The sequence below is a fragment of the Pinus tabuliformis genome, chromosome 6, assembly GCF_031772625.1.
Source record: "Pinus tabuliformis cultivar Carrire ecotype Pingquan chromosome 6, CPIR1, whole genome shotgun sequence".
Taxonomy (NCBI): Eukaryota; Viridiplantae; Streptophyta; class Pinopsida; order Pinales; family Pinaceae; genus Pinus; species Pinus tabuliformis.
In genome coordinates this window covers 174,238,178-174,310,266 of record NC_142292.1, presented here as the reverse complement: position 1 = coordinate 174,310,266, position 72,089 = coordinate 174,238,178, and the positions used below count along the sequence as shown (strand labels likewise).

Sequence of the window (72,089 nt, the reverse complement as noted above, 5' to 3'; positions counted from 1 at the left end):
AAGGTTGGCTGTGAGTAAACCAACCCCTCAAGCTGAGTTTGACCTGTTAGGGGAGTTACATAATTTATTTGTTAAGATCCCCCTGTTACAAGCTATGAGGGATGTACCTATATATGCAAAAAATCTTAGGGAATATTGGGCTAAGAAGCCTAAAAAGAAATCAAGAGACCCGTTCACCATTCATGTAATGGGGAAGCTATTAGATTTCATGATGGGAAGGTCCATGCCTGTAAAGTATGGGGATCCCGGGAACCCAATTTTAACCGTACAAATTAATGGAGTAGAAATTCCAAATGTATTGGTAGATTTGGGTGCTGCCATAAATGTCATCACTACTGAAACCATGCGTGCATTAGGTCTTCGTAACTTGAAACACACACCTACAGTGTTATAATTGGCAGATCGATCTACAGTGAAACCGGTGGGGAAGTTAGAATATATCACGATTTCGGTTGATTCATGGCACTACCCTGTGGACTTCCTAGTACTCCAAACGCAATCTCCAGCTGGAGGCCATCCCCTAATTCTGGGAAGGCCTTGGATGGCAACCGTAGATGCTTATATTGGGTGTCGGTCTGGACATATGATCATTTAGAATGGGCAAAAGACTAAGAACCTAGTGTTATATCCTCCCGCAAAACCTAACTCATCAGCAAAACCAGCAGGCCGCAAGAAATCTTTATATAGGAAAGAGTACGAATCAGAAAATGAGGAGTTAAGACTAGTTCTTACTATTGGACAGGCCCTCCAGTTGAAAGCCGAAATAGAAGATGACACAATTACTACCTTTATCAGTGATCCTTGTTTTGTTTTAGATTTGAATCAGCAAATCCTGGAGTCCGTCTTGAGCTGTGAGCCTCAGGAGATTATCAGAACAACAGATGGATTCGATGAGCTACCTACAACTGCACCCCATGACAGTATTTTCGTGGAAATAGAACTGGGAAAATACCTTAATGTCAATCCAGATCTGTCAGATTCTCAGAAAAAACAACTCTTGGATGTTCTTCGGAAACACAAAGAAGCCTGCACCTGGGGTTACTCAGATATGAAGGGAATTCCTACTAATCTATGCACCCATCACTTATACATCAAGGAGGACTGTCGTCATGTGAGGCAACCCCAGATAAGAATGAACCCTGCTCTAAAAAATATTGTTAAGCAAGAGCTTCAAAAGCTGCCGGACGTGGGATTTATATACCCCATTTCATACAGCTAATGGGTTTCTCCATTGGTAATCGTCCCTAAGAAAAATGGTAAATAGCGAATATGTGTGGACTATAGAGAATTAAATAAGGCAACTCAGAAAGACCATTTTCCGTTACCATTCATTGACCAAGTCTTGGATACATTAGCTGGGAAGAAGTTTTTCTCCTTCCTGGATGGATTTAGTGGGTACAACCAGATCCAAACAGCTCCTGAAGATCAGGATAAGACCACATTTACATGCCCTTGGGGAACGTTCGCATACAGAGTCCTTTCGTTTGGTCTCTGTAATGCACCTGCAACATTCTGGAGGGCAATTTTAGGGATGTTCTCTGATCTGATGGATGATAGTGTTGAAATATATATGGATGATTTCACGGCATATGGAGATTCATTGGAAGAAGCATTGGGGAAGATAGAAAAATTTCTTGAAAGATGAAAGCAGGCACATGTCTCTTTAAGTACAGAAAAATGCCATATGATGATGAATGAATGAATAGTCCTGGGACACTCTCTTTCGGCTGCAAGAATCCGGATGGACCCAACCAAGATAAAAGTAATACAACATTTTTCAATACCTAGAACACCTGCTCAGGTACGTAGCTTTATTGGTTGTGCTGGTTATTACAGGTGCTTTATAGAAAATTTTGCTAAAACAACACATCCGCTTTTTCAATTACTGACAAAAGATGCAGACTTTGTGTGGACAGATGACTGTGATGCAGCCTTTTTGAAGATCAAGGAATTGGTCTGTAGTGCTCCAATCCTTAGAGGAACAGACTGGACATTACCATTCCATATTCATGCTGATGCTTCCCAGATAGTAGTTGGGGCAGTTTTGGGGCAGCAAGTGGATAAGGTACCATATGCAGTTTACCATTTTAGTAAGAACTTGGCTCCTACTGAGTTAAACTACACAGTGACTGAAAAAGAATTCCTTGCTGTCATCTACGCCATCAACAAGTTTGGCACTATATCACTGGTTACCCCACTTTTGTACACACAGATCATGTAGCCATTAGGTATCTGATGAATAAATCTGTTACTCCTGGTCGTATTACAAGATGGCTTTTTCCACTTCAAGGATTTGATATTACCATAGTAGATAAACCAGGGAAGGACAACGTGGTTGCTGATTTTCTGTCTAGATTAGAAAATAATGCCGAAGGTACACCTATCGAAGATAGCTTTCCAGATGAATATATCTTTGTGATTGACGCTAACACTCCATGGTATGCAGATATTGCTAACTATCTTTCTACAGAGAAGATACCTCGTCATTTTTCATATAAGGGCCAATGGAAAATTATTCATCATAGTACCCGATATTCATGGATGGCAGGATACCTCTTTCATATAGGGGTTGATAAACAGATCCGACGCTATGTATCATAGGATGATATCTATGAGATATTGAAGGCCGCCCATAGTGGACCTTGTGGAGGACATTTTACAGATAAAAGAACAAGCCACAAGGTGCTGCAAATCGGATACTACTGGCCTTCTATCTTTCGTGATGCTAGAGATTATGTCCGAAGATGTGACAGTTGTCAACGGATGGGACAACCTGGGAAATTCGATGAAATGCCATTACAACCCCAAATAGTCCTTGAACCTTTTGAGAAGTGGGCCATCAATTTCCTTAGACCCATCAACCCACCTTCCCATCAGAAAGTTCACGTCTTGGTTTGTACTGATTATGTGACTAAGTGGGTGGGAGCAGAGTGGTTGCAAAACCTACAGAACATGTGGTGGCAGGTTTTCTTTTTGAAGAGATTTTTGCCCAATATGGTACCCCGAGAGAAATTGTTTCAGATGGAGGAGCACAGTTCACATCCCACATGATAGAGAGGCTCATGTAGAAATATGGGGTTAAACATAGAGTCACAACTCCATACCATCCCCAAGCGAATGGACAGGTAGAAAGCACAAACAAGGTATTGGAAAATATCTTGACAAAAATTGTAGCAAGTCATCGCCAGGATTGGTCACAGAAACTTCCAGAAGCTCTTTGGGCATATAGGAAAACATGGCGGAATAAAACTGGGTTTTAACCATTTGAGCTAGTCTATAGGAAATCCCCCTTGTTTCCGGTTGAATTCGAGATCAAAATGCTCAAAAAAGATTTGGAAGTGGGATTAGACTTATCAGAGGCCTAGAAACACCAGCTGGAACAGCTCAATGAGTTAGACGAGATTTGTTCAGTAGTTGTCCAGAGAACTACTGCTATCCAACAGCAGAGAATGAAATGGCACAATAAATTTATCAAGAATAAGGTGTTTCATACAGGGGACTGGGCATTGTTATATGATTTCTGGTTCAAAGACTTCAAAGGAAAGTTTCACACTCGTTGGATGGGACGCTACGAAGTGGACGCTGTATTCGACAATGACACAGTAAGATTGGTTACAATAGATGAAAATCGTACTTCCTTCCTAGTGAACAGACATTGTTTGAAGTTATACCATTGTCCAACTTCTAAAGATGCCTTCATCAAACATCTTTCTGATACATCTGGTTTGATGGTTGTTGGTGCAGAGAATTCTCCCTTTGCCTTCTAAAATAAAAATAAATAAATATATATATATATATATATATATATATATATATATATATATCTATATATCTATATATCTATATGTCTATATATATATATATATATATATATATATATATATATATATATATATATATAATAACAACAACATAATATATGCTGTTAGTACTTACTTGTTTGTCTTTTTGCAGGAATAAGAACTGAATTATGACAAGGAGAAACAGAGAAAATTTTCAAGTAATAGTCATTGTTGTTACTCTGCCCATTGCTATTGCTCCATCAGTGTTGTTACTCCGCCGTTGCTGTTACTCCGCTGGTGTTGTTACTCCACTGTTGTTGTTACTCCGCCAGTGTTGTTACTCCACTGTTGCTGTTACTCCGCCGGTGTTGTTACTCCACTGTCACTGTTACTTTGCTGGTGCTATTACTCCACTGTTGCTGTTACTCCGTCGGTGTTGTTACTCCACTGTGTTGTTACTCCATCGGTGGCGTTACTCCACTATTGCTGTTACTCTGTCGATTGCTGTTACTCCATTGGTGTTGTTACTCCGTCATTGTTGTTACTCTGCCGTTGTTGTTACTCCTCAGTGTTGTTACTCCATAGCTGTTGTTACTCCACTAGTGTTGTTACTTCGTCGGCGCTGTTACTTCGCCATTGCCATTACTTCGCCGGTTATTTTTGCTATTACTCCACCGCCATGTAGGTCGCTGGGTACACCTTCATTGACTCTTATGGATTTTATTAAAATATTCCAAAAAAAAGAGACTAGTATGTGCTGCGGACGACTGCATTTAAGTTGGGGGTGGTCCCATCATAAAGAAATGACGACATACCTAAAAATCGTAATCATATCACATCATTACCAAATCCAATGAGAATGAAAACAAAAAAAAGCATGCGATTTTTTAATCATGATTCCTACGCGTCGGAATTTGAAATCGTATGCCAAGAACTTTACAGGTCATTTCCCCAATACATTGCATTCAATTACCATAATCATTCACCTGTACTACCATACCCTGCCATTATTTGCTGTGTTTTTTGAGATGTACCGACAATTATTATCATTCTTTTACCTCGCGGCCACCATGCTAACAATATTGTCATCGTCAGTTGGGTTGCTGTTACTCTCCCCTACCAGCCGACTGTATCCATCGTGTTCATCTAGTTCTCACGGTGATGGGTGGGTTGGCTGTGTGCCATGAGCCGGAGGGCACGACAATGGTCAGAAACAATTAGGAAGTATGGCAGGTTTTTGAAAATGCAAGATGGAACTTCTATTTCGACAGATTGCAAGGGTTTAATGAGGCAATTGCAATTGAATTTTCACTCAATTTAGAGGAAGGGAGCTCTCGGGTCCGGGGGATAGAAATCCCTGTTATAGAAGAAACCATTGCAAAGGTCAGCAGGCTACCCTAGTAGGGGCAGAAATAGTTTTCACGAAGAACCTCCCTTCCAGAGTTCCCCAAAGCATTCTTGTAGGCCGGAGAAAATGTTGTTCAGAAAGGCCGATTGTACGACCGAAATTCATTACCACACCCATGGGGTGAGGTAGCAGGTTTTGTAATGAGATACATAACCTACAAGGGGAGGTATACCACCATATTTAAATACCATTTCAGAATATTGGCTCACCTCTGGTTCCCATAGGCGGAAGCCTTCTCATTGAATATGCCTTTCTTCCTGTTAAGGAGTCTCCAGCTGATGGTGCACTCTGCTCGGCGCTCGCAACAAGTGGCAGCAGTCATTAACAACCATGGTTTAGTCCAGCTATTAGTCATGCACGCAATTGGTCGATTTCAAATCCCTTGGGAAACATTCTAGGATTCTACAGAGGAAGAGATAGTAGCTGCTAGAGCCGCTAGAGAAGAAGAGCCTGAAGCGATGGAGGAAGGAACCGAAGTAAAGGATGAATACATAGATCAAGAGGAACTAGAGGAAATGGAGATGGAAACTGAAGGGCTGGAACAAAACTAGGAGTGAAAACATGGGAGGATAGTCGAGGTTGCTCCAAAAGAACCAACCTCGACTGCAAAACCGATAAAAGAAGAAGTGCTATAGCAAGGGGCCAATATAGAAAGGGCCACTAGCACCACGACCAAGGTTGTCCCTCAAGAACCAACCTCGATCACGGAGCTAGTGGAGCAAATCAGCAACACTATAATAAGCGAAGAGGGACCACATCAGGCTGAGGTGGAGGAGTCTGTTAATATTGCGGCTGAGGGTGTCCCACAAGAACCTCCCTCGACTGTAGAACCAATGGAGGAAGATGAACCTGGACGAGAGGGGCCCGAAGCCGAAAGAACCGTTGGGCCAACAGAAGAAGAGGCTATGGGTATAATGCATGGAATTGATGTAATTATGTAAGAATCCATTTGTATCAATGTCGTGCTGGAAGAAACAGTGCCAACATCGTCTGTTCAAGAACTGCTGGACACGGAAGGTGGTGTTACACAAGAACCACCATCAACCTGTCCGACCCTAGAGACCACAGAGGAATTAGATGTTGGGACTGATGCTATTCCACAAGAACCAGCATCAACCTCAGAACAGGGGACTGCACAGGTGGGGGTTTTAACCTAGAGCAGAGATGCTGCAGACAGAGTGAAAGAGCTCGAGGCTACAACTAGGGCCAAGATAGATCAAGTAGGAAAATTCTTTCAATTTTCCTCTTACTTCTCCATTCCAAAAAGGGCAAGGGAGTCTCGCTCTACCCGACACACAGAGGAAGATGTGGCCATTCTGCCAATTTTGAAGTATGATGGGTCGAAGAAGGAACCAGCCGCCAGAGGTTTGTTGGCCACATACCCCTACGGAGACCTTTCCCAGGAACCTAGTTTAAGGGAAGAGGCAAATGTTTTTGAAACGAGGGAACCTAGAAGGGAAGGTTTTGCTGAACCACCGCTGGACATTCATCGAGTAAGTCCAGCACCTATCGAGATAGCTTCGCAGCAAGACGAGGCAGGAGACAGTAAGGAAGTGGCTGCTACTCAGGAAGAGAGGCTAAGCAAAGAAGCCCCTTCGATTAACCTTGTGGATGCTCCCTAAAGTAATCCACCACCTTTTGAACTAGATGCAGTACCAGATGAGGTGGTGGTCAAACAAGAATGGGTAGAATTATGTGAACAATGAAGGATGCCTATGAAGCAAAAATATCAACTTCAATTCAAAGAAACGATGCTGCTCAAAACAGAGGTTAAGAGGCTGAGAAAACAGATGCACCGGTTGAAGAAACAGGTGAAGAAATACAAGCGGCAGGCTAAGAAGCCCAAAACAATGATGACTGAAGCAGGAACACAGGTAGATGAAGTGGCAACAACTTCTGTTGCCGCTCAGACAAACCCGATAGAATATTTGTTTGAAGGCCGTGAGTTTTCTTTGATGGTTGAGGTACAAACTTGGAAATCCAACGTAGCGTGATATCAAAATGAAGCGAAGAAAGCCCAAGAATGAGCATCTACGACTATCTTTGAATATGTGGAGCACATTGATATAATGCGATTGAGGCATGCAAAGCAACAACTCAAGGTGGAGCGGCTAGAAAGGCAAGTAGAAGAGTTAAAAACTGATAAAGAGCAAATGCTCCTTTTAGCACAAGAAGTGATGGCATGTCACCCTCCTGCTTCGTTACTCTTTATTTTTGCATGAACGCTTTCTTTTCTTTTGTTTAGAAAGCATCCAGAAAGAAATTAGTCATGAGATTGAGGACGATGTACAGTTCCTCTGGACATTAAAAGCCCATGATGTGCCAACTGAACATTTGATGTGTGAGCTTTACATGCATGGGTATCTCTTATGGGTTGAGAGAGAATTTATTCCGGTTCCATATGTAGGGGACATTCATTTAAGGGCCCTCACCTCTTACACTTTTAATAAGATAAGCTGGCAGAAGGCTTCTGACGCATTCGAGTCAAATCAGGCCACGAAGCCTTTTATGGTAAGAGGAGAACTGGAGAGATCAGTGACTATGTATAATAAGCACACTACATTTTTGGAAATTATGGGAAATAAGGAACGGATGCTGAGGACACAAAAGTGGTGCATCTTGTGTCAAACAATTGGTCACGTTTTAGGCTGAGGCCCTGGATAGTTGTTAGAAAAGGTGGATGATGTCACCCACATCTGTCTGGAACAGAGAACTGTTTGGAACACCAAATTTTGCACGAGTACTCAGCAGGGTGCCAAGATAAGTGGCGTTCATCCAAACATGTGGGGTTTGATGGATGGGAATTTGATTTCAGTACCCTGTACTATGGTTTCTGGAAGAACACTACACCCCAGTCTATAAAGTACCAAATGATTGGTGGAAGGAAGTTCTCCTCTCAGAGGGGTTTAAGGTCCCAAGAACAGAAATGGCTGAGGAATACGATCTCGCCTAGCTTCAGGAAGCACACAACCTATCCAACACAGATCTGTGGAGATGGCGAGCTGCACGAGGGCATGCAGAAGGCTAGTTGGGGGGAGATGTTGGGCACCAAATTGGCCTATCTTTTCCCTGAATTTCCACTCCTCTTTTCATCCCTTTTGTATTCATTCACATATATTTATTGTGTAAAACTATGAGGTAATTCCCCCTTTTATCATCTCTTGGGATATTTAATTAAAGAAGTAGAGTCATGAGGGTTTTACCTATGTGAACCACTAAGACATGTTATGACCACAGATTATGGAGCGCAGGTGTTGACCACACGACATATCGTAGCAGTTCTGTGATTCACAACAGCTAACCGACCACGATGAAACAAAATAACTGATTTGAAGTTGTTCCCAACCCATTTTTGAATCATTCCTGTTCTTTCTCTCTCGGTGCTAGTGTTGTGATGGAAATGATGTATATCTTTGGGCATATAGTTGCCAGGTTTTGGGGAGAGATGTTATTCTCCTTCGTACTGTATAAAAGACGGGTCATTCCTATATCAAAATTTAGTCAGACCCTGCATTGTATTGTAACAACATTATTCGGATTAATCAGATACAAAACTTTTTGTTGATCTATCATTTGGGCCCGCTCTTTTGATCAGGTGCTATGTGTTTCCTTGCTTTGTGTGTATTGTTTATTGCTGTGTTGATTTATTGCTTGCTGTCAGAGATTCCTTAGATAACTGTGAATACCTTTTTAAGTTCCGCAGTTGAGTTTTTATTTCTGTTTTAGCAATGCTTTGATTGGTAATCACGAACCCTTGATTGCTTTTGGACCCTATGTTAGGTTGGGCGGACCCACCTATGGTTTTGTGCATGATTTTCGCACATGTTTTTTGGACACGATGGTTTTCGGTCCATGGTGTTGGATGCGATGGTTTTCGGTCCATGGTATTGGACACGATGGTTTTTCGGTCCATGGTATTGGATGCTTCGGCATGTATAAATATATATTATAACATTGAAAGGAAAATAATGAAAAAAATCAAGCTAGTAGTCTCGGTTTTGGGATCCAGGGGAAGATCTTTGTGTATATGTGTTTTATGTGTTCTGCTCTCGCATTATTTATTTTCTGTGTTTTAGAATTCGTATGCAGGTAATTTCTGTATGGGGTTAAAACCTACATTTGGTATCAGAGCAGTTTTGGCTTCAAGGGGACACCTTTGTTGCTGAGGGGTTTCTCTCGGGCCTATGGTAGACCCTGTTCAGTGGGAGATCTGCAAGATCGATTCTAGTGGTGAAAGAAGATGGCGAGCAGTGGAAAGATAGAGATCGAGAAATTTAATGGTCAAAGTTTTGAGTTGTGGAAACTCAAGATGGAGGATCTGTTGGTGGATAAAGATCAGTGGATCGCGATAGATCCGGGTACTAAACCAACAAGAGTGTCCAATGAAGAATGGAAGAAGTTGGATCGGAAGGCAAAGAGCACAATACGATTGTGTGTCTCAGATTCAGTATTGTTGAATGTATTAGGGGAAGCTACGACGAAGGCTTTGTGGGACAAGTTAGGGACTTTGTACCAATCTAAGTCTCTGGTGAATTAACTGTTCTTGCGGAAAATGTTGTATAACCTGAGGATGAAAGATGGAGACTCGATGACAGAGCATCTGAATGCATTTAATACTGTGGTACGTCAGTTAGCATCTGTTGATATTAAAATTTCAGATGAAGATAAGTGCATCAGTTTGTTGTGTTCTCTACCAGATTCGTGGGATAGTCTGGTTATTGCAATAGGTAGCAATGCAACTGCCTTGCATTTTGATGAAATAGTCTCATCCTTGCTGACAGAGGAGATGAGACGGAAAAATACAGAGAGCTAGAATGGTGATGCCTTGTTTATATGAGGATGGTCCCAAAACAAAAAAAAATAAGTCATCGAGTAGGAGATCTAAATCTCCTGGAAAACCTATAAAGGTGGCATGTTGGAAATGCGGAAAGGAAGGGCACTACAAAAGGGAATGTAAATCTAAAGCTCCTGATAAAGGAAAGGGATTTGATGATGCTCCTTTTGTAGAGGCGAAAACCACTTCAAATGAAGGTGGGGATGTGTACTTGGCTTCTTCAAGTACACATGTAGATCACGAGGCATGGTTGATTGACTCAGGTGCATCTTTTCACTTCACTCCCCATAGAGAGTGGTTCTGCGAGTATGAAAAATACGATGGTGGTGATGTCTTCTTAGGGGATGATAGGAAGGCTAGAATCATTGGTCGCAGAAAAGTAAAGTTGAAGTTGCAAGGTGGAAGGGTTAGAACACTTTCGGTTGTTCTGCATATTCCATCATTGGCTAGAAATCTAATTTCTGTAAGCAAGTTGGATGATGTAGGTGTAGAAACAGTGTTCAAGAAGGATACCTGCAAGATGGTTTGGGGAGCATTGGTATTGATGCGGGGAGTTCGGATTGGAACTCTGTACAAGCTGCAAGGTAGCACTATTATTGATGGGTGCAATAGTTCTCTGGTTCTTGAAAGTGGAGTAGAAAATCTAGTGGTATCTGGATAGAAAACCATGTTGTGGCATCAAAGGCTTGGACATATTGGAGAGAAGGGCCTTCGAATACTTCATGGTAAAGGTATGGTAGAAGGTGTGAGTAATAGCTCTTTTGATTTTGATTTTTGTGAAAATTGTGTATATGGGAAGCAGAATTGGGCGAGTTTGCCCTCTCGTAGTAAGAGGGTGAAACAGATATTAGAGCTTGTGCATAGTGATGTGTTTGGACCTGTGAAGGTTCCATCACTGGGTAAGTCTTTGTACTATGTATCATTTATAGATAACTTCTCGAGGAATACATGGATATATTTCCTTAAGAATAAATATGAAGTCTTTGACAGGTTTAAATAATTTAAGGCTCTCGTGGAAAATCAGACAGAGAAGAAGATAAAGGCACTGAGGACAGATAATGGTGGAGAGTTTTGCAGCAAGGAATTTGAAGAATTCTATAAGAAGTGTGGTATATCATGGCAGAGAACTACTCCATATACACCTCAACAAAATGGAGTTGCAGAAAGAATGAACAAGACATTGATGGAAAGGGCAAGAAGCATGCTTAGTGGCATCGGGTTAGGATAGGAATTCTGGGCAGAGGCAGTGGATACTGCATGTTACCTGGTCAACAAGTCACCTTCATCAGCGTTGGAGGATAAGAATCCACAAGAGGTATGGACTGGTAAGAAACCCTCTATTTCACATCTGAGGGTATTTAGATGTGATGCATATGTACATGTTCCAAAGGAGAAACGAACCAAGTTAGATAGTAAATCCGAAAAGTGCATCTTTATTGGGTATAAGGATGGTTTAAAGGGTTATAAGCTTTGGAACCCAGTCACACGGAAGGTTGTGTACAACTGAGATGTGGTGTTCAGAGAGGTGAAAGATGTTATTAAACATGAAGTCCAAGGAAAGGAACCTGAGAAGATAGAGTTTGAGCTAAAGGAGGAAGAATCAAACCCTACAGCAAAGGAGGAATCAAAAGATGAAAAGCCACAAACTCCGGTTGTGAGAAGATCAGTTCAAGAAAGAAGGAAACCTGAAAGGTATAGTCCATCTACTTTCTATTCAAATTTCGCTTTATCTATTACTGGCGATGATCCCAAAACTGTGAAGGAAGCAGTAGATTCAGAGGATGGAAAACTCTGGAAATAGGCCATGGTTGATGAAATGGCATCTTTGCACAAAAATGAGGCTTGGGATCTGGTGGAGTTTTCGACTGGAAGGAAACCCGTTGGCAACAAATGGGTGTTCAAAACGAAGACAAATGTAGAAGGAAAAGTGGAGAAATACAAAGCTTGGTTGGTAGAAAAAGGTTATTCCCAGGTGCCAAGAATTGGTTTTGGTGATATTTTCTCTCCTGTTGCCAAGGTAACTTCTATTAGATTACTTTTATCTGTTGCTACTGCTTTTGATTTTGAGGTAGAACAGATGGATGTGAAGACAACATTTCTTCACGGGCATCTGGAAGAGGAAATATACATGAAGCAACCTAAACGCTTTGCAACGAATGGTAAGAAAGAACTGGTAGGCAAGTTAAAGAAGTCTCTGTATGGGTTAAAACAGTCACCAAGGATGTGGTATCAAAAATTTGATACATTTATAGGAGGACTTGGCTTCACCAGAAGCAAAGCAGATCACTGTGTGTATTTTAAATTAATTGGTGACCGTGTTATTTATCTGGTCTTATATGTGGATGATATGTTGCTGGTTGGAAATGACAAAGAAATTATCCAGGATTTGAAGACCCAATTGTCCTCCAAATTCGACTGAAAGATCTTGGTGCTGAAAACTATATTTTGGGCATGGAAATTAAAAGAGATTGGGCAAAGAGGAAGCTCTAGTTAAACCAGAGGAAGTATGTCGAGACAATATTGCGGAGGTTTAATATGTAGGATAGTAAACTGGTGAAGTTTCCTATTCCTGTAGGTGTGAGGTTATCTGCTGAACAATGTCCCAAGAAACAAGAAGAGGAAGAGGACATGTCCCATGTTCCATATGCAAGTGTAGTCGATATCCTGATGTATGCAATGGTCTGTACTAGACCAGACATTGCACATGCAGTGGGAGTATTGAGCAGGTTTATGTCAAAACCAGGAAAGGAGCATTGAACAACAGTGAAGCGGGTTTTTAGGTATTTGCGTGGCACTAGTGATTATGGTTTGTGTTACCAAGGAAGATCAGGATTAGATAGAATGTTGGATATTTGTGGCTTTGTTGATGCAGACTGGGCTGGAGATCTGGATCAGAGAAGATCTACAAGTGGGTATGTGTTTAACCTATTTGGAGGTGCAGTCAGTTGGATGAGTAAGAAACAATCTGTAGTGACACTATCAACTACAGAGGCAAAATACATGGCAGCCACTCATGCAAGCATGGAAGCAGTTTGGTTGCAGAGATTGTGTTCAAGTATGGGGTTAGTACAGGGAGCTATAAGGATAGACTGTGACAACCAAAGTGCAATTTTCTTGGCAAAGAACCCTGCATATCATTCAAATACAAAGCACATTGATGTTCAGTATCACTTTGTGAGGGATATGATAGAAGACAAAAAGGTGTTGCTGGTAAAGGTGGACACTTTGAAGAATATTGCAGATGCATTGACAAAATCTATGAGCTCTGAGAAGTTCTCTTGGTGTAGAGAGACAATGGGCATTTCTGGGTTGGAAAAATGACTAAGCTCTCTTGTGGCCCCCTATGGAAAGAAAACAACAAATGGGAGAATTTTGGGTTGTGTTATATTCTTTCCATGTAGTTAACAGGGGGTTTGAAGGGCACCCGTAACCCCACTTTATGGGGTCCGGGGAAGCGCCCCGGAAAATTTTGGTTTTGGACCCTATGTTAGGTTGGGCGGACCCACCTATGGTTTTTTGCATGATTTTCGCACATGTTTTTTGGACGCGATGGTTTTCAGTCCATGGTGTTGGACATGATGGTTTTCAGTCCATGGTATTGGACGCGATGGTTTTTCGGTCCATGGTATTGGATGCTTCGGCATGTATAAGTATGTATTATAACATTGAAAGGAAAATAATGAAAAAAATCAAGCTGGTAGTCCCGGTTTTGGGATCCAGGGGAAAATCTCTGTGTATATGTGTTTTATGTGTTCTGCTCTCGCATTATTTATTTTCTGTGTTTTAGAATTCATATGCAGGTAATTTTTGTACGGGGTTAAAACCTACAATTAATGTAGGAAAAGGGGTGGATAAATTGTTCATACCTAGATACCAACAGCTGCCATGGTCTCAAGGTTATGAAATTCACTTCAAATATCAAGAGGAACATATGAGTGAAATGACTCATCAACCTCCTCGGCTTACTGATGGGCTTGATTATTTTCCTAGGGGCCTCATTCTCCCCATCCTCCCCTTTTGCCCCTCATGCACTAACATCGCATGGGGGTTGGCTCATAATGCAAATGAAAATCAAACTAGGTTTGACCAAGATACATTATTAGACAAAACATAGAGATGCACAACAATGAAATCAAATCTCATTAATCAAACTACTTAGACAAACAATACATTATATAGGCACACATAGAGAGCTTCTAGGACAATCTAGATCCAAATAATTCAGATCACCAACGCACAACACAAACTACGAAGGCACAACTCATGACAGTTAGACTCAAACACTAACTATGAGAACACAACTCATTAACTCTATCTAGACATATCATTTCTACATTATTCCAACATCCACCCTTAACGGAGAAATGGATTTTCAACAATGCCTAGTTGTTGTCTACATATTTCAAAGTTCATCTTTCCAAGAGGCTTGGTAAAGATGTCAGCTACATTCTCACTTGTATTACAATAGACTAAATGAGTCTCATTTGATTGTATATTTTCTCTTACAAAATGATGCTCAACTTCAATATGTTTTTTTTGGCATGATAAATTGGATTATTTGCGAGCTTCATGGAACATTGATTGTCACATTTGATGCTTGTTAGTCCTTTTTGTTTTTCTCCATCATCTTTAAGAATCCTCCTTAACCGAATAGCTTCACAAGTTGCATTGGTCAAGGCTTTGTGTTCATCTTATTGGGATGACAAAGAAACAGTTGGTTGTTTCTTGATGCTCCATGATATTACCCCCGATCCTAAATTGAATTCATATCCAGAGGTTGATCTTCTATCATCAAGATTTCCAGCCCAATTTGAATCAGAAAAACCTACCAACTCAACATCAGATTCATCACTATAGAAAATACCAAAATAAAGTGTTCCCTTAAGATATCAAAGGACTTTCTTTGCTGCTTTCCAATGGATTTCACAAGGCTTATCCATAAAGTGACTAAGGATGCTAACATAATACACTATATCTGGCCTGGTGGTGGTGAGGTAGTTGAAACTTCCCACCAATTGACGATACAAAGTTCCATTCACTTCTTTAGATCCATCATCATTATACAACTTGGCATTCTGTTCCAAAGGAGTAGACATTGGTTTTGCATTCAAACATATGAAATCTTTCAAGGATTGTCTTACCAAATACCCTCTAAATTTCAAGACCCAAACAATAATACAATTCACCAAGGTCCTTCATTTCAAATACATGTGACAACCGAATTTTAATTTCTTCAATCAACCTGAGTGCATTGCTTGTTATGATAAGATCATCAACATACAGAGATATGAAGGCAATGTTCCCATATTCATCTCTCTTGATGTACAAGTTAGGATCACTTTTTCTTCTCACAAAACCTTTTTTCATAAAAGAATGAATCAATTTTCACATACCTAGATCTTGGTGCTTGTTTCAAACCATACAAAGCTTTCTTTAACCTGCAGACAAGATGCTCTTGTCCCTGCTTTACAAACCCTTCAGGCATAACCAAATAAACTTGTTCTTTTAATTCACCATTCGAGAAAGTTGATTTGACATCTCACTGATGCATTTTCCAATTTTGTTTTGTAGCTAATGCAATCATGATTCTAATTATATTCAGTTTAGCTACAGGTGCAAAAGTATCTTCATAATCAATGCCTTCTTTTTGTGAATACCCTTTTGCAACCAATGTAGCTTTATACTTATCAATACTATCATCAACATTAAACTTTGGTTTGAAAAACCATTTGAATCTTATGACAACTTTATCTTTAGGCAATTCTGTTAATTATCATGTGTCATTCTTCATTATAGAGTTGTATTCCTCATTCATTGCATCTCTCCGTTCTTTATATTCTTTAGCTTCTTCATAAACTGAAGGTTCTACAACATTCATTACATGAGACATCAATGCATAATCTTTATATCTTATAGGTGGCTGAATTTGACGTGATGACCTCCTGAGAGTTTTATTGGTTTCATCCTTCTTTCTACTTTGTGGAGTCTCTTGTTCTCTTCTTGGAGTTTCATGACTATTGTATGCTTCCTGCTCTTGAACCTGTACATGTTCCTGTTCCTGTTGTTGTACCTGTTCATGTTCCTATTCAAAACATGCTTCTATTTTGCAATAATCGTCAATATCATGCCATACAACCGTGTTATTCATTTTATCACCTTCATCCTCATTTTAATGAATCACCACATCCCTACTTGCAAGAAATCTATGTGAACTAGGATCAAACAACTTGTATGCCTTTTGATCATCACAATAACCAATGAAAGTGCACTTAATTGATTTTGCATAAAGTTTTCTTATTTCATCTTTTGTAATATGTGCAAATGCCTTGCATCCAAAACTCTTAAATGATTCACTTTTGGTTTATGTCCATCAAATGCTTCAAAAGGTGTTTTCAGATTTAAACTTTTGGTTGGACTCCTATTTTTAAAATAAACAATAGTACTAATGGCTTCGGCCCAAAAACCATTAGATATGTGGCACATTTTATTTTAAGTGGAACCATAAAAAGGTAAAGAGCATTTGACTTGTAGTGTTCAACCCATATGTGAAGCAAAGAAAGCCAAGACGCTGAGAGAGTCAAAGAAATAACAAGAGTTGTTTGAGATCTAATTGAAAGAGTTGGAAACCAAAAAGAAAAATAATGTTTTGGCAATAAAATGCATAAACTAATCCATTGATGGCAACATTCTTCCCATCCTTGTAGATGCAAAGACAATAAAGTAGGCTTGGGATATCCTTGAGAGGATATTTTGTGTAAGGAGGAGTAATCAAGTTGAAGATAGTAGTGTCGTACAAGCTACTGCAACAGTGCTTCAAAATGAAAAGGAAGTTGGATATATAACAATAGATCTATAGAAAGATGAAGAGTTTAGTGAATCCCACTTGAAAGTGGATGGTAATGGAGTGTTACCACCAACACCTAAGTTTGGCATAGTTAAAGCTACCAATGGAGCAACAAGAGGTTTGGTGGATCCAACAATCAAAATTTTTGATGTTAAGTTTGATGAAGAAAAATTAACTAGTGACGAGTGGTTGCACATGATGCAACATAAATATATCATTGATATGTTGTTATTTGGTGAGAGAAGACCACTTTCATATGGAAGACAAGTGGAAGACAACCTATTTGCAGCAACAGAGGTTGGTAAAGAAGTGGAAAATAAATATTATGATGTAATGCCAGAGGTAGAGAAGGAAGAGGAAGAGGAGAAATCTCTCATTGTAGAGTAGAAAGAACAAAATAAATATGGTTCTACAAATGTTTCTCATATAAAATTAAAATTTATTTTGAGTGTGCAAGTAAATAGGAAAATCATCTTCCAACTCTATTAAAATGAGATCATGAAGAAAATGACATAGAACAAGAAACAAAATTTGAAGAAAAATTAAAGTTCCTTGAAGCAAGGTTTGAAACACTAGTTTTTGATGAAGTCTGCATAGAAGTTGAAAAATTGAGTGTTGAAGACAACATGAATGATGTAGAAAATGAAAATGTTAATGAAATTTTCATGTATTGGAGCCCAAAGGGATAAAATTCTATTATGGACTTATGTTGCAGCAAATTGATAATCAAAGGTTGATGATGAAGAGAAAACTATAGAAGATTACATCCATTCAGTTCTTTGCATTTCCTAAGCCCCCTTTTTAATGTGCTCTCTTTGATGCAGTTTTTTGCCCCTTTTTTACGACATTGTTACATCACACATTTTAGAGATAAATAACAATCATTTTTAAATATATCATGGCCTATCTTTAGTATCCATGGTATCGTGAAGTGCTTGTCTCAATTATTTCAAGAGTATGGGTATGCTTGCCTCATTTGTAAATAGATGCTATACATATATCATTTTAACATCATTTTTTCTCTCTATAGGATTTCATCCCTTCTCTTTTTCTCTCTCTCTATATATATTTATATCTCTTTGACAATTTACAAAAGAAATGATGATGTATTTTGGGTACATGATATGCTTCCACCCTCATACATAAGGAGGCATCTATTGTTGGAAATTTATTTGATTTTAGGAAAAGATGTCCTAAACTATGGGCCCATTTTGATTGCTCAAATCATAGTTAAGTTACAATTGACCAATTAAGAATTTCCATGATTAAAAATTGATGATGATGATGATGATGGTTAATGTCCGCTGAGAGCAAACAATGATCTATCGGACCTAAATAAACAAATTATTTATTTTGATTTAAGATTTTATTCCTATGCTCAAAAAGCTTGGAGAGAAGCCTCCCGAGCTCACTATAATTTTGACATTGTAAAAGGCTAGGAAGGTCAGTATTGTAACAAAGATTGTGAAATTGAGAGCTAATGTGGTTGTATGCAGGGCACTCTAAGAGGAAGTGGTTTTCATCCTCGATGCTCCTATTCTCACAAATATGGCAGATCCTTTCCAACCATGGCGTTTTAGGAACTTCCCAACGACCTGTTTCACTATGGAGCTCATGAGAATTCGTTCTAATCTTTGCTATATTAATTTTCTTATTTGAGCTAGTTAAAATAGAGAGATACTTTTGATCTTCAAGGGTGGGGTTGATGACCTTCTTATAATAACTTAATTTTCTTTTAGACGCTAAATCTTTCTCACACCACGATTTTTCTTTGAACTTAGAAGTAACAATATCTTTAATGTTATTTATGTTTTGCAAAGCATCATTCTCATTGATCTCCCAATAGTTTAACCAGGCTCTTGTGTCTTTATGCCATCCTCGGTTGAGCCTTAGGTGGTTTCGGCTGGAATTTAAAGATAGCTTAGGAAGTCTATGATCGTCTATGTTATTGAGCTTGTGCTTGTACAACAGAAACTTGAGCATAGCTAGGCTCTCAATAGGGGAAAGACCTGCTTCTATAAGGAGAATAGGATAGGGTGTATTACTTTTAATTTTCAGGTTATAAGTTATAAAACGCTTCTGGATTTCCTCAATCTTTCTCCACGATTCTCTAGAGATGCTGCAACCCCAAACCTCACAAGCCATATAAGATAATAGGAGTGACTAAAGTTTCAAAGAGGAACTTCTTTTTATCCCACATTACGAGGTTTGCTGTTTTACAATTATTTTCAAGACCAAAATAAGCTTTCCACCCCCCATTGATCCTTTTCTCAATGCTATGGTTCCAGTTGAGCTTGTGATGGATATCAATTCCTAGGTAATTGTAAGAATACACTTCCTCCAAGTTATTATTATCATACATAAAATGAGCGTAAGTGTCCTTCTTGGATTTGATAATCATAACTTTTATTTTGTCAGTGTTAACAGTCATACCCATGGTAGAGCAGAAATCCTTAAGAAGCTTGAGTTGCTTATCAAGATCAGAAGGGCACCTTGCCAAAAGAACAATATCATCAGCATAGAGAAGAAGGATAACGACTATCCCAGCTAAGATCATGCCATCACATCCTGCTTCTTCTAAATAGCCTTCGAGCTTATCGATGTAAATGCCAAATAGGGTAGGGGAGAGGGGACAACCTTGTTTAACTCCGATGTTACACTTAATATCTTTCAACCACCCCTCATTTCTCTTTAGCTTGGCAATTACATTCTCGTATAGCCTTATAGCAACAGCTCTCAACTCAAGAGGAACCTTTAGCTCTTCTAACCTATTCCAAAGGTTATATCTAGGAACCGTATTGAAAGCCTTTCTAAAGTCTACAAAGCAACAAAATAAATTGGATTTATCATTACGACATTCCTCCGCAATGATCCTAAGCGTAACAAGGTGGTCTGTTGTTGAGTGATGCCTTCTGAAACCTGCTTGGCCTTTAGTCTGCTTACCTTCACGTTCAAGCCATATGCTTAAGTTTTTTTCCAGAATACTACCATACAACTTGGCTAAGAGAGGGCTGATCATAATTGTCCGATAATTAGAGGGGTTATTTGTATCCCCACTTTTAAAAATAGGGATAATGAGGCTCTCAGTCCAAGGTTTAGGGAACCCTTGCTTAACTGCTTGATTGAAAAGCTTGTGGATGTGGGGGATGAGGACAGGACCTCCAATTTTTAAGATTTCCGCCTGGTAACCTTCAATGTCCTTAGCTTTCCCATTAGCGAGGCGATTAACCCCAAACTTAATGTCTTCTAAAGAGAAAACTTCTTTCGTTGTGAGCAGGGTTTCCAAATTATCCATGACATTTGGAGATTCATAAAGCTTTTTAAGATAAGAATTCCAATCGTCAAGAGCAATTTTATTATTATCCTAAGTCTTCCTAGTCAGAATCTGCCTCCAAAATTTCTTAGGAGCTACCTTAGAGAGGTGTAAGAGATTCTCCTGTCTTTGACGAATGTACTGCCTCTTTTTCCTTTTAATTAGGGCTTTGTACATTCTTATCTTGTCCATTTTAAGAGAATCATCAACAGCTTCCTTAATTGCTCTCCTCGCACTTTTACAATCTTTGTCATACCATGGATTGGTTTTGTTATTTCTTTTATTATTTGAGACTTCAATTGAGAACTTGTTAATAGAATATGAGAGGGTTGTAGTAAAATTATGATATAGGTCTTCTATGTTGTCTATACTAGATAAAGGAGGCAAACTAACAAGTTATAGATATAATTATAATTATTAAACCATGATATTGTAACAAAATACTTTTATCCAATAAGAATTTCGATGATTAAAAATTAGATTCCATTTTATAATTATTAATAATAAAGTTATAAATTAATTATTTAGTATGATTTACTTTAATCTTGACGATATATATGAAATTACTTTAATCTGAGTGATAGCGAAGTGAATATGACAATGGCAAGAGGCCGTCCAAGAAGAATGAATTCTATTGCTCGTTCAATATTTTGTACATGATCGTCGAATTGTGGAAAAATCCTGTGTCAGTGATGTTTATTACTTGATCTTTTGTTCAATATAGAATGACAAGATAGTAAAATAACATGATAGATAATCCATAAAACATGTAGATGACAAGTTTCAAGCACTTATCTATGAAATTCGTTGACTAGATATATGACTTAGACATACCATCCAACCATATACCATGTTACTCGTGCTCTCTTAGCTTCCAATCACCCTCGAGTTAGGGACATTACTCCATGATGGTATCACCTGCTAAAGCTAGGTACATATCCACAACCAGATACAAATAAGGGCAAGGTACCAAACCATAACAACCTCTAACCAACAATCTCATATGCCCCATTTCTCCCGCACTCAATTAATGCACCCGCTTCTTTTCACTAATAGTCAATCGGGCGATACCACTACCTCCAGGGTGACCAAATTGGTCGACCCTGTATTTCCCAGACCGTGTGGCTTCCAAGAGTTCCTACTACCCTTATGAGTCTCTAATTACCCTCCAGGCCCTCACATATAGACACTTGTCCCCACTTAGCCACATCCAATTGAATAGGAGAACCACCATTTTATAGGAATTGTACCCCTTACTTTTACATTTTTTAATGATATACTATAATATTATAATGTATCAAAGCACTTTTATGATCATGGAGTCCTAGCCCCCCATACACTTTTTGTACCTCGGTCGACAACCATGGTGGTATTATGTTAATCCCATTGTATTTACATAATATGTATACTAGGCTCACTGAACTTTTACCTCATAGTCTATGTAGCCTAATCACATGGGAACTCTGGTCTTATAATGTATCAATACAATGTCCCACCCACCTAAAAAATTATACATAAGCAAGCACACAGGCCTCAATGGAACTTAGTGATGGGCTTTCCAATTCGGTGCAAAATAAAGCCCATCTAACCTTTCCTAGGCACATAAAGGCTATATTAAATCTCTCCTTTTACACTTAACAATGTTTTCTTAGCTTTAATAAGTTCTTAGGAAGGTTTAGAGATAATTGCTTATTATGTGCCTAATATTAATTAACTTGTAGAATATTGAGAGAATATTGAGCGAATTTTGAAGATATGTAGAATGAGAGAATTTCGGGACTTTCTTCGATGGAACAACAAATGAATAGGATATTATGAAATTATTGAACAAATTTTGTAGCTCCATTGATTGAGAAAATCTAGGGATGTATTCCCTGCTACAAGAGAAATCAAAACTCAGTATTTAAAGAAGATTCCTATTGTTGAGGACTAGATCCACATTTTGAGGGATTTTGGAGGGGAAAGATGCCTCCTTTCAAGGGGGATGCTTCCCCATCAAATTGTATAAGTACTAATTCAAATTAGCTCCTAGGGGCATGAAATTTTTGGCCTTGTAAAGAAAAATTGTTATTTAGCAATTCTACTTTCATTTATAGCAGGTATGTACTTGATTTGATCTGAGTAATGAAGTTTGGTTTCATTTCTAGCTTCTGAGGTTTGGTTTCCCTCATAGGAATTTGAGTATCCTTGGGATTGGCCATCCTAGGAGCCTTAGGTCCTTACTATACAATTTATTTATCTTCTTTGCATTTCTTAGTCACTGACATATCTTATTCTTGCATTTCGTATTTTTGCATTTAGTATTCATGCTTCATTTGTTGTAGGTTAAATTAGTTAAATGATTGAAATAATTTGATTTTTCGGTCATACATATAGTTAAAATTATGAATCATCCTTATAAAAACTCTACAAAATCATATTCATCATTGAGTTACTTGGATTAGTTTACTAGTTCATAATTCTGAAATTTCTAGTTTCAGTAATACATTTTTGTTGAATTTTAGCACATGTTAATGAACCTATTTTGAGTTTATTCCACTTATGTTGAAGTTTAAAAACATTCAAATTAATCAAAAAAATTCACCCCATAGCATTTTCACTATATTAGGTGAGGAATTTGAGTATTTAGATCAACTTACTAGTTCATTGTTATGAAATTTCTGGTTTTTAGTTGTAAATTTTTGCTGAATTTTAGCACATGCTAATGAAGATCTTTCAAGTTGGTTCCGCATAGATTTAATGCTAAAAAAATTAAAATTAATATAAAAAATTAAAATTAAAATTAAAATTAATATAAAAAATTGGTTCTTATCACAAAACTTTGAAAAAGATGTAAGTCTAATCTGAATGTTTACATGCTCAGGACACGTGATTCTCTTCTTATCTTAGTTTTTTTATGTGGATGATCTCCTGATCACCGACAGCTCGGCTTCAGGATTGCTACAGTCAAGAGAGCCTTGCATGATAGGTTCTTGATGACAGACATAGGTCCATTATTCCATATTATAGTTATTAATAATAAAGTTATAAATTAATTATTTAGTATGATAGGTCCATTATTCCATATTATAATTATTAATAATAAAGTTATAAATTAATTATTTAGTATGATTTACTTTAATCTTGACGATATATATGAAATTACTTTAATCAGAGTGATAGCGAAGTGAATATGACAATGGCAAGAGGCCGTCCAAGAAGAATGAATTCTATTGCTCGTTCAATATTTTGTACATGATCGTGGAATTGTGGAAAAATCCTGTGTGAGTGATGTTTATTACTTGATCTTTTGTTCAAAGCCGTTCCTGCAGTGCAGTTTTGAGTAGACTACATTTTTAAAAGAAGGATGTTGTTCTCTTTGTGAGAATGGTGGACGACTTCTTCCTCTGAACAGTTGAATATTGATTAACATGAGAAATTTCATAATCCAAAATAACACTGATATGTATTTCCAAGTCTTTGTCAATCAATCGTGTATCAAACGCAGCGTCAGATTTGAAATATTGAACTTTTATTTATATTATAATTAAACGCAGCGTCTGCTATTATAATTACCTCTCTCAGATAACAACATCGGGAGGTTGGTTTTATTTAACTATATAAATACCACCTCAATTGAAGGAAGGAAAGAGCGATGACAGCATCGGATCAACATCATGAGGATGTGAACCTGCTTTGGATAATTTGGACGAGCTTGTCATCGATCTGGAAAGCTCTGGTGAGCACAGAGGCAGAAACAGGAGGAGAGGCTCCGAACAAGGCCGGCGCAACCTGCTGAGTTCCTGGATTCTGGCTGTTCAGTCCAGAGAAGGCCACTGCGTTGACAGGGCCAATGTTCTGTTGGAAATGCACAAGACCTCGAGGGAACACAAACACGTCTCCCTTCTCCAGCGTTGTGGAGAACAGAGTGTTGTTAGTGGTGATAAAGCCAACCAAGAGAGTACCCTCGATCACCACCAAGATTTCGGTGGCCCGCGGATGTGTGTGAGGAGGGTTGAGGCCGAGAGGAGCAGCGAAATCAAGGCGGACCAACGAAATTCCCAAGGTGTTTAAGCCTGGTAGCTGCGTTACAAAAGCTGGCGTTACAACGAATCCCAACTGGTTACTGGTATCTCCTGGTTTATCTAGGCCCCTCAACCGGAAGTCGTCTGCTGTGACCGTCATCGCATTCTTACATGGAAACCCGTTCACAATAACTGCACAATTCAAAATATATATAAAATGTTATTCACCCATGATCAGCTAGCAGACATTCGCAAAGGCACAAGACATACATAATTATTCGGTCGAAATCCGGTCCCAGGGGTTTTTCAGGGTGCTGAATCCAAATATGCAGTTAAAAAACCATTTTAACTGCAAGAAATCAAGATTTGACCTCAATTTCTTCGCCCGATTCCGTCACCGGAATCTTCAAAAAGTCGCATTATAGACAACTCCTTTTATAACTATGGTAAATGACCCGGTGTTGCAGGTCCACCCACCGAATCCCCTCTGCCACATACGACTGTGTCAGAGTTCTGGTTAGTTAGAGTCTAGAGTCTATAGTTATGTTTATATATATATGTCTGTCGGGAGGATATGGTCAGTTGCGTATTTTCTTTCGACATTCAAAAATAGAAAATATCTACCTTTATCTAATTTGTTTTAGATTGTATTTTAAAAATGAAAAAGTTTGGTTTCATATAACGTGTTTTACTTTTTCAAACTAAAAAAAATTGTACAATGATCCGGAGTTTGTTTTAGATTGTCTTTTAAGAATGAAAAAGTCTGCTTTCATATAACATGTTTTACTTTTTCAAACTAAAAAAAATGTACGGTGATCGGGAGTTTGATACAGTTTGGAAGTTAATATTTAATCACAAAAAATAATTAATTCATAATGGTGTTCTATATATATATATATATATAAAGAGTAAGATTGTATTGATTAACAAAATCAAAGTTTCAGTGCATAGTTCTACTATCTACTATCATTACTAGTATTTTTTAGAGCATTTTATTGAATGTGAAACTATATAGTTTTGCCCATCTCCTAATAGAGTTATAGAGTAATATGCCGAATGGGAAATTATATAATTTTGCCCATTTGTCAATAGAGTTATAGAGCAACCTGCCTATTGGGAAACTATATAATTTTGACCATCTGTCAATAGAGTTGTTACTCTAAAACTACAAAAATTATAAAATCTGCACTGGAGTGTTTATGGAGTCATCATACCACAAAAGACTATCAACCAAAATTTAACAATTATGAATCAAAAGAAGTTATATCAACCAACATATAACAATTATGAATCATAAGAAGTGATACCAACCAACATTTAACAATTATGAATCAGAAGATGTGACACGTGTTTAATCTCTCGCACTAGATCCTAGACACGTAGACGTTGTGCTAGTGCATGGAATATGACACTCAATTTGAGCAATGAAAGTGTCCATCCTCTCCACATAGAACCACAAGTTCCACTATTCTCTTTTCACATCATCAAGGCTAGCAAAAACATTATACCTATCATCTCGTTTTTCCATAAGAATACTTCCTATCAAGGTTTCCTTTTTCCAATAACAACTAATGAAAAAATACTACTCTTTTAAGTGTGGCTAGTGTCCGAAATCCACTGCCCACATTCCTCCACTAGCTCTGAATCTGAGAAGAAATGTCTTTCTCTAGCTGCTGTTGGGCACCAAATTGGCCTATCTTTTCCCTGCATTTCCACTCCTCTTTTCATCCCTTTTGTATTCGTTCGCATATATTTACTGTGTAAAACTATGAGGTAATTCCCCTTTTTATCGTCTCTTGGGATATTTAATTAATGGAGTAGAGTCATGAGGGTTTTACCTATGCGAACCACTAAGACATGTTATGATCGCCGATTATGGAGCGCAGGTGTTGACCGCACAGCATATCGCAGCAGTTCCGTGATTCACCGCAGCTGATCGACCACGACGAAACAACATAATTGATTTGTAGCTGTTCCCAACCCATTTTTGAATCATTCCTGTTCTTGCTCTCTCATTGCTAGTGCTGTGATGGAACTGATGTATATCTTTGAGAATATAGTTCCTAGGTTTTGGGGAGAGATGTTATTCTCCTTTGTACTGTATAAAAGACAGGTCATTCCTGTATCAAAACTTAGTCAGACCGTGCATTGTATTGTAACAACATTATTCAGACTAATAATATACAAGCCTTTTTGTTGATCTATCGTTCGTTGTGAGTAACGCAACCCTGATCAGAGAGTTGGGCCTACTCTTCTGATCTGGTGTTGCGTGTTTCCTTGCTTTGTGTGTATTGTTTATTGTTGTGTTTACAGATTGTAACCTTGCCCCTGCATATACCTTGCGTGTTTCCTTCAAAAGAATACGCACTCGGATTGATACATTAATGTAGGAAAAGTGGTGGATAAATTGTTCATACCTGGACACCAACTTTTTGGCGTCGTTGCAAGGGAGGCTAATGAGGTGCAAGACACGATCTGTATTAACTAGAGGGTCAATCTCTCATCTTAGGGAGAGAACGAGCTTTCTCACTCTGCTTAGGTCCTCAGCGTAGGTATTTCCTTTACTTCGTGTTTTTATTGTTTCCTGTTTTATTAGGGTTGATCTCTTGCCCTGGGGAGGGAGGAGTCCTTTGATGCCCTACTCCAGGCTATGAGCTTAGATTTCCCTTACATTTTTGTGTTTTAAATTTCGAGAAAACCAATCTCTTGCTTTGGGGAGGGAGGGGTCCTCTGATGCCCTACCTCAAGTCTTGAAGTGTTAGGTTTTCTCGTGTGTGTGTTATTTTCTTGGTTGGGGTCTTGTCCCAGGGAGGGAGGAGTCTTTTGACGCCCTCCCCCAGGCCCTAAAACCTAAGTTCCTGTTTTCTTTTCTTTTTTTCCGTTAACTGCCCTCTTTTCAACGTGATCTCTCGTCCTGGGGAGGGAATGGTCTTTTGACACCCTACTCCAGGCCTTGAGCATTGTGGTTTGATCGCAACATTTGTCGCCACACCAAATTCTATGAACAAAGAGCCAAATAAAAGGGGCAGAGGGAGAGCCCCAAAGAAGGGAGGACAGGATTTGGGAAGGAACACTTATATCCAGCAAATCATTGCAAAAGCTGAGTCAAAGGCGTCTTCTCGTGTAGCCCTGAGGCCATGTGCGTAGACAAAATTTGAGGGAAAATATGTAGAACAACCAGTGCTATTCACAACACCCCCTGCTGATTCGATACAACAGACCCTTCCAACAGTCGGGGAGACAAGCAACATTACGCCAGTTAAAGGGATCTCATTGCTTGTAACATAAGAAGAAGAAGTTGCAAGTAAAGTGTCCAAAGGAACGATCCATCCCAGTAGGGAAGAAGGAGTTGCAAAGAGGAGATCTGAAGGATCCAGCCACTGTGGCTGGGAGGAAGATATTGTAGAGACATTTATATCACCAAAGGATAGAGGGAGTGTTGTTAAGGCAACTCGAACCCCTTTGATAAAAGCCCTTCCTGCGGAGCCTGCTGAAATCCCTAGTGAGTATTGGAGGATATTCATGGCACCTACAACCTCTACTATTGACTTCCCAATTGGGGATTTAGGGACTGGCGCACCAACAAAGCCCATTCCTTTAACAGCTTTACCCAGTTTCCATGGGCTTACTTCAGAGGACCCTGACACGTTTTTGTTCGAATTTGACATTGTGTGTCGAGGGTATGATTACATAACGAATGCTCAGATGTTGAAAATCTTTCCTGCTACGCTAAAAGGGACAACCCTGCAGTGGTTTATGGGTCTTGGGGGAAGGTCTATCACCACATGGGAGGAGATGAGAACTGCTTTCTTGGAGAAGTACCAGGACTACTGTAAATCACGGGATATTAAAGATGAGATTTTACATAGAAAGAGGATGGAAATATGGAAGACTATGTGGAATGCTTTAAATACAAATTGTAGAGATCAGGTCACTCTGACCTGGATAAGGAAATTTTGAAAATTATCCTTCTCCGGGCTTTCTGAGAACACTCTTTGGAATCGTTGAATATAGTCGGAAAGGGAGATATACCAAAGGAGAACTTTGATGCCATCTGTGAGTTGTGTATCCAATGCTCAAGAGGAGTTGCAAGGAATAAACAAGGGATTTGATCAACAAAAGTATTTGGTGGAGGTGTTACAAAAGCAGAAATTGGGAATTTGTTTGACAACCTGAGGACTAATATCCTGACTACTTTGTCTGAACAGATAGACATGCTGCAGGTAAAACAGAAACAACTGGAATTGGAAAGAACTATGGCCGTATGTTGCCAAACACGCAGGAAGAAACACCCACAGAGGGAATGTCCATTAAACTTCGTAGAAGAATGTGAAATCTGTGAGCTGAATCTTGTGACAAGTTCATGCCCATCCTTGCCAGGACTAAAAGCAGTTTTTCAAGGGACATGCGAAGAGATGGAGTAGCTGTACTTTATGGGACCTAAAAAGCCATGGCAACCTCGGCCGTCAATGGGAAATCAAGCTATGTTTCCTGATCCATATCAATACTTTAGCAATTTTAATATGGGTCCCCAAACCATGCCTTATCTGCCCATGTGGCCCCAATACCAGTTTCCACCTTGGCAGGAGTGGGCTCCTCAAGCTAGTTCAAGTTCCTCATGGGCTCCAAAGTAGCGGGGCCTTCTCTTCCTGGTCAATTTCCCCAGTTAATGCCACAACAAAAACTTCAGTTTCCCTCTAATGTGCCTCCTGGTAATCAACTTGTTCGTCCCCAACTCCCTATCCAACCCAATCTGAATCCTAATAGTAAAGGGGCTCAGCAAGCTGACACCCTCAACCTACCTTCATATAGCATCTCTATCGCATAATTCTATGAGATGAATTTACGATCTGGGTAGACAGTAGATGCTCAACCCTCACCAGTTATCATTGAACAGATTGACAGTAAGGAAAAGGAACCAAAAATGGTTGAAGAGGAACCAAACTGAGTCAACAAAAATTATACACCTCCTCAACCACCAGTTACTCAAAAGCACCAAGCTGAACCGCCCTATCGAGAAAGGTTGGTTGTGAGTAAACCAACCCCTCAAGCTGAGTTTGACCTGTTAGGGGAGTTACATAATTTATTTGTTAAGATCCCCCTGTTGCAAGATATGAGGGATGTACCTATATATGCAAAAACTCTTAGGGAATATTGTGCTAAGAAGCCTAAAGAGAAATGAAGAGACCCATTCACCATTCATGTAATGGGGAAGCTATTAGATTTCATGATGGGATGGTCCATGCCTGTAAAGTATGGGGATCCACGGAACCCAATTTTAATTGTACAAATTAATGGGGTAGAAATTCCAAATGTACTGGTAGATTTGGGTGCCGCCATAAATGTCATTATTGCTGAAACCATGCATGCATTAGGTCTTTGTAACTTGAAACACACACCTACAGTGTTATAATTGGTAGATCGATCTACAGTGAAATCGTTGGGGAAGTTAGAAGATATCACGATTTCGGTTAATTCATGGGACTACCCTGTGGACTTCGTAGTACTCCAAACGCAATCTCCAGCTGGAGGCCATCCCCTAATTCTGGGAAGGCCTTGGCTGCTAACCGTAGATGCTTATATTGGGTGTTGGTCTAGACATATGATCATTTCGAATGGGCAAAACACTAAGAACCTAGTGTTATATCGTCCCGCGAAACCTAACCCAGCAGCAAAATCAGCAGGCCACAAGAAATCTTTATACAGGAAAGAGTTCGAATCAATAAGATGAGGAGTTAAGACTAGTTCTTACTATTGGATAGGCCCTCTAGTTGAAAGTTGAAACAGAAGATGACGCAATTACTACCTTTATCAGTGATCCTTGTTCTATTTTAGATTTGAATCAGCAAATCCTGGAGTCCGTCTTGAGCTGTGAGCCTCAGGAAAGTATCAGAACAATAGATGGATTCGATGAGCTACCTACAACTGCACCCCATGACAGTATTTTCGTGGAAATAGAACCAGGAAAATCCCTTAATGTCAATCCAGATCTGTCGGATTCTCAGAAAAAACAACTCTTGGATGTTCTTCGGAAACACAAAGAAGCCTGCACCTGGGGTTACTCAGATATGAAGGGAATTCCTACTAATCTATGCACCCATCACTTATACATCAAGGAGGACTTTCTTCGTGTGAGGCAACCCCAGATAAGAATGAACCCTGCTCTAAAAAATATTGTTAAGCAAGAGCTTCAAACGCTGTTGGACGTGGGATTTATCTACCCCATTTCAGACAGTTAATGGGTTTGTCCATTGGTAATGGTCCCTAAGAAAAATAGTAAATAGCGAATATGCATGGACTATAGAGAATTAAATAAGGAAACTCAAAAATACCATTTTACTTTACCATTCATTGACCAAGTCTTGGATACATGAGTTGGGAAGAAGTTTTTCTCCTTCCTGGATGGATTTAGTGGGTACAACCTGTTATAGACATTTTTGTGCCTTACATCATGAAGCATGAAATGTCCATAATCTAAGGGATCCAAATTCCCTAAACATGTTGTTCCTACCCCTAGAGGAACAAGGTCAGCAAACCACAGCACTGAATAACAGTTCTCCACCTGAAAACACTCCAAAACAAGGCAATTCTGGATCATGTCAACTGCTCCACTGAGCATCTGCGCTGAATGTCAAGTGCTCCATTGTCTACCTGCGCTGAATGTCAACTGTAAAGAAGGCTACCTGCGCTGGGCGAGTTGGGACATGTGGCACAGTCATTCCTCAAGGTGTCAATGCCCAGGAATCTTCCAAAATGACACTTGGATCAGGGAATTCGACTGGTGATGAGTAAGAGGGTCTTGATCTCCAAGTGGAAGAAAGAACCTCCAAGTGGACTCAAGAACTGAAGAATAACTGAAGTGAGAGAGGACACTAGTCAGCTTCATGCCAGCCTCAAGCTGACTCATCCTTTCTCCAAAACTCCTATATATAGAGCTCTCTCATGAGGTCTAAGGAGGCTGGAATCTTGTGAATGTAAGGAGGCGCTGTTGGTTTGAGTATAGAACTATTGGGTGATTTGCTTTGAAGGAGGTGAAGAGGAGATTTCTTTCTGCTGGGAAGGTGATGCTGGATTGGGCCTCTTATGGTTGTATCACTTCCTGAACTTTACTTCTTCCATTAATAAAGCATTTGAGGTTCTTCTATATGCATGTGTCTTAATGGTGTATTGTTATACTTGTGTATTTGATTTATTCTAATCCTTGAATCAATTATGAATGTATGCTTCTTGTAGTTCCCTCTCTTGCCATTTTGCAGGATCTTGGTGTAGCTGGGCCAGTGAAAGAGCAAGGAGAAGGGAGCAAGCAGCAAGGAGAGAAGATTGGATCAACCATTAGCGGAAGACATCGGTTAGTGGATCTCTTTCTCCCCTATTTTACTTTCATAAAGAATAAATCTTAGATAGCTTTACTTCGATTGTTGCTGAGGTACTATCACCCTTAGAGTGGGATAGGGTCATTCCGTATTGGATACTTTTCCCAACAAAAAATTGGCGACTCCACTGGGGAACTTATCTTGTTGGTTGTTTGTGTTTTTGCTATTCATTTCCTAAACACAGGGAGTACCGAATCGAACAGCATTTGGATCTTTCAAATGCAAAGTAGAGGGCAGCTACTCTAGCTCAGTTTCTGGGCATGTTTATGATTTGAAGAGCTGATCCACAAGGACTCTGAACAGCTCTTAGTGATAGATTTTCATCCTCCTTTTCATCCTTTAGTGTGTACTTGATTGATAGCTTTTGATTTGGCCAAAAACTGTTGATTTTTGAGCAATCTGTGACCCGAAACCTGAGAAAAACGAAAGTTTATCTCTTCATTGCAGGCACTGTGAAGGCAATCTGCATTTCATCGCAGGTCCCGAAGGGGCTACCTGCGCTGAATGTCAAACTGACAGTGTACTACCTGCGCTGAACCAGTTTTGCCTTGTGCAATTGGGGTTCTCTGCTTTCTGTTGCCCTGTTTTCATCATTGTTTTTGCAGCCTGTTATCAGTCAATGTACCTATCTGAAACCACCTTTCTTTGCCATTATTCCGCCTTGGTTGTATAAAGAAACTGTATTTGTTCTTTGTGTATTTCTTACATCAATTGCAGTTTCCCATAACGAAAGTGAACTAGTCTTGTTGTGGCCTCTTAGATCTAGACCTGTGATAAGTGTCGTTTTGATCTTAAGAGTTAGTTTGTTTGCTGTTCATAGCTGATTGAGCATTTGCTTTCATCATATGGTTTGAATTTATGTATTTCTAGTGTCGAAACAAGTAAATCTTAAGGTGTCTTTTGATTTTGGACAAAAGCTTGTTTGCTTTCACTTGAAATTGAATTCAAAGTTATACAACAACTTTCTTTTTGTAGTACATCAACATTAAGAAAGAGAAAAGAAATACCTGCATTGTGCATGTGCATTTTGACAGCTTGCATGTTGATTTAGGAAAAAGTGCATTAGTGTGTGCTCTATGATCTGTGTGAAAAGATGATGTCTTTCTTTTCCCTCAGTAGTTAAGATTTTCATATGTTGAAAAGATTGAAAAAGCTTGCTTATCATCTTTAGACTGCATTTAGGAGTTGTACCATACATCACGTGGTGATCCATAAAGGCAAACTGCTAAACAAGATCAACCTTAAAATAAATTGAATTTACATAACAACGCATTGAAACATAACGCAAACACATAGAGGTCTAAGCTAGAGACGTGTTCCGGCGTCGTTAAACGTGATATCTTACCGTTGAGTGGTTGGGTGATTCCTCCACGGTGAAGCGATAAGTATCAATACGGACTTGTGCTCCCACGTACTGTCGCGTATATATTGGGAGACCCCTATAGGAACAAAGCCTTTATCCATAGGAAGCCGTGTCGGCCGCCCTACTGATCGCAATGCAGTGAACACAGCATTCACGAAGATCGACCACTCGTACCGTAAAACATATTCTGTGGTTTTGTGAAAAGTTTGGCACACCCTCTGCCTAGATCTCCAGAGTAGTTTCTTTTGGCCTTTTTCAAACTCTATAACTGAAAAAGTCCATCCGAGCATTTGTCACTTCGGGCTCGTTAAAACATCGAAGGAGACTAGAGTCATCTTTATCTTTTTCTCGACTCTTAAAAAGTGAAAAAGCAAGTTGTGTCTAAAGCGTTGTTATAAAATTTATTTTAAACGGAACATAATCACCTCCTATTCCTGCGTTGATCTTTAGGTTGAGAACATGGAACGCACCAACCAAGGAATTCCCCATGATGGGAATCCTAGTCCTTTCTCCTCTTGGGGAGAAGTTGGTGCACCCCACATGGCCACATTGTCACTTCCAGGACTGACAATTGGCGTGCCAATTTGGCTATTCTCAACCAATGTAGTTCAGAACACCATGGTTCCTGAACAGTCGAGTCAATAGTTAGATCAGTCTAGAGCTGCCCACCAGCCTTCTACTTCCTATAACTCTTCCTCCAATCCTTCATCTTCGCAAGGTAGAGCCGGCAAAAGCCAAGCTCCCATGGAGAAGAAGGAGAAGAAGAAGAGAGAGAAGAAGAAGAAGGAGCCTAAGGCAACTGGGGGCAAGCAAAAGACATCTGACAAAAATCCACACACAGCACAGACCGGGCCTAAATCGCCATGTGTCATATGTAGAGGAGACCACTTCCATAGAGATTGTCCCTGTATTCCCCGGATACTAAGGGACTGGTCCCCTCGTTTGCACAATTCGGGAGCATCAACCTCTGATAGCCATGTTGAATGCTTACCGTCAACCAGCAAAAGTGAAGGTTCAAGACAAAGAGGGGGAGCAAGATCCCCCTGCAGACTGTGTGAAGGTGATCACGCCATCCACCGTTGTCCCTTCTTAGACGAAGCGAAGAGAGTTTTGGAAGATCGTCCGGTTTCACTGTTAAGACTTCCTCCTGGATACAAAAAACTCATGCCAAGTCCTTCGTTGGTTGAAAATACAGCTGGCCCGCTCAAGTGGTCAGCTGAAGCGTCAGTCATTGAAAATGAACCTACTGAATCCAGACCGGACGAAAGTCCAAAGGTCGAAACGGCAGTTGACCCGGTTCTTCCTTCAGGAGTTTCATCTTCAAATGACAACGTCACTGAAGATTCATCTTCAAATGACACCCTCACTGAAGAGAATAAGGATGACACTATCCAGATTCTTTTCATCAACACAGACTCTGACGAGCATCAGGGCAATGCGCCCATTCCTTTATCGCAGGAAGGAACATCGTCAGGGTCATATCCGGCCGTGTATTCGGTCCCACCACCAAGCAACCTGGTTGTGTCCTTTGATTGGAACCAACTAGGCAGACCCCGGTTACCAGCCAGTATACCATTCAGAATCATAGTCCAAATTTACAGAATGGTAATGGCTGGCACTATCATTGATGAAGGGGCATCTGTGAGTATCCTTTCCTCTATTGCTTGGAAAGCACTGGGTTCCCCGGCGCTTTTGCCTGAGATAAGAAATCTCTCGGGTTTCGATAAAGGAACCAGTCGACCATTAGGGATCCTCCCCAATGTGCCTGTTACATTGAAAGGGAAGACCGTTCAAATGAACGTGATGGTCGTTCAAGGACCCTTGGATTATAACCTACTCCTTGGACGAGACTATATATATTGCATGGGAGCTGTAGTCTCCTCACTCTTTAGAGTAATGTGTTTTCCACACGAAGGAAGAATGGTCAAGCTCGTAGACCAACTTTCATTTCCGGGATCACGCATCGCAAATAGTCACATACCAACCCTGAATGGTCTATTCAATCAAGAAATGTCTCCACCCCCAGTCCTTCTTCCCGATGAGGGCGAGTGATTCGGAAAGATGGGACTGGAACCCAGGGGGCATGCATCCTGGTCTGCTTCGGGCAGAGAAAACCTTGGGTGTAAGGTAGAATTTCCGCGGGAGAATACGACTAGTCCGTGGATGGAAGAGGGGTTGTTCTGGAATAAGATTCTTTTGTCAAAGTTACGTGTTTGACAAAGGTCATTCACCCTTGTCTATTTCGGTAGACATTGCCAGGGAAATGTTTTGTTTGAAAGATTAACGAGACAATCTTTGGGTAACCTGAAAGAGGTACCTCTCCCGGTGAAACGAAAGTTTCGATGGCAGAAAAGTAGAGGTAACCTTGAAACGCTGTTTTATACCTGGGGGCATGCAACCTTTTGGAGTGCAAGCAAGGGGCGACTATTTATTTTTTAAATTTTTAGGTCCTCCCTTTAAACCTGTAGGTCTAACCCTTTAAACTCGTAGGATTAGCCGTTTCCGAACTTGCATAAAGAAAGGATGAGAGGGAGCATAGCTTTGGTAAGGCGCAAGCTCTATAAAAAATGGGATCTTTTAGGAGACATTCTTATCTTATGACTGGTATAATCGAGCAGTTTTAGCATAAAGTTCACGCTCGTTAAAAAATAAACGCAAGATCCGAGCAGTTTTAACGCGGTCTTCATGCTCGTTAAAAAATAAATAAAAGCAGTGAGCAATGTTTCCTCCAGAGTTTAAGCTCATTTTTATCTAAAAAATGAACCTATCCCGGTAAATAACCACTGTGATCGTAAATTTATTAGCCATAAAAACCTTGGTCGTGTTTGCACCTGCCACCTCCACCGTCATTTGGCCGATCGTTCACCTCCATATGATTGTTTACCCATTTTGAGGAACAGCTGCGAAGAGTGATTTCACCTAGCCATCCTTGTGACACTGCCGTAATTGGAAAATTCCAAACTGTACCTGGAATCTGCTGCTATCCTTGTTTATCACTCGTTCCTCAAAAGATGAGTCTTCTTTGAGCTCTTTTCAACCGACTCGTAAAATATGAAAAGATTGCCGAGTTTTGGCCTTCCAGCTCGTTAAAGGGACTGGAAGAGCTATCCCTCCTCTAGATTTTAATCTTTTTGGACCTGAGGGATTATTGCACAAAAAGGTCGAGCGCTTGTTTTATTTGGCTCGTTAAAGTTATCGAAAACTCATCCCTTCTGTATTGTTTTATACTTTTTCGGACTTAAGGGATTAGATGACGAAAAAGGAATTTTGGAGTTAACTTTCTGTACCTTTTCAGACTCTCTAAAATGAAAAGGACCGAGTTTTCCTTGTCGTTAGACTCGTTAAAATGATTAAATAGTGACAAACTTGTCTTTAGACGAGAACGAGTTTCCCTATCGCTAGGCTCGTTAAAACATAGCGATGGGCTTGCCCGAAGGGCAGGTTATAGAACAAGCATATGTTATCCTCCTCAAGCTTGACAAAAATAAAGAGGTACTGGTCAGAAATGACTGGGGAAAAATTGGGAGAACCTCAAAGCTGTAATGGTAGCAAGTCGCTCTTGAACATGACACTTTTCCTCCGTATCACATCGGGTTGGGTTGTTTCATTCACCGGTCTCATCACCATGGTCTCGCCAAACCATCCACATTTGGGGTAATGCTATCGATCCATCGCATCAGTGTCGTTATATGTTCAAGAGATGTTGTTCAGAAAGAGTCAACCGTGTCCCATCCACTGCCATACATTATCCTTCATCCATCCATGATCGCCACCCTGAATCATATGTCACAGATTGTTTTCACCTCCATTAAAATCATTAGCTCCGTTCCGTGTCACTGATGTGGGATTCATTAAGGCCCTCCTTTGACGGATCGCTTCTTGTCGACTTCAGCTCATTATCCAAGAAGTTGATCTAGGAACGCCCCCCCCAGTACTTTGAAGCTTGCATGCCTCGATGGCAAGTTTCTCACTTCCGGCGACAGGTATACATCAATGACCTTCAACCAGAAGATTTTGTGTGGTGTTCGACGCCAAGTCCTATATTCACACAACGTGAATTGTACTACAGTACCTTGAGGGTCATTATCATTATCGGTGATTCCTCTCACGCTTGTTAACGGTTTACATCATTGACCGGTAATCAAGCGATGTCTTTCCATGTTCGAATTCAGCGCAATTCTCACATGGATCGACTTGTACTTAGAGTGAAGATCGAACGAGTTTGAAGACCCCAGATCTAGTTTCATCCATCCGGGCTGCGATATATATTCAGGAAACATAAAGACATTTGATATGTACATCATTGCAGCAGATGATCATCCTACTCAAAGGATGATAATTTCAGTAGAGAATTATCAGTGTACCATCAGACGATCGTCTGTTCTATGTACCAAAATGAATTTATAAAGCTGAGCATGGGAATGCCCGCCTCAGCTAGATCATGAAAGCAGAATGAAAAATAATGTATTGTATTGTATTTTATTACAGGTCACCCCTCAGCGATTGAATGAACTTTGGATCCTCCTGATAAAGCATTTCACCCGATAAACGACCTCATACTTTAGGGGGCAACTGTTATAGACATTTTTGTGCCTTACAGCATGAAGCATGAAATGTCCATAATCTAAGGGATCCAAAGTCCCTAAACATGTTGTTCCTACCCCTAGAGGAACAAGGTCAGCAAACCACAGCACTGAATAACAGTTCTCCACCTGAAAACACTCAAAAACAAGGCAATTCTGGATCATGTCAACTGCTCCACTGAGCATCTGCGCTGAATGTCAAGTGCTCCATTGTCTACCTGCGCTGAATGTCAACTGCAAAGAAGGCTACCTGCACTGGGCGAGTTGGGACATGTGGCACAGTCATTCCTCAAGGTGTCAATGCCCAGGAAGCTTCCAAAATGACACTTGGATCAGGGAATTCGACTGGTGATGAGTAAGAGGGTCTTCATCTCCAAGTGGAAGCAAGAACCTCCAAGTGGACTCAAGAACTGAAGAATAATTGAAGTGAGAGAGGACACTAGTCAGCTTCATGCCAGCCTCAAGCTGACTCATCCTTTCTCCAAAACTCCTATATATAGAGCTCTCTCATGAGGTCTAAGGAGGCTGGAATCTTGTGAATGTAAGGAAGTGCTGTTGGTTTGAGTATAGAACTATTGGGTGATTTGCTTTGAAGGAGGTGAAGAGGAGATTTCTTTCTGCTGGGAAGGTGATGCTGGATTGGGCCTCTTATGGTTGTATCACTTCCTGAACTTTACTTCTTCCATTAATAAAGCATTTGAGGTTCTTCTATATGCATGTGTCTCAATGGTGTATTGTTATACTTGTGTATTTGATTTATTCTAATCCTTGAATCAATTATGAATGTATGCTTCTTGTAGTTTCCCTCTATTGCCATTTTGCAGGATCTTGGTGTAGCTGGGCCAGTGAAAGAGCAAGGAGCAGGGAGCAAGCAGCAAGGAGAGAAGATTGGATCAACCATTAGCGGAAGACATCGGTTAGTGGATCTCTTTCTCCCATATTTTACTTTCATAAAGAAGAAATCTTAGATAGCTTTACTTCGATTGTTGCTGAGGTACTATCACCCTTAGAGTGGGATAGGGTCATTCCGTATTGGATACTTTTCCCAACAACACAACCATATCCAAACAGCTCCTGAAGATTAGGATAAGACCACATTTACATGCCCTTGGGGAACGTTCGCATACAAAGTCCTTCTGTTTGGTCTCTGTAATGTGCCTACAACATTCTAGAGGGAAATTTTAGGGATTTTCTCTGATCTAATGGATGATAGTGTTGAAATCTATATGGATGATTTCACGGCATATGGAGATTCATTCGAAGAAGCATTGGGGAAGATAGAAAAATTTCTTGAAAGATGCAAGCAGGTGCATGTCTCTTTAAGTACAGAAAAATGCCATATGATGATGAATGAAGGAATAGTCTTGGGACACTTGCTTTCGGCTGCAGGAATCTGGATGGACCCAACCAAGATAAAGGTAATACAACATTTTTCAATACCCAGAACACCCACTCAGGTACGTAGCTTTATCGGTTGTGTTGGTTATTACAGGTGCTTTATAGAAAATGTTGCTAAAACAACACATCCGCTTTTTCAATTACTGACAAAAGATGCAGACTTTGTGTGGACAGATGATTGTGATGCAGCCTTTGTGAAGATCAAGGAATTGGTCTGTAGTGCTCTAATCCTTAGAGGACCAGACTGGACATTACCATTCCATATTCATGCTGATGCTTCCCAGATAGTAGTTGTGGCAGTTTTGGGGCAACAAGTGGATAAGGTACCATATGCAGTTTACTATTTTAGTAAGAACTTGGCTCCTGCTGAGTTAAACTACACAGTGACTGAAAAAGAATTCCTTGCTGTCATCTACGCCATCAACAAGTTTGGCACTATATCACTGGTTACCCCACTTTTGTACACACAGATCATGCAGCCATTAGGTATCTGATGAATAAATCCGTTACTCTTGGTTGTATTACAAGATGGCTTTTGCCACTTCAAGAATTTGATATTACCATAGTAGATAAACCAGGGAAGGACATCGTGGTTGCTGATTTTCTGTCTAGATTAGAAAATAATGCCGAAGGTACACCTATCGAAGATAGCTTTCCAGATGAATATCTCTTTGTGATTTACGCTAACACTCCATGGTATGCAGATATTGCTAACTATCTTGCTACAGAGAAGACACCTCGTCATTTTTCATATAAGGACCAATGGAAAATTATTCATTATAGTACCCAATATTCATGGATGGCACGATACCTCTTTCATACAAGGGTTGATCAATAGATCCAGCGCTGTGTATCAGAGGATGATATCTATGAGATATTGAAGGCCACCCATTGTGGACCTTGTGGAGGACATTTTACAGATAAAAGAACAAGCCACAAGGTGCTGCAAATGGGATACTACTGGCCTTATATCTTTCATGATGCTAGAGATTATGTCCGAAGATGTGGCAGCTGTCAGCGGATGGGACAACCTGGGAAATCTGTTGAAATGCCATTACAACCCCAAATAGTCCTTAAACCTTTTGAGAAGTGGGCCATCAATTTCCTTAGACCCATAAACCCACCTTCCCATTAGAAAGTTCACATCTTGGTTTGTACTGATTATGTGACTGAGTGGGTGGAAGTAGAGTGGTTGCGAAAGCAACAGAACATGTGCTGGTAGGTTTTCTTTTTGAAGATATTTTTGCCCTATATGGTACCCCGAGAGAAATTGTTTTAGATGGAGGAGCACAGTTCACATCCCACATGATAGAGAGGCTCATGTAGTAATATGGGGTTAAACACAGAGTCACAACTCCCTACCATCCCCAAGCGAATGGACAGATAGAAAGCACAAACAAGGTATTGGAATATATCTTGACAAAAACTATAGCAAGTCATCACCAGGATTGGTCACAGAAACTTCCAGAAGCTCTTTGGGCGTATAGGACAACATGGCAGAATACAACCAGGTTTTCACCATTTGAGCTAGTCTACGGGAAATCCCCCTTGTTTCCGGTTGAATTCGATATCAATACACTCAAAACAGCTTTGGAAGTGGGATTATACTTATCAGAGGCCTAGAAACACTGGCTGGAACAGCTCAATGAGTTAGACGAGATTTATTCAGTAGTTGTCCAGAGAACTACTGCTATCCAACAGCAGAGAATGAAATGGCATGATAAATTTATCAAGAATAAGGTGTTTCATACAGGGGACTGGGCATTGTTATATGATTTCTGGTTCAAAGACTTCAAAGGAAAGCTTCACACTCGTTGGATGGGACCCTATGAAGTGGACGCTGTATTCGATAATGGCACAGTCAGATTGGTTACAATAGATGAAAATCGTACTTCCTTCCTAGTGAACGGACACCGTTTGAAGTTATACCACCATCCAACTTCTAAAGATGCCTTCATCAAACATCTTTCTGATACATCTGGTTTGATGGTTGTTGGTGCAGAGAATGCTCCCTTTGCCTTTTGAAAAAAAAGAAAAAAAGAAAGAAAGAAAGATATATTATATATATATCTATATATATATATATATATATATAACAACAACAATAAATATATGCTGTTACTACTTACTTGTTTGTCTTTTTGCAGGAATAAGAACTAAATTATGATAAGGAGAAATGGAGAAATTTTTCAAGTAATAGTCATTGTTGTTACTCTGCCCATCGCTGTTACTTCGCCGGTGCTGTTACTCCACTGTTGCTGTTACTCCGTCGGTGTTGTTACTCCACTGTTGCTGTTACTCTGCCGGTGCCGTTACTCCACTATCACTGTTACTCTGCTGGTGCTGTTACTCCACTGTTGCTGTTACTCCGTTGGTGTTGTTACTCCACTGTGCTGTTACTCCGTCGGTGGTGTTACTCTGCCGATTGCTGTTACTCCATTGGTGTTGTTACTCCATCATCACTATTACTCTGCCGTTGCTGTTACTCCTCAGTGCTGTTACTCCATAGCTATTGTTACTCCACTGGTGTTGTTACTCCGTCGGTGCTGTTACTTCGCCATTGCCGTTACTTCGCTGGTTATTTTGTTGTTACTCCACCACCATGTAGGTCGCTAGGTACACCCTCATTGACTCTTACGGATTTAATTAAAATATTCCAAAAAAATAGACTAGTACGTGCTGGGGACGACTGCATTTAAGTTGGGGGGTTCCCGTCATAAAGAAATGATGGTATACCTAAAAATCGTAATCATATCACTTCATTAGCAAATCCAATGAGAACGAAAACCAAAAAAAGCATGCGGTTTTGTAATCATGATTCCTACGCATCGGAATTTGAAATCGTATGCCAAGAACTTTACCGGTCATTTCCCCAGTACATTGCATTCAATTACCATAATCATTCACCTGTACTGCCATACCCTGCCATTATTTGCTATGTTTTTTGAGGTGTACCGACCATTATTATCATTCTTTTACCCTGCGGCCACCATGCTAACAATATTGTCATTGTCAGTTGGGTTGTTGTTACTCTCCCCTACCATCCGACTGTATCCATCGTGTTCATCCAGTTGTCACGGTGATGGGTGGGTTGGCTGTGTGACATGAGCTGGAGGGCACGATAATGGTCAGAAACAATCAGGAAGTATGGCAGGTTTTTGAAAATGTAGGATGGAATGTCTATTTCGACAAATTGCATGGGTTTAATGAGGCAATTGCAATTGAATTTGCACTCAATTTAGAGGAAGGGAGCTCTCGGGTACGGGGGATAGCAATCCCTGTTACAGAAGAAACCATTGCAAAGGTCAACAGGCTACCCCAGCAGGGGCAGAAATGGTTTTCATGAAGAACCTCCCTTCTGGAGTTCCCCGAAGCATTCTTGCAGGCCGAAGAAAATGTTGTTCAGAAAGGCCGGGGGTATGACTGAAATTCATTACCACACCCATGGGGTGAGGTAGTAGATTTTGTAATGAGATACATAACGTACAAGGGGAGGTATACCACCATGTTTAAATACCATTTTAGAATATTGGCTCACCTTCGGTTCCCACAGGCGGAAGCCTTCTCATTGAATATGCCTTTCTTCCTATTAAGGAGTCTCCAGCTGATGGTGCACTCTGTTCAGCACTCGCAACAAGTGGCAGTAGTCATTACCAACCATGGTCTAGCCTGGCTATTAGTCATGCACGCAATCGATCGATTTCAAATCCCATGGGAAACATTCTAGGATTCTACAGAGGAAGAGATAGTAGCTGCTAGAGCCACTAGAGAAGAAGAGCCTGAAGTGATGGAGGAAGGAACCGGAGTAGAGGATGAATACATAGATCAAGAGGAACTAGAGGAAATGGAGATGGAAATCGAAGGGCTGGAACAAAACTAGGAGCGCGAACATGGGAGGATATTCGAGGTTGCCCCACAAGAACCAAACTCGACCACGGAACTGATAAAAGAAGAAGTGCTATAGCAAGGGGCCAATATAGAAAGAGCCACTAGCACCACGACCAAGGCTTCCCCTCAAGAACCAACCTCAATCACGGAGCTAGTGGAGCAAATCAGCAACACTTTAATAAGTGAAGAGGGACCACATCAGGCTAAGGTGGAGGAGTCTGTTAATATTGCGGCCGGGGGTGTCCCACAAGAACCACCCTCGACTGTAGAACCAATGGAGGAAGATGAACCTGGACGAGAGGGGCCCAAAGCTGAAAGAACCGTTGGGCCAATAGAAGAAGAGGCTATGGGTATAATGGATGGAATTGATGTAATTACGTAAGAATCCATTTGTATCAATGTCGTGCTGGAAGAAATAGTGCCAGCATTGTCTGTTCAAGAATTGTTGGACACGAAAGGTGGTGTTACACAAGAACCACCATCAACTTGTCCGACCCTAGAGACCACAGAGGAATTAGATGTTGGGACTGACGCTATTCCATAAGAACCAACGTCAACCTCAGAACAGGGGACTGCACAGGCGGGGGTTTTAACCTAGAGCAGAGACACTGCAGACAGAGGGAAAGAGCTCGAGGCTACAACTGGGGCCAAGATAGATCAGGTAGGAAAATTCTTTCAATTTTCCTCTTACTTCTCCATTCCAAAAAGGGCAAGGGTGTCTCGCTCTGCCCGACACACAGAGGAAGAAGTGGACGTTCTACCAATTTTGAAGTATGATGGTTTGAAGAAAGAACCAGCTGCCACAGGTTTGTTCGCCGTAGACCCCTACGGAGACCTTTCCCAGGAACCTAGAATAAAGGAAGAGGCAGATGTTTTTGAAACGAGGGAACCTGGAAGGGAAGCTTTGGTTGAACCACCGATGGACATCCATCGAGTGAGCCCGACACTTATCGAGATAGCTTCATAGCAGGACGACGCAAGAGATAGTAAGGAAGTGGCTGCTACCCAGAAAGAGAGGCTAAGCAAAGAAGCCCCGTTGATTAACCCTGTGGATACTCCCTCAAGTAATCCACCACCTTTCGAACCAGATGCAGTACCAAATGAGGTGGTGGTCAAATAAGAATTGGTAGAATTGTGTGAACAATGAAGGATGCCTATGAAGCAAAAATATTAGCTTCAATTCAAAGAAACGATGCGGCTCAAAACAGAGGTTAAGAGGCTGAGAAAACAAATGCACCGGTTGAAGAAATAGGTGAAGAAATACAAGCGGCGGGCTAAGAAGCCCAAAACCATGATGACCGAAGCAGGGACACAGGTAGATGAAGTGGCAACAACTTCTGTTGCCACTTAGACAGACCCGATAGAATATTTGTTTGAAGGCCATGAGTTTTCTTTGATGGTTGAGGTACAAACTTGGAAATCCACCGCGGCGCGATATCAGAATGAAGTGAAGAAAGCCCAAGAACGAGCATCTACGACTATCTTTGAATATGTGGAGCGCATTGATATAATGCGATTGAGGCATGCAAAGCAACAACTCAAGGTGGAGCGGCTGGAAAGGCAAGTAGAAGAGTTAAAAACTGATAAAGAGCAGATGCTCCATTTAGCACAAGAAGTGTTGGCATGTCGCCCTCCCGCTTCTGGTTATTCTTTATTTTTGCATGAATGCTTTCTTTTCTTTTGTTTAGAAAGCATCCAGAAAGAAATTAGTCACGAGATTGAGGACGGTGTACAGTTCCTCTTGATATTGAAAGCCCATGATGTTCCAACTCAAAATTTGATGTGTGAGCTTTACATGCATGGGTATCTCTTATGGGTTGAGAGAGAATTTAATCTGGTTCCAGATGTGGGGGACATTCATTTAAGGGCCGTCACCTCTTACACTTTTAATAAGATAAGCTGGCAGAAGGCTTCTGACACGTTCGAGTCAAATCAGGCCACAAAGCCTTTTATGATAAGCACACTACATTTTTGGAAATTATGGGAAATAAAGAATGGATGTTGAGGACACAAAAGTGGTGCATCGATCTCTGTGTCAAACAATTGGTCACGTTTCAGGCTGAGGCCCTGGATAGTTGTCAGAAAAGGTGGATGATGTCACCCACATCTGTCTGGAATAGAGAACTGTTTGGAACACCAAATTTTGCACGAGCACTCAGCAGGGTGCCAAGATATGTGGCGTGCATCCAAACATGTGGGGTTTGGTGGATGGGAATTTGATTTCAGTACCCTGTACTATGGTTTCCGGAAGAATGCTACACCCTAGCCTATAAAGTACCAAATGATTGGTGGAAGGAAGTTCTCCGCTCAGAGGGGTTTAAGGTCCCAGGAATAGAAATGGTCGAGGAATATGATCTCGCGCTTCAGGAAGCACATAGCCTATCCAACCCAGATCTGTGGAGAGGGCAAGTTGCACGAGGGCGTGCAGAAGGCTAGTTGGGGGAGATGTTGGGCATCAAATTGGCCTATCTTTTCCCTAAATTTCCACTCCTCTTTTCATCCCTTTTGTATTCATTCACATATATTTATTGTGTAAAACTATGAGGTAATTCCCCCTTTTATCATCTCTTGGGATATTTAATTAATGAAGTAGAGTCATGAGGGTTTTACCTATGTGAACCACTAAGACATGTTATGACCACAGATTATGGAGCGCAGGTGTTGACCGCAGGGCATATCGCAACAGTTCTATGATTCACAGCAGTTGACTGACCACGATGAAACAAAATAACTGATTTGAAGCTGTTTCCAACCCGTTTTTGAATCATTCCTGTTCTTTCTCTCTTGGCGCTAGTGCTGTTCTGGTACTGATGTATATCTTTGGGCATATAGTTTCCAGGTTTTGGGGAGAGATGTTATTCTCCTTCGTACTGTATAAAAGACAGGTCATTCCTATATCAAAAGTTAGTCAGACCCTCCATTGTATTGTAACAACATTATTCAGATAAATAAGATACAAACCTTTTTGTTGATCTATCGTTTGCAGTGAGTAACACAACCCTGATCAGAGAGCTGAGCCTGCTCTTTTGATCAGGTGTTGCGTGTTTCCTTGCTTTGTGGGTATTGTTTATTGCTGTGTTGATTTCTTGCTTGCTGTCGCAGATTCCTTAAATAACTGTGAATACCTTTTTAAGTTCCGCAGTTGAGTTTTTATTTCTGTTTTAGCAATGCTTTGATTGGTAATCACGAATCCTTGGTCGATGACATATTGTAACCTTTCCCCTGCATATACCTTGCGTGTTGCCTTGAAAATAATATGCACTCGGATTGATACATTAATGTTGGGTTGTGTTATATTCTTTCCACGTAGTTAACAGGGGGTTTGAGGGGCACCCGTAACCCCACTTTATGGGGTCTGGGGTAGCGCCCAAGAAAATTTTGGTTTTGGACCCTATGTTAGGTTGGGTGGACCCACCTATGGTTTTGTACATGATTTTCGCACATGTTTTCTGGACGCGATGGTTTTTGGTCCATGGTGTTGGATGTGATGGTTTTCGGTCCATGGTATTGGACACGATAGTTTTTCGGTCCATGGTATTGGATGCTTCGGCATGTATAAATATGTATTATAACATTGAAAGGAAAATACTGAAAAAAATCAAGCTAGTAGTCCCGGTTTTGGGATCCAGGGGAAAATCTCTGTGTATATGTGTTTTATGTGTTCTGCTCTCGCACTATTTATTTTCTATGTTTTAGAATTCGTATGCAGGTAATTTTTGTACGAGGTTAAAACCTACATTTGGTATCACAGCAGTATTTGCTTCAAGGGGCCACCTTTGTCACTGAGGGGTTTCGCTCAGGCCTGTGGCAGACCCTGTTCAATGCGAGATCTGCAAGATCGATTCTAGTGGTGAAAGAAGATGGTGAGCAGTGGAAAGATAGAGATCGAGAAATTTAATGGTCAAAGTTTTGAGTTGTGGAAACTCAAGAAGGAGGATCTGTTGGTGGATAAAGATCAGTGGATCGCGATAGATTCGGGTATTAAACCAACAGGAGTGTCCGATGAAGAATGGAAGAAGTTGGATTGGAAGGCAAAGAGCACAATATGATTCTGTGTCTTAGATTCAGTTTTGTTGAATGTATCAGGGGAAGCTACGACGAAGGCTTTGTGGGAAGAGTTAGGGACTTTGTACCAATCTAGGTCTCTGGTGAATAAACTGTTCTTGCGGAAAAAGCTGTATAACCTGAGGATGAAAGATGGAGACTCGGTGTCAGAGCATCTGAACGCATTTAATACTGTGGTAAGTCAGTTAACATCTGTTGATATTAAAATTTCAAATGAAGATAAGTGCATCAGTTTGTTGTGTTCTCTACCAGATTTGTGGGATATTCTGGTTATTGCAATAGGTAGCAATGCAACTGCCTTGCATTTTGATGAAATAGTCTCATCCTTGCTGACGAAGGAGATGAGACGGAAAAATACAGAGAGCCAGAATGGTGATGCCTTGTCTATACGAGGACAGTCCCAGAACAGAAACAAAAATAAGTCATCGAGTGGGAGATCTAAATCTCCAAGAAAACCTGTAAAGATGGTGTGCTGGAAATGCGGAAAGGAAGGGCACTACAAAAGGGAATGTAAATCTAAAGCTCCTGATAAAGGAAAGGGATCTGATGATGCTCCTTCTGCAGAGGCAAAAACCACTTCAAATGAAGGTGGGGATGTGTACTTGGCTTCTTCAAGTACACATGTAGATCACAAGGCATGGTTGATTGACTCAGGTGCATCTTTTCACTTCACTCCCCATAGAGAGTGGTTCTGCGAGTATGAGAAATACGATGGTGGTGATGTCTTCTTAGGGGATGATAGGAAGGCTAGAATCACTGGTCGCAAAAAAGTAAAGTTGAAGTTTCAAGGTGGAAGGGTTAGAACACTTCCGGGTGTTCTGCATATTCCTGCATTGGCCAGAAATCTAATTTCTATAAGCAAGTTGGATGATGCAGGTGTAAAAACAGTGTTCAAGAAGGATACCTGCAAGATGGTTCAGGGAGCATTGGTATTGATGAGGGGAGTTCGGATTGGAACTCTGTACAAGCTGCATGGTAACACTGTTATTGATGGGTGCAATAGTTCTCTGGTTCCTGAAAGTGGAGTAGAAGATCTAGTGGTATCTGGAGAGAAGACCATACTGTGGCATCAAAGGCTTGGACATATTGGAGAGAAGGGCCTTTGAATACTTCATGGTAAAGGTATGGTAGAAGGTATGAGTAATAGCTCTTTGGATTTTGATTTTTGTGAAAATTGTGTATATGGGAAGTAGAATCGGGTGAGTTTCCCCTCTGGTAGTAAGAGGGCGAAATAGATATTAGATCTTGTGCACAGTGATGTGTTTGGACTTGTGAAGGTTCCATCACTGGGTAAGTCTTTGTACTATGTATCATTTATAGATGACTTCTTGAGGAATACATGGATATATTTCCTTAAGAAAAAATCTAAAGTCTTTGACAGGTTTAAAGAATTTAAGGCTCTCGTGGAAAATTAGACAGAGAAGAAAATAAAGGAACCGAGGACAAATAATGGTGGAGAGTTTTGCAGCAAGGAATTTGAAGAATTCTATAAGAAATGTGGTATATCATGGCAGAAAACTACTCCATATACACCTCAGCAAAATGGAGTTGCAGAAAGAATGAACAAGACGTTGATGGAAAGGGCAAGAAGCATGCTTAGTGATGCCGGGTTAGGACAGGAATTCTGGGCAGAGGCGGTGGATACTGCATGTTACCTGGTCAATAGGTCACCTTCATCAGCGTTGGAGGATAAGACTCCACAAGAGGTATGGGATGGTAAGAAACCCTCTCTTTCACATCTGAGGGTATTTGGATGTGATGCATATGTACATGTTCCAAAGGAGAAACGAACCAAGTTGGATAGTAAATATGAAAAGTGCATCTTTATTAGGTATAAGGATGGTTTAAAGGGTTATAAGCTTTGGAACCCAGTCACACGGAAGGTTGTGTATAGCCGAGATGTGGTGTTCAGAAAGGTGAAAGATGTTATTAAACATGAAGTCTAATGAAAGGAACCTCAGAAGATAGAGTTTGAGCTAAAGGAGGAAGAATTAGACTCTACAGCAGAGGAGGAATCAGAAGATGAAGAGCCACAAACTCCGGCTGTGAGAAGATCAGTTCGAGAAAGAAGGCAGCCTGAAAGGTATAGTCCATGTACTTTCTGTTCAAATTTGGCTTTATCTATTACTGATGATGATCCCAGAATTGTGAAGGAAGCAGTAGATTCAGAGGATGGAAAACTCTGGCAAGAAGCCATGGTTGATGAAATGGCATCTTTGCACAAAAATGAGGCTTGGGATTTGGTGGAGTTGCCGGCTGGAAGGAAACCCATTAGCAGCAAATGGGTGTTCAAAAAGAAGACAAATGTAGAAGGAAAAGTGGAGAAATACAAAGCTTGGTTGGTAGCAAAAGGTTATTCCCACGTGCTGGGAATTGATTTTGGTGATATTTTTTCTCCTGTTGCCAAGGTAACTTATATTAGATTACTTTTATCTGTTGCTGCTGCTTTTGATTTTGAGGTAGAATAGATGGATGTGAAGACAACATTTCTTCGCGGGGATCTGGAAGAGGATATCTACATGAAGCAACCTGAAGGCTTTGCAGCGAAGGGTAAGAAAGAACTGGTATGCAAGTTAAAGAAGTCTCTGTATGGGTTAAAACAGTCACCAAGGATGTGGTATCAGAAATTTGATACATTTATACGGGGACTTGGCTTCACCAGAAGCAAAGCAGATCACTGTGTGTATTTTAACTTATGGTGACCGTGTTATTTATCTGGTCTTCTATGTGGATGATATGTTGTTGGTTGGAAATGACAAAGAAATTATCCAGGATTTGAAGACCCAATTGTCCTCCAAATTCGACATGAAAGATCTTGGTGCTGCAAACTATATTTTGGTTATGGAAATTAAAAGAGATCGGGCAAAGAGGAAGCTATGGTTAAACTAGAGGAAGTATGTCGAGACAATATTGCGGAGGTTTAATATGCAGGATAGTAAACCGGTGAAGGTTGCTATTCCTGTAGGTGTGAGGTTATCTGCTGAACAATGTCCCAAAACACAAGAAGAGGAAGAGGACATGTCCCGTGTTCCATATGAAAGTGCAGTCGATAGCCTGATGTATGCAATGGTCTGTACTAGACTAGACATTGCACATGCAGTGGGAGTATTGAGCAGGTTTATGTCAAAACTAGGAAAGGAGCATTGGACAACAGTGAAGCGAGTTTTCAGGTATTTCCGTGGCAGTAGTGATTATGGTTTGTGCTACCAAGGAAGATCAGGATTGGACAGAATGTTGGATATTTGTGGCTTTGTTGATGCAGACTGGGCTGGAGATCTGGATCAGAGAAGATCTGCAAGTGGGTATGTGTTTAACCTATTTTGAGGTGCAGTCAGTTGGATCAGTAAGAAACAATCTGTAGTGGCACTATGAACTACAGAAGCAGAATACATGGCAACCACTCATGCAAGCAAGGAAGCAGTTTGGTTGCAGAGATTGTGTTCAAGTATGGTGTTAGTATAGGGAGCTATAAGGATAGACTGTGATATCCAAAGTGCAATTTTCTTGGCAAAGAACCCCGCATATCAGTCAAAGACAAAGCACATTGATGTTCAGTATCACTTTGTGAGGGATATGATAGAAGACAAAAAGGTGTTGCTGGTATAGGTGGACACTTTGAAGAATATTGCAGATGCACTGACAAAATCTGTGAGCTCTAAGAAGTTCTCTTGGTGTAGAGAGACAATGGGCATTTCAGGGCTGGAAAAATGACTAAGCTCTCTTGTGGCCCCCTGTGGAAAGAAAACAACAAATGGGAGAACGTTGGGTTGTGTTATATTCTTTCCACATAGTTAACAGGGGGTTTGAGGGGCACCCATAACCCCACTTTATGGGGTTCGGGGCAGTGCCCCGAAAAATTTTGGTTTTGGACCCTATGTTAGGTTCGGCGGACCCACCTATGGTTTTGTGCATGATTTTCGCACATGTTTTTCGGACACGATGGTTTTCGGTCCATGGTGTTGGACACGATGGTTTTCGGTCCATGGTATTGGACGCGATGGTTTTTCGGTCCATGGTATTGGATGCTTCGGCATGTATAAATATGTATTATAACATTGAAAGGAAAATAATGAAAAAAATCAAGCTAGTAGTCCTGGTTCTGGGATCCAAGGGAAAATATCTGTGTATATGTGTTTTATGTGTTATGCTCTCACATTATTTATTTTTTGTGTTTTAGAATTCATATGCAGGTAATTTCTGTACGGCGTTAAAACCTACAATTAATGTAGGAAAAGGGGTGGATAAATTGTTCATACTTAGATACCAACAGCTGCCATGGTCTCAAGGTTATGAAATTCACTTCGAATATCAAGAGGAACATATGAGTGAAATGACTCATCAACCTCCTTGGCCTACTGATGGGCTTGATTATGGCCCTAGGGGCCTCATTCTCCCCATCCTCCCCTTTTGGCCCTCATGCACTAACATCGCATGGGGGTTGGCTCATAATGAAAATGAAAATCAAGCTAGGTATGACCAAGATACATTATTAGACAAATCATAGAGATGCACAAGAATGAAATCAAATCTCATTAATCAAACTACTTGGACAACTAGTACATTATATAGGCACACATAGAGAGCTTCTAGGACAATCTAGATCCAAATAATTCAGATCACCAACAGACAAAACAAACTACGAACACACAACTCATGACAGTTAGACTCAAACACTAACTACGAGAACACAACTCATTAACTCTATCTAGACATATCATTTCTACATTATTCCAACATCCACCCTTAACGGAGATATGGATTTTTAGCAATGCCTAGTTGTTGTCTACATATTTCAAAGTTCATCTTTCCAAGAGGCTTGGTAAAGATGTCAGCTACATTCTCACTTGTATTACAATAGACTAAATGAGTCTCATTTGATTGTATCTTTTCTCTTACAAAATGATGCTCAACTTCAATATGTTTTTTTTGGCATGATAAATTGGATTATTTGCGAGCTTCATGGAACTTTGATTGTCACATTTGATGCTTGTTAGTCCTTTTTGTTTTTCTCCATCATCTTTAAGAATCCTCCTTAACTGAATAGCTTCACAAGTTGCATTGGTCAAGGCTTTGTGTTCATCTTATGTGGATGACAAAGAAACAGTTGGTTGTTTCTTGATGCTCCATGATACGACCCCCGATCCTAAATTGAATTCATATCTAGAGGTTGATCCTCTATCATCAAGATTTCCAGCCCAATCTGAATCAGAAAAACCTGCCAACTCAACATCAGATTCATCACTATACAAAATACCAAAATAAAGTGTTCCCTTCAGATATCAAAGGAATTTCTTTGCTGCTTTCCAATGGATTTCACAAGGCTTATCCATAAAGTGACTAAGGATGCTGACAGAATACACTATATTTGGCCTGGTGGTGGTGAGGTAGTTCAAACTTCCCACCAATTGACGATACCAAGTTCCATTCACTTCTTTAGATCCATCATCATTATAAAACTTGGCATTCTGTTCCAAACAAGTAGATATTGGTTTTGCATTCAAACATATGAAATCTTTCAAGGATTGTCTAACCAAATTCCCTCCAAATTTCAAGACCCAAACAATAATACAATTCACCAAGGTCCTTCATTTGAAATACATGTGACAACTGAATTTTAATTTCTTCAATCAACCTGAGTGCATTGCTTGTTATGATAAGATCATCAACATACAGAGATATGAAGGAAATGTTCCCATCTTCATCTCTCTTGATGTACAAGTTAGGATCACTTTTTCTTCTCACAAAATCTTTTTTAATAAAAGAATGAATCAATTTTCACATATCTAGATCTTGGTGCTTGTTTCAAACCATACAAAGCTTTCTTTAACCTGCAGACAAGATGCTCTTGTCCCTGCTTTACAAACCCTTCAGGCATAACCAAATAAACTTGTTATTTTAATTCATCATTCGAGAAAGTTGATTTGACATCTAATTGATGCATTTTCCAATCTTGTTTTGTAGCTAATGCAATCATAATTCTAATTATATTCAGTTTAGCTACAGGTGCAAAAGTAACTTCATAATCAATGCCTTCTTTTTGTGAATACTCTTTTGCAACTAATGTAGCTTTATACTTATCAATACTATCATCAACATTAAACTTTGGTTTGAAAAACCATTTGAATCCTATGGGAACTTTATCTTTAGGCAATTTTGTTAATTCTCATGTGTCATTATTCATTATAGAGTTGTATTCATCATTCATTGCATCTCTCCGTTCTTTATATTCTTTAGCTTCTTCATAAACTGAAGGTTCTACAACATTCATTACATGAGACATCAATGCATAATCTTTATATCTTATAGGTGGGAATTTGACGTGAAGACCTCCTTAGAGTTTTATTGCTTTCATCCTTCTTTCTACTTTGTGGAGTTTCTTGTTCTCTTCTTGGAGTCTCATGACTATTGGATGCTTCTTGCTCTTGAACCTGTACATGTTCTTGTTCATGTTGTTGTACCTGTTCATGTTCCTATTCAAAACATGCTTCTATTTTGCAATAATCATCAATATCGTGCCATACAACCGTGTTATTCATTTTATCACCTTCATCCTCATTTTAATGAATCACCACATCCCTACTTGCAAGAAATCTATGTGAACTAGGATCAAACAACTTGTATGCCTTTTGATCATCACAATAACCAATGAATGTGCACTTAATTGATTTTGCATAAAGTTTTCTTATTTCATATTTTGGAATATGTGCAAATGCCTTGCATAAAAAACTCTTAAACGATTCACTTTTGGTTTATGTCCATCAAATGCTTCAAAAGGTGTTTTCAGATTTAAACTTTTGGTTGGACTCCTATTTTTCAAATAAACAATAGTACTAATGGCTTCGGCCCAAAAACCATTAGATATGTGGCACATTTTATTTTCAGTGGAACCATGCAAAGGTAAAGAGCGTTTGACTTGTAGTGTTCAACCCATATGTGAAGCAAATATTGGGTAGAAATAAGAAAGCCAAGACGCTGAGAAAGTCAAAGAAATAACAAGAGTTGTTTGAGATCTAATTGAAAGAGTTGGAAACCAAAAAGAAAAATAATGTTTTGGCAATAAAATTCATAAACTAATCCATTGATGGCAACATTCTTCCCCTCCTTGTAGATGCAAAGACAATCAAGTTGAAGATAGTAGTGTCGTACAAACTACTGCAACAGTGCTTCAAAATGAAAAGGAAGTTGGATATATAAAAATAGATCTATAGAAAGATGAAGAGTTTAGTGAATCCCACTTGAAAGTGGAAGGTAATGGAGTGTTACCACCAACAACTATGTTTGGCATAGTTAAAGCTACCAATGGAGCAACAAGAGGTTTGGTGGATCCAACAATCAAAATTTTTGATGTTAACTTTGATGAAGAAAAATTAACTAGTGAAGAGTGGTTGCACATGATGCAACATACATAGATCATTGATATGTTGTTATTTGGTGAGAGAAGACCACTTTCGTATGGAAGACAAGTGGAAGACAACCTATTTGCAGCAACATAGGTTGGTAAAGAATTGGAAAATAAATATTATGATGTAATGCCAGAGGTAGAGAAGGAAGAGGAAGAGGAGAAATCTCTCATTGTAGAGTAGAAAGAACAAAATAAATATGTTTCTACAAATGTTTCTCATATAAAATTAACATTTATTTTGAGTGTGCAAGTAAATAGGGAAATCATCTTCCAACTCTAGTAAAATGAGATCATCAAGAAAATGACATAGAACAAGAAACAAAATTTGAAGAAAAATTGAAGTTCCTTGAAGCTAGGTTTGAAACACCAGGTTTTGATGAAGTCTTCATAGAAGTTGAAACACAGAGTGTTGAAGACAACATGAATGATGTAGAAAATGAAAATGTTAATGAAATTTTCATGTATTGGAGCCCAAAGGGATAAAATTCTATTATGGACTTATGTTGCAGAAAATTGGTAATCAAAGATTGATGATGAAGAGAAAACTATAGAAGATTACATCCATTCAGTTCTTTGGATTTCCTATGCCCCTTTTTAATGTGCTCTCTTTGATGCAGTTTTTTGCCCTTTTTTACGACATTGTTACATCACAAATTTTAGAGATAAATAGCATTCGTTTTTAAATGGTGGACGACTTCTTCCTCAGTTTTTGTCTGAACAGTTGAATATTGATTAACATGAGAAATTTCATAATCCAAATTAACACTGATATGTATTTCCAAGTCTTTGTCAATCGTGTATCAAACGCAGCGTCAGATTTGAAATATTGAACTTTTATTTATATTATAATTAAACGCAGCGTCTGCTATTATAATTACCTCTCTCAGATAACAACATCGGGAGGTTGGTTTTATTTAACTATATAAATACCACCTCAATTGAAGGAAGGAAAGAGCGATGACAGCATCGGATCAACATCATGAGGATGTGAACCTGCTTTGGATAATTTGGACGAGCTTGTCATCGATCTGGAAAGCTCTGGCGAGCACAGAGGCAGAAACAGGAGGAGAGGCTCCGAACAAGGCCGGCGCAACCTGCTGAGTTCCTGGATTCTGGCTGTTCAGTCCAGAGAAGGCCACTGCGTTGACAGGGCCAATGTTCTGTTGGAAATGCACAAGACCTCGAGGGAACACAAACACGTCTCCCTTCTCCAGCGTTGTGGAGAACAGAGTGTTGTTAGTGGTGATAAAGCCAACCAAGAGAGTACCCTCGATCACCACCAAGATTTTGGTGGCCCGCGGATGTGTGTGAGGAGGGTTGAGGCCGAGAGGAGCAGCGTAATCAAGGCGGACCAACGAAATTCCCAAGGTGTTTAAGCCTGGTAGCTGCGTTACAAAAGCTGGCGTTACAACGAATCCCAACTGGTTACTGGTATCTCCTGGTTTATCTAGGCCCCTCAACCGGAAGTCGTCTGCTGTGACCGTCATCGCATTCTTACATGGAAACCCGTTCACAATAACTGCACAATTCAAAATATATATAAAATGTTATTCACCCATGATCAGCTAGCAGACATTCGCAAACGCACAAGACATACATAATTACAATATGGAAACATTACCATTGCTTTGCATATCAGCAACGCAAATGTCTTGTAAAGGATCTGGATCACATGCACGCACAATAACAATACTATTCGCGTATGATAAGATCACTAGTACTGCAACTGCTAACGCCGGAAAGGATTCCATGGCTGTAACTCACTATTTTTCTTTTCTTCTATTCGAAAATAAATAGAGATGGACTGAATTTGATTATGAATGGAGAGCGTTGCTCGGGAGTTTGATACAGTTTGGAAGTTAATATTTAATCACAAAAAATAATTAATTGATAATGGTGTTCAATATATATATATATAAAGAGTAAGATTGTATTCTTTAACAAAATCAAAGTTTCAGTGCAGAGTTCTACTATCTACTACCATTACTAGTATTTTTTAGAGCAATTTATTGAATGTGAAACTATATAGTTTTGCCCATCTCCTAATAGAGTTATAGAGCAATATGCCGAATGGGAAATTATATAATTTTGCCCATTTGCGAGTAGAGTTATAGAGCAACCTGCCTATTGGGAAACTATATAATTTTGACCATCTGTCAATAGAGTTGTTACTCTAAAACTACAAAAATTGTAAAATCTGCACTGGAGTGTTTATGGAGTCATCATACCACAAAAGACTATCAACCAAAATTTAGCAATTGTGAATCAAAAGAAGTTATATCAACCAACATTTAACAATTATGAATCATAAGAAGTGATATCAACCAACATTTAACAGTTATCAATCAAAAGAAGTGACACGTGTTTGATCTCTCACACTAGATCTTAGAGGTGCTAGCACATGGAATATGACACCCAATTTGAGCAAGGAAAGTGTCCATCCTCTCCACAAAGAACCACAAGTTCCACTATTCTCTTTTCACATCATCAAGGCTAGCAAAAACATTATACCTATCATCTTGTTTTTCCATAAGAATACTTCCTATCAAGGTTTCCTTTTTCCAATAACAACTAATGAAAAAATACTACTCTTTTAAGTGTGGCTAGTGTCCGAAATCCACTGCCCACAGTCCTCTACTAGCTCTGAATCTGAGAAGAAATGTCTTTCTCTAGCTGCGGTTGGGCACCAAATTGGCCTATCTTTTCCCTGCATTTCCACTCCTCTTTTCATCAATTTTGTATTCGTTCGCATATATTTACTGTGTAAAACTATGAGGTAATTCCCCCTTTTATCGTCTCTTGGGATATTTAATTAATGGAGTAGAGTCATGAGGGTTTTACCTATGCGAACCACTAAGACATGTTATGACCGCCGATTATGGAGCGCAGGTGTTGACCGCACAGCATATCGGAGCAGTTTCGTGATTCACCGCAGCTGATCGACGACGACGAAACAACATAATTGATTTGTAGTTGTTCCCAACCCATTTTTGAATCATTCCTGTTCTTGCTCTCTCAGTGCTAGTGTTGTGATGGAACTGATGTATATCTTTGGGAATATAGTTTCTAGGTTTTTGGGAGAGATGTTATTCTCCTTTGTACTGTATAAAAGACAAGTCATTCCTGTATCAAGACTTAGTCAGACCCTGCATTGTATTGTAACAACATTATTCAGACTAATAAGATACAAGCCTTTTTGTTGATCTATCATTCGTTGTGAGTAACGCAACCGTGATCAGAGAGCTGGGCCTGCTCTTCTGATCAGGTGTTGCGTGTTTCCTTGCTTTGTGTGTATTATTTATTGTTGTGTTTATTTCTTGTTTGTTGTCGCAGATTCCTTAGGTAACTGTGAATACCTTTTTAAGTTCTGCAGTTGAGTTTTTATTTCTATTTCAACAATGCTTTGATTGGTGATCACGAACCCTTGGTCGATGACAGATTGTAACCTTGCCCCTGCATATACCTTGCGTGTTTCCTTGAAAAGAATACACACCTGGATTGATACATTAATGTAGGAAAAGGGGTGGATAAATTGTTCATACCTGGACACCAACTTTTTGGCGTCATTGCAAGGGAGGCTAATGAGGTGCAAGACACGATCTGTATTAACCAAAGGGTCAATCTCTCATCTTAGGGAGAGAACGAACTTTCTCACTCTGCTTAGGTCCTCAGCATAGGTATTTCCTTTATTTCGTGTTTTTATTGTTTCCTGTTTTATTAGGGCTGATCTCTTGCCCTCGGGAGGGAGGAGTTGTTTGATGCCCTACTCCAGGCTTTGAGCTTAGATTTCCCTTACATTTTTTTGTTTTCAATTTCGAGAAAACCAATCTCTCGCTCTGGGGAGGGAGGGGTCCTTTGACGCCCTACTTCAAGTCTTGAAGTGTTAGGTTTTCTCGTGTGTGTGTTATTTTCTTGGTTGGGTTCTTGTCCCAGGGAGGGAGGAGTCCTTTGATGCCCTCCCCCAGGCCCTGAACCCTAGGTTCCTATTTTCTTTTCTTTTTTTCCATTAACTGCCCTCTTTTCAACGTGATCTCTCGCCCTGGGGAGGGAATGGTCTTTTGACACCCTACTCCAGGCCTTGAGCATTATGGTTTGATCGCAACATTTGTCACCACACCAACTTGTATGAACAGAGAGCCAAATAAAAGGGGCAGAGGGAGAGCCCCAAATAAGGGAGGACAGGATTTGGGAAGGAACACTTATATCCAGCAAATCATTGCAAAAGATGAGTCAAAGGCATCTTCCCATGCAACCTTGAGGCCATGTGCACAGACAAAATTTGAGGGAAAATCTGTAGAACAACCAGTGCTATTCACAACACCCCCTGCTGATTCGATACAACAGACCCTTCCAGCAGTCGGGGAGACAAGCAACATTATGCCTGTTAAAGGGATCCGTTGCTTGTAACATAAGAAGAAGAAGCTGCAAGTAAAGCGTCCAAAGGAACGATCCATCCCAGTAGGGAAGAAGGAGTTGCAGAGAGGAGATCTGAAGGATCCAACCACTGTGGCAGGGAGGAAGAGATTGTAGTGACATTTCTATCACCAAAGGATAGAGGAAGTGTTGTTAAGGCAACTAGAACCCCTTTGATAAAATCCCTTCTTGCGAAGCCTGCTGAAATCCCTAGTGAGTATTGGAGGATATTCATGGCACCTACAACCTCTACTATTGACTTCCCAATTGGGGATTTAGGGTCTGGCGCACCAACAAAGCCCATTCCTTTAACAACTTTACCCAGTTTCCATGGGCTTACTTCAGAAGACCCTGACACGCTTTTGTTCGAATTTGACATTGTGTTTCGAGGGTATGATTACATAACGAATGCTCAGAAATTGAAAATCTTTCCTGCTACGCTAAAAGGGACAGCCCTGCAGTGGTTTATGGGTCTTGGGGGAAGGTCTATCACCACATGGGAGGAGATGAGAACTGCTTTCTTGGAGAAGTACCTGGACTACTGTAAATCACGGGATATTAAAGAAGAGATTTTACACGGAAAGAGGACGAAAATATCGAAGACTGTGTGGAATTATTTAAATACAAATTGCAGAGATCAGGTCACTCTGACCTGGATAAGGACATTTTGAAAATTATCCTTCTTCGGGCTTTCTCAGAATACTCTTTAGAATTGTTGAATATAGTTGGAAAGGGAGATATACCAAAGGAGAACTTTGATACCATCTCTGAGTTGTGTATCCAATGCTCAAGGGGAGTTGCAAGGAATAAACAAGGGATTATATCAACAAAAGTATCTGGTGGAGGTGTTACAAAAGTAGAAATTGGGAATTTGTTTGACAACCTGAGGACTGATATCCTGAGTACTTTGTCTGAACAGATAGACATGCTGCAGGTAAAACAGAAACAACTGGAATTGGAAAGAACTATGGCCGTATTTTTCCCAACATGCACGAAGAAACACCCACAGAGGGAATGTCCATTAAACTCCATAGAAGAATGTGAAATCTGTGAGCTGAATCTTGTGACAAGTTCATGCCCATCCTTGCCAGGACTAAAAGCAGTTTTTCAAGGGACAGGCGAAGAGATGGAGCAGCTGTACTTTATGGGACCTAAAAAGCCATGGCAACCTCGGCCATCAATGGGAAATCAAGGTATGTTTCCTGATCCATCTCAATACTTTAGAAATTTTAATATGGGTCCCCAGACCATGCCTTATCCGCCCACGTGGCCCCAATACTAGTTTCCACCTTGGCAGCGGTGGGCTCCTCAAGCTAGTTCAAGTTCCTCATGGGCTTCGAACTGGCGTGGACCTTCTCTTCCTCGTCAGTTTCCCCAGTCAATGCCACAACAACAAATTCAGTTGCCCTCTAATGTGCCTCCTGGTAATCAACTTGTTCGACCCAAACTCCCTATCCAACCCAATCCGAATCCTAATAATAAAGGGGCTCAACAAGCTGACACCCTCAACCTACCTTCAAATAGCATCTCTACCGCATAATTCTATGAGATGAATTTACGATCTGGGCAGACAGTAGATGCTCAACCCTCACATGTTATCATTGAATAGATTGACAGTAAGGAAAAGGAACCAAAAATGGTTGAAGAGGAACCAAACTGAGTCAACAAAAATTATACACCTCCTCAACCACCAGTTACTCAAAAGCACCAAGCTGAACCGCCCTATCGAGAAAGGTTGGCTGTGAGTAAACCAACCCCTCAAGCTGAGTTTGACCTGTTAGGGGAGTTACATAATTTATTTGTTAAGATCCCCTTATTACAAGCTATGACGGATGTACCTATATATGCAAAAAATCTTAGGGAATATTGGGCTAAGAAGCCTAAAAAGAAATCAAGAGACCCGTTCACCATTCATGTAATGGGGAAGCTATTAGATTTCATGATGGGAAGGTCCATGCCTGTAAAGTATGGGGATCCCGGGAACCCAATTTTAACCATACAAATTAATGGAGTAGAAATTCCAAATGTATTGGTAGATTTGGGTGCTGCCATAAATGTCATCACTGCTGAAACCATGCGTGCATTAGGTATTCGTAACTTGAAACACACACCTACAATGTTATAATTGGCAGATCGATCTACAGTGAAACTAGTGGGGATGTTAGAACATATCACGATTTCGGTTGATTCATGGCACTACCCTGTGGACTTCCTAGTACTCCAAACGCAATATCCAACTGGAGGCCATCCCCTAATTCTGGGAAGGCCTTGGATGGCAACCGTAGATGCTTATATTGGGTGTCGGTCTCGACATATGATCATTTAGAATGGGCAAAAGACTAAGAACCTAGTGTTATATCCTCCCGTAGAACCTAACTCATTAGCAAAACCAGCAGGCCGCCAGAAATCTTTATATAGGAAAGAGTACGAATCAGAAAATGAGGAGTTAAGACTAGTTCTTACTATTGGACAGGCCCTCCAGTTGAAAGCCGAAACAGAAGATGACACAATTACTACCTTTATCAGTGATTCTTGTTTTGTTTTAGATTTGAATCAGCAAAACCTAGAGTCCGTCTTGAGCTGTGAACCTCAGGAGATTATCAGAACAACAGATGGATTCGATGAGCTACCTACAACTGCACCCCATGACAGTATTTTTGTGGAAATAGAACTGGGAAAATACCTTAATGTCAATCCAGATCTGTCAAATTCTCAGAAAAAACAACTCTTGGATGTTCTTCGGAAACACAAAGAAGCCTGCACCTGGGGTTACTTAGATATGAAGGGAATTCCTACTAATCTATGCACCCATCACTTATACATCAAGGAGGACTGTTGTCATGTGAGGCAACCCCAGATAAGAATGAACCCTGCTCTAAAAAATATTGTTAAGCAAGAGCTTCAAAAGCTGCTGGACGTGGGATTTATATACCCCATTTCATACAGCTAATGGGTTTCTCCATTGGTAATCGTCCCTAAGAAAAATGGTAAATAGCGAATATGTGTGGACTATAGAGAATTAAATAAGGCAACTCAGAAAGACCATTTTCCGTTACCATTCATTGACCAAGTCTTGGATACATTAGCTGGGAGGAAGTTTTTCTCCTTCCTGGATGGATTTAGTGGGTACAACCAGATCCAAACAGCTCCTGAAGATCAGGATAAGACCACATTTACATGCCCTTGGGGAACGTTCGCATACAGAGTCCTTTCGTTTGGTCTCTGTAATGCACCTGCAACATTCTAGAGGGCAATTTTAGGGATGTTCTCTGATCTGATGGATGATAGTGTTGAAATATATATGGATGATTTCACGGCATATGGAGATTCATTGGAAGAAGCATTGGGGAAGATAGAAAAAGTTCTTGAAAGATGAAAGCAGGCGCATGTCTCTTTAAGTACAGAAAAATGCCATATGATGATGAATGAAGGAATAGTCCTGGGACACTCTCTTTCGGCTGCAGGAATCCGGATGGACCCAACCAAGATAAAGGTAATACAACATTTTTCAATACCCAGAACACCCGCTCAGGTACGTAGCTTTATTGGTTGTGCTGGTTATTACAGGTGCTTTATAGAAAATTTTGCTAAAACAACACATCTGCTTTTTCAATTACTGACAAAAGATGCAGACTTTGTGTGGACAGATGACTGTGATGCAGCCTTTGTGAAGATCAAGGAATTGGTCTGTAGTGCTCCAATCCTTAGAGGAACAGACTGGACATTACCATTCCATATTCATGTTGATGCTTCCCAGATAGTAGTTGAGGCAGTTTTGGGGCAGCAAGTGGATAAGGTACCATATGCAGTTTACTATTTTAGTAAGAACTTGGCTCCTACTGAGTTAAACTACACAGTGACTGAAAAAGAATTCCTTGCTGTCATCTATGCCATCAACAAGTTTGGCACTATATCATTGGTTACCCCACTTTTGTACACACAGATCATGCAGCCATTAGGTATCTGATGAATAAATCCATTACTCCTGGTCGTATTACAAGATGGCTTTTGCCACTTCAAGGATTTCATATTACCATAGTAGATAAACCAGGGAAGGACAACGTGGTTACTGATTTTCTGTCTAGATTAGAAAATAATGCCGAAGGTACACCTATCAAAGATAGCTTTCCAGATGAATATATCTTTGTGATTGACGCTAACACTCCATGGTATGCAGATATTGTAACTATCTTGCTACAGAGAAGATACCTCGTCATTTTTCATATAAGGGCCAATGGAAAATTATTCATCATAGTACCCGATATTCATGGATGGCAGGATACCTCTTTCATATAGGGGTTGATAAACAGATCCGGCGCTATGTATCAAAGGATGATATCTATGAGATATTGAAGGCCGCCCATAGTGGACCTTGTGGAGGACATTTTGCAGATAAAAGAACAAGCCACAAGGTGCTGCAAATCGAATACTGCTGGCCTTCTATCTTTCGTGATGCTAGAGATTATGTCCGAAGATGTGACAGTTGTCAACGGATGGGACAACCTGGGAAATCCGATGAAATGCCATTACAACCCCAAATAGTCCTTGAACCTTTTGAGAAGTGGGCCATCAATTTCCTTAGACCCATCAACCCACCTTCCCATCAGAAAGTTCAGATCTTGGTTTGTGCTGATTATGTGACTAAGTGGGTGGGAGGAGAGTGGTTGCAAAACCTACAGAACATGTGGTGGCAGGTTTTCTTTTTGAAGAGATTTTTGCCCAATATGGTACCCCGAGAGAAATTGTTTCAGATGGAGGAGCATAGTTCACATCCCACATGATAGAGAGGCTCATGTAGAAATATGGGGTTAAACATAGAGTCACAACTCCATACCATCCCCAAGCGAATGGACAGGTAGAAAGCACAAACAAGGTATTGGAAAATATCTTGACAAAAATTGTTGCAAGTCATCGCCAGGATTGGTCACATAAACTTCCAGAAGCTCTTTGGGCGTATAGGAAAACATGGCGGAATACAACTGGGTTTTAACCATTTGAGCTAGTCTATAGGAAATCCCCCTTGTTTCCGGTTGAATTCGAGATCAAAACGCTCAAAAAATATTTGGAAGTGGGATTAGACTTATCAGAGGCCTAGAAACACCAGCTGGAACAACTCAATGAGTTAGATGATATTTGTTCAGTAGTTGTCCAGAGAACTACTGCTATCCAACAGCAGAGAATGAAATGGCACAATAAATTTCTCAAGAATAAGGTGTTTCATACAGGGGACTGGGCATTGTTATATGATTTCTGGTTCAAAGACTTCAAAGGAAAGTTTCACACTCGTTGGATGGGACCCTATGAAGTGGACGCTGTATTCGACAATGACACAGTCAGATTGGTTACAATAGATGAAAATCGTACTTCCTTCCTAGTGAACAGACACTGTTTGAAGTTATACCACTGTCCAACTTCTAAAGATGCCTTCATCAAACATCTTTCTGATACATCTGGTTTGATGGTTGTTGGTGCAAATAATTCTCCCTTTGCCTTCTAAAATAAATAAATAAATAAATAAATAAATAATATATATATATATATATATATATATATATATATATATATATATATATATATATATATATATAATAACAACAATAAATATATGCTGTTAGTACTTACTTGTTTGTCTTTTTGCAGGAATAATAACTGAATTATGACAAGGAGAAACGGAGAATTTTTTCAAGTAATAGTCGTTGTTGTTACTCTGCCCATTGCTATTGCTCCATCAGTGTTGTTACTCCGCCGTTGCTGTTACTCCGCCGGTGTTGTTACTCCACTGTTGTTGTTACTCCGCCAGTGTTGTTACTCGACTGTTGTTGTTACTCCGCCGGTGCTATTACTCTACTGTCACTGTTACTTTGCTGGTGCTATTACTCCACTATTGCTGTTACTCCGTCAGTGTTGTTACTCCACTGTGTTGTTACTCCATCGGTGGTGTTACTCCACTGTTGCTGTTACTCCGTCGATTTCTATTACTCCATTGGTGTTGTTACTCCGTCATTGTTGTTACTCTGCCATTGTTGTTACTCCTCGGTGTTGTTACTCCATAGCTGCTGTTACTCCACTGGTGTTGTTACTCCATCGGCGCTGTTACTTCGCCATTGCTGTTACTTCGCCGGTTATTTTTGCTATTACTCCACCACCATGTAGGTCGCTGGGTACACCTTCATTGACTCTTATTGATTTTATTAAAATATTCCAAAAAAAAGAGACTAGTATGTGCTGCGGACGACTGCATTTAAGTTGGGGGTGGTCCCGTCATAAAGAAATGATGGCATACCTAAAAATCGTAATCATATCACATCATTACCAAATCCAATGAGAATGAAAACAAAAAAAAGCATGCGGTTTTTTAATCATGATTCCTACGCGTCGAAATTTGAAATCGTATGCCAAGAACTTTACAGGTCATTTCCCCAATACATTGCATTCAATTACCATAATCATTCACCTGTACTACCATACCCTGCCATTATTTGCTGTGTTTTTTGAGGTGTACCGACCATTATTATCATTCTTTTACCCCGCGGCCACCATGCTAACAATATTGTCATCGTCAGTTGGGTTGTTGTTACTCTCCCCTACCAGCCGACTGTATCCATCGTGTTCATCCAGTTCTCACGGTGATGGGTGGGTTGGCTGTGTGCCATGAGCCGGAGGGCACGACAATGGTCAGAAACAATCAGGAAGTATGGCAGGTTTTTGAAAATGCAGGATGGAACGTCTATTTCGACAGATTGCAAGGGTTTAATGAGGCAATTGCAATTGAATTTTCACTCAATTTAGAGGAAGGGAGCTCTCGGGTCCGGGGGATAGAAATCCCTGTTACAGAAGAAACCATTGCAAAGGTCAGCGGGCTACCCTAGTAGGGGCAGAAATAGTTTTCACGAAGAACCTCCCTTCCGAAGTTCCCCAAAGCATTCTTGTAGGCCGGAGAAAATGTTGTTCAGAAAGGCCGATGGTACGACCGAAATTCATTACCACACCCATGGGGTGAGGTAGCAGGTTTTGTACTGAGATACATAACCTACAAGGGGAGGTATACAACCATATTTAAATACCATTTCAGAATATTGGCTCACCTCCGGTGCCCACAGGCGGAAGCCTTCTCATTGAATATGCCTTTCTTCCTGTTAAGGAGTCTCCAGCTAATGGTGCACTCTGCTCGGCGCTCGCAACAAGTGGAAGCAGTCATTACCAACCATGGTCTAGTCCAACTATTAGTCATGCACGCAATTGGTCGATTTCAAATCCCTTGGGAAACATTCTAGGATTCTACAGAGGAAGAGATAGTAGCTGCTAGAGCCGCTAGAGAAGAAGAGCCTGAAGCGATGGAGGAAGGAACCGAAGTAAAGGATGAATACATAGATCAAGAGGAACTAGAGGAAATGGAGATGGAAATTGAAGGGTTGGAACAAAACTAGGAGTGAAAACATGGGAGGATAGTCGAGGTTGCTCCAAAAGAACCAACCTCGACCGCAGAACCGATAAAAGAAGAAGTGCTATAGCAAGGGGCCAATATAGAAAGGGCCACTAGCACCACGACCAAGGCTGTCCCTCAAGAACCAACCTCGATCACGGAGCTAGTGGAGCAAATCAGCAACACTAAAATAAGCAAAGAGGGACCACATCAGGCTGAGGTGGAGGAGTCTGTTAATATTGTGGCTGAGGGTGTCCCACAAGAACCACCCTCGTCTGTAGAACCAATGGAGGAAGATGAACCTGGACGAGAGGGGCCCGAAGCTGAAAGAACCGTTGGGCCAACAGAAGAAGAGGCTATGGGTATAATGGATGGAATTGATGTAATTATGTAAGAATCCATTTGTATCAATGTCGTGCTGGAAGAAACAGTGCCAACATCGTCTGTTCAAGAACTGCTGGCCACGAAAGGTGGTGTTACACAAGAACCACCATCAACCTGTCCAACCCTAGAGACCACAAAGGAATTAGATGTTGGGATTGATGCTATTCCACAAGAACCAGCATCAACCTCAGAATAGGGGACTGCACAGGCGGGGGTTTTAACCTAGAGCAGAGATGTTGCAGACAAAGGGAAAGAGCTTGAGGCTACAACTGGGGCCAAGATAGATCAGGTAGGAAAATTCTTTCAATTTTCCTCTTACTTCTCCATTCCAAAAAGGGCAAGGGTGTCTCGCTCTGCCCGACACACAGAGGAAGATGTGGCCATTCTGCCAATTTTGAAGTATGATGGGTCGAAGAAGGAACCAGCCGCCATAGGTTTGTTGGCCGCATACCCCTACGGAGACCTTTCCTAGAAACCTAGTTTAAGGGAAGAGGCAGATGTTTTTGAAACGAGGGAACCTAGAAGGGAAGGTTTTGCTGAACCACCGCTGGACATTCATCGAGTGAGTCCGGCACCTATCGAGATAGCTTCGCAGCAAGACGAGGCAGGAGACAGTAAGGAAGTGGCTACTACTCAGGAAGAGAGGCTAAGCAAAGAAGCCCCTTCGATTAACCTTGTGGATGCTCCCTCAAGTAATCCACCACCTTTTGAACCGGATGTAGTACCAGATGAGGTGGTGGTCAAACAAGAATGGGTAGAATTATGTGAACAATGAAGGATGCCTATGAAGCAAAAATATCAGCTTCAATTCAAAGAAACGATGCTGCTCAAAACAGAGGTTAAGAGGCAGAGAAAACAGATGCACTGGTTGAAGAAACACTTGAAGAAATACAAGCGGCAGGCTAAGAAGCCCAAAACAATGACGACTGAAGCAGGAACACAGGTAGATGAAGTGGCAACAACTTCTGTTGCCACTCAGACAAACCCGATAGAATATTTGTTTGAAGGCCGTGAGTTTTCTTTGATGGTTGAGGTACAAACTTAGAAATCCAACGTAGCGCGATATCAAAATGAAGCGAAGAAAGCCCAAGAATGAGCATCTACGACTATCTTTGAATATGTGGAGCACATTGATATAATGCGATTGAGGCATGCAAAGCAACAACTCAAGGTGGAGCGGCTGGAAAGGCAAGTAGAAGAGTTAAAAGATGATAAAGAGCAGATGCTCCATTTAGCACAAGAAGTGATGGCATGTCGCCCTCCCGCTTCGTTATTCTTTATTTTTGCATGAACGCTTTCTTTTCTTTTGTTTAGAAAGCATCCAGAAAGAAATTAGTCACGAGATTGAGGACGATGTACAGTTCCTCTGGATATTAAAAGCCCATGATGTGCCAACTCAACATTTGATGTGTGAGCTTTACATGCATGGGTATCTCTTATGGGTTGAGAGAGAATTTATTCCGGTTCCGTATGTAGGGGACATTCATTTAAGGGCCCTCACCTCTTACACCTTTAATAAGATAAGCTGGCAGAAGGCTTCTGACGCGTTTGAGTCAAATCAGGCCACGAAGCCTTTTATGGTAAGAGGAGAACTGGAGAGATCAGTGACTATGTATAATAAGCACACTACATTTTTGGAAATTATGGGAAATAAGGAACGGATGTTGAGGACACAAAAGTGGTGCATCTTGTGTCAAACAATTGGTCACGTTTTAGGCTGAGGCCCTGGATAGTTGTCAGAAAAGGTGGATGATGTCACCCACATCTGTCTGGAACAGAGAACTGTTTGGAACACCAAATTTTGCACGAGCACTCAGCAGGGTGCTAAGATAAGTGGCGTTCATCCAAACATGTGGGGTTTGATGGATGATGGATGGAAATTTGATTTCAGTACCCTGTACTATGGTTGCCGGAAGAACACTACACCCCAGCCTATAAAGTACCAAATGATTGGTGGAAGGAAGTTCTCCTCTCATAGGGGTTTAAGGTCCCAAGAACAGAAATGGGCGAGGAATACGATCTCGCCTGGCTTCAGGAAGCACACAGCCTATCCAACACAGATCTGTGGAGACGACGAGCTGCACGAGGGCGTGCAGAAGGCTAGTTGGGGGGAGATGTTGGGCACCAAATTGGCCTATCTTTTCCCTGAATTTCCACTCCTCTTTTCATCCCTTTTGTATTCATTCACATATATTTATTGTGTAAAACTATGAGGTAATTCCCCCTTTTATCATCTCTTGGGATATTTAATTAAAGAAGTAGAGTCATGAGGGTTTTACCTATGTGAACCACTAAGACATGTTATGACCACAGATTATGTAGCGCAGGTGTTGACCACACGACATATCGTAGCAGTTCTGTGATTCACAACAGCTAACCGACCACGATGAAACAAAATAACTGATTTGAAGTTGTTCCCAACCCATTTTTGAATCATTCATGTTCTTTCTCTCTCGGCGCTAGTGTTGTGATGGAAATGATGTATATCTTTGGGCATATAGTTGCCAGGTTTTGGGGAGAGATTTTATTCGCCTTTGTACTGTATAAAAGACGGGTCATTCCTATATCAAAATTTAGTCAGCCCCTGCATTGTATTGTAACAACATTATTCGGATTAATCAGATACAAAACTTTTTGCTGATCTATCGTTTGCTGTGAGTAACACAGCCCTGATCAGAGAGCTGGGCCCGCTCTTTTGATCAGGTGCTACGTGTTTCCTTTCTTTGTGTGTATTGTTTATTGCTGTGTTGATTTATTGCTTACTGTCAGAGATTCCTTAGATAACTGTGAATACCTTTTTAAGTTCCGCAGTTGAGTTTTTATTTCTGTTTTAGCAATGCTTTGATTGGTAATCACGAACCCTTGATTGGTTTTGGACCCTATGTTAGGTTGGGCGGACCCACCTATGGTTTTGTGCATGATTTTCGCACATGTTTTTTGGATGCGATGGTTTTCGGTCCATGGTGTTGGATGCGATGGTTTTCAGTCCATGGTATTGGACACGATGGTTTTTCGGTCCATGGTATTGGATGCTTCGGCATCTATAAATATGTATTATAACATTGAAAGGAAAATAATGAAAAAAATCAAGCTAGTAGTCCCGGTTTTGGGATCCAGGGGAAAATCTCTGTGTATATGTGTTTTATGTGTTCTGCTCTCGCATTATTTATTTTTTGTGTTTTAGAATTCGTATGCATGTAATTTCTGTATGGGGTTAAAACCTACATTTGGTATCAGAGAAGTTTTGGCTTCAAGGGGACACCTTTATTGCTGAGGGGTTTCTCTCGAGCCTGTGGTAGACCCTGTTCAGTGGGAGATCTGCAAGATCGATTCTAGTGGTGAAAGAAGATGGCGAGCAGTGGAAAGATAGAGATCGAGAAATTTAATGGTCAAAGTATTGAGTTGTGGAAACTCAAGATGGAGGATCTGTTGGTGGATAAAGATCAGTGGATCGCGATAGATCCGGGTACTAAACCAACAAGAGTGTCCGATGAAGAATGGAAGAAGTTGGATCGGAAGGCAAAGAGCACAATACGATTGTGTGTCTCAGATTTAGTATTGTTGAATGTATTAGGGGAAGCTACGACGAAGGCTTTGTGGGACAAGTTAGGGACTTTGTACCAATCTAAGTCTCTGGTGAATTAACTGTTCTTGCAGAAAATGCTGTATAACCTGAGGATGAAAGATGGAGACTCGGTGACAGAGCATCTGAATGCATTTAATACTGTGGTACATCAGTTAGCATCTGTTGATATTAAAATTTCAGATGAAGATAAGTGCATCAGTTTGTTGTGTTCTCTACCAGATTCGTGGGATAGTCTGGTTATTGCAATAGGTAGCAATGCAACTGCCTTGCATTTTGATGAAATAGTCTCATCCTTGCTGACGGAGGAGATGAGACAGAAAAATACAGAGAGCTAGAATGGTGATGCCTTGTTTGTACGAGGACGGTCCCAAAAAAAAAAAAAAATAAGTCATCGAGTGGGAGATCTAAATCTCCTGGAAAACCTGTAAAGGTGGCGTGTTGGAAATGCGGAAAGGAAGGGCACTACAAAAGGGAATGTAAATCTAAAGCTCCTGATAAAGGAAAGGGATCTGATGATGCTCCTTTTGCAGAGGCGAAAACCACTTCAAATGAAGGTGGGGATGTGTACTTGGCTTCTTCAAGTACACATGTAGATCACGATGCATGGTTGATTGAATCAGGTGCATCTTTTCACTTCACTCCCCATAGAGAGTGGTTCTGCAAGTATGAAAACTACGATGGTGGTGATGTCTTCTTAGGGGATGATAGGAAGGCTAGAATCATTGGTCGCAGAAAAGTAAAGTTGAAGTTGCAAGGTGGAAGGGTTAGAACACTTTCGGTTGTTCTGCATATTCCTGCATTGGCCAGAAATCTAATTTCTGTAAGCAAGTTGGATGATGCAGGTGTAAAAACAGTGTTCAAGAAGGATACCTGCAAGATGGTTCGGGGAGCATTGGTATTGATGCGGGGAGTTCGGATTGAAACTATGTACAAGCTGCAAGGTAGCACTATTATTGATTGGTGCAATAGTTCTCTGGTTCCTGAAAGTGGAGTAGAAAATCTAGTGGTATTTGGAGAGAAAACCATGCTGTGGCATCAAAGGCTTGGACATATTGGAGAGAAGGGCCTTCGAATACTTCATGGTAAAGGTATGGTAGAAGGTGTGAGTAATAGCTCTTTTGATTTTGATTTTTGTGAAAATTGTGTATATGGGAAGCAGAATTGGGTGAGTTTCCCCTCTAGTAGTAAGAGGGCGAAATAGATATTAGAGCTTGTGCACAGTGATGTGTTTGGACCTGTGAAGGTTCCATCATTGGTTAAGTCTTTGTACTATTTATCATTTATAGATGACTTCTCGAGGAATACATGGATATATTTCCTTAAGAAGAAATATGAAGTCTTTGACAGGTTTAAATAATTTAAGGCTCTCGTGGAAAATCAGACAGAGAAGAAGATAAAGGCACTGAGGATAGATAATGGTGGAGAGTTTTGCAGCAAGGAATTTGAAGAATTCTATAAGAAGTGTGGTATATCATGGCAGAGAACTACTCCATATACACCTCAACAAAATGGAGTTGCAGAAAGAATGAACAAGACATTGATAGAAAGGGCAAGAAGCATGCTTAGTGGCATCGGGTTAGGATAGGAATTCTGGGCAGAGGCGGTGGATACTGCATGTTACCTGGTCAACAAGTCACCTTCATCAACGTTGGAGGATAAGAATCCACAAGAGGTATGGACTGGTAAGAAACCCTCTCTTTCACATCTGAGGGTATTTAGATGTGATGCATATGTACATGTTCCAAAGGAGAAACGAACCAAGTTGGATAGTAAATCTGAAAAGTGCATCTTTATTGGGTATAAGGATGGTTAAAAGGGTTATAAGCTTTGGAACCCAGTCACACGGAAGGTTGTGTACAACTGAGATGTGGTGTTCAGAGAGGTGAAAGATGTTATTAAACATGAAGTCCAAGGAAAGGAACCTGAGAAGATAGAGTTTGAGCTAAAGGAGGAAGAATCAAACCCTACATCAAAGGAGGAATCAAAAGATGAAAAGCCACAAACTCCGGTTGTGAGAAGATCAGTT

General features: G+C 40.4%; 1 protein-coding gene and 1 pseudogene across 1 annotated transcript; both read right to left on the bottom strand.

Moving 5' to 3' along the window:
• Positions 1-23,835: 23,835 nt before the first annotated feature.
• LOC149258003 (germin-like protein 1-3 pseudogene) lies at positions 23,836-41,831 on the bottom strand (annotated as a pseudogene).
• A 13,403-nt stretch (positions 41,832-55,234) lies between these two features.
• LOC149258002 (germin-like protein 8-2) lies at positions 55,235-56,008 on the bottom strand. Its single transcript, XM_089396161.1, has 2 exons — positions 55,879-56,008; positions 55,235-55,776 (listed from the first exon to the last, which is right to left on the bottom strand). Exons 1-2 carry the CDS (start codon positions 56,006-56,008, stop codon positions 55,235-55,237), a joined length of 672 nt encoding a protein of 223 aa, XP_089252287.1.
• Positions 56,009-72,089: the final 16,081 nt, after the last annotated feature.

Excerpts from the sequence above, each read along its gene's own strand:
- LOC149258002 (XM_089396161.1), bottom strand. The coding sequence starts at position 56,008 with ATGGAATCCTTTCCGGCGTTAGCAGTTGCAGTACTAGTGATCTTATCA. Across the intron at positions 55,777-55,878 it reads TGCTGATATGCAAAGCAATG|TTATTGTGAACGGGTTTCCA; the intron begins GTAATGTTTCCA and ends TGAATTGTGCAG.